We start from the raw sequence: 72089 nt of genomic DNA, 5'->3' as shown, positions 1-72089 counted from the left end.
CGAAAATACAAACATCATTAAAGCAAAGTATTTTCTTCTAAACTGTTTATTGAAAGCTCCCAAGAGCTTTCCAGACATTGCAGAGAATCTAAATTTCAAAATCAAAGCATATGAATTCTAGCCTAAGCACTTGAGTGTTGCAATAGATCCACTGCTTCTTAGAAGAAATACTATTTCACAGAAATTAGAGAGTTTATGTGACCTTTTAAATGGGACTTAATAGTGCTTTTATAAGTATTATGTCCTCTGAAAAAAAGATGTAATACTTATTAATGGTCAGGCAGAAACATAAATTTTATATCAGTTTTTGTCTGTAAACCATGAAGCAAAAATGAATCATTAAGTCTTGAATGCTTAAGGATCAATTCATTATGTTTATTAGTTCTCCATGCCTGGTAGTGAAAGACAGTCTTTGCAGAGGAAAAAATAACCAAATAGGAATTACACTTTTAATTATTACAAACTTATATTGAATAACATATATGTTCCTTCCATCAAAAGAGAACATATAAGCTTGAGCAAATACAACACGTCTTGAAGGGCACCACTAGAGGAAACAGGGCAAAGATATGTCATCCTTGTACTTGCCCCCTGTGTTGTTTATACTGGTTATATTCAGTCCTTAGCATAAACAAGGGCTTCTCCAAGGTTATCTTCAGCATCTTCTAACAGAGGTAACTAGAGCACTTACAATAGACACTCTGAAAAAAATGATGAAGCTACACCGACTAACTTTGCATTGAAGTAAATTTCCAACAGAGCAGAAATATCAGCTATGGGACAGCAACATTCTATACTACCGTCATCATCTTTTATGAACAGATGGCCATTCCAGAAGGTTTTAACACCTGTGATGGTTGCATCCCATTATTGTGTTTAGTGTGACACAGGCTTTACATCTAGTCCCTTAGCAGAATACAAAAGACCAGAATCCTTTAAGTTCAGCTACACAGACACTGGGTAGATCCACTATGCCAAGAAGATACTTCAGATAGCTCTTGACACCAGCCTTACATTTAATATTACCAAAAAGAAGAAAAATAGAAAAAAAAAAAAAAAAGATCTTCTGATTTTTTTTCAAAGATATACAGTATGTCAGAAATGTAGGAGTAACTTCTATTTTTGCAATATCACAGTTTTAAGTGCATTTTCAGTTCTGAAAATATTAACATTAGTAATCTCCAAAAGTGAAATTCTTAACAGAATGTTTTGAATTTTACTGTTCATTAATGTTTTAAATCAAAAGAGCTAATTTCATGATTTTTTTTTCTTTTTCCCTGAATTAAAATATTTAAGAACATTATTTTTGAAAAGCTTGCATTTTTATATATATAAAAAAAATCTACCTTTGTAAAAAAAAAATTACAGGTCATGTCCTATATGAAAACTTGCAAAATGAGTCAAAACTCTGAAATGCTGAACAATTTAAAACTGAACTTCAGCAAAAAGGAGGTTGTCTTAGAAAATAGTAATATAAATTATTTCTAATTTAACCAGATTTAATCTTCCCCTTTTCAGCTAAAGAGCATTTTGTTCTGTTTTGTAGTATAGACAATGCCATGATTCAGATGTATCAACACTACAATAACTCAAATATAAGGAGGGCATTTGCAGAACGCAATGCTGATATGAGTCAGCTCTAATTTGAATGTGGAGAAAAGAATAATTATTACACCCTGGAATATAGAATCTTACTGTCTATCTCCATTTGTTTTGTTATCTACAAGGCCTGATATTTAGAGAAAAACACATTAAATGGAGTTTATTCAGCAGATTTTTCACTTTTCTGTTCTCGATCTATGAGTGAATCAATTACTTAAAAAAAAAAAAAGACATTTTCTATGATTAAAGACTAGAGGTTATTTGTGTAACCTTTGGCAAACTCGCATGTTCAGGGTGATCAGTCTGTTATTTGGTGACCCTATGGCAAGGTGTTAGCCCAAGGTCGGGTTGGGGAGGACCAGAAAGGCTGCCGAAAGCACCAGTGGGCTGGTGGGAGGCATTCAGATTGGCAGTCTTGCCTCTAAGGAACTGGCATGGTACAGTCTCCATCTGTATCTCAGTACAGATTTTTTTACAGTTATTTTACTACTCTTAACAGCTAGGAAAAGAGGGTTAATTTGAAGGGGGATTCACTTCGGTATTTGGTTCATCTCAGTTTTCATGTTTCCTGAAGGAACAAGTCCTAAAGTCTAAAAGATGTTTTAAGAACTTGTTATAATAGTAGAAATTGTATACATACTCTTGAAAGTCTGCTTTTTAATTTTTATATTCTCAGAGGCTTTTCTAGATAACTCAAGTTGATGACACAGGGGACAACAACTAACTGATATGTAGGGTCAAACTGTGCCATATTAAGACAACAAAACTGCCTGTCTCTAAGTTGCACAAAGTTTAATCTGCATAAAAATACATATACTGAAATGATTTCTATAAATATAAGAGATTTTTGTACAGCAGAACTGATAATTTTAGTAATAAATAGCTTTGCTATTTTAAGAACAGTGCAGAAAAACTGCTTGCATGCCTAACTCCACTATTCCTCAAGTCTCAATAACATGAACATTGTAAATACTGTTGGCCAAGTAATTTAAGAAAAGTCTATAATACAAAATGGCATTTTAAAACAAATGGTTTTATTTAGAAAGCAGCAAAATGAATAGCTTAGATCTTATCAGAATAATTATGCATTTTCCTTTAAAAATAATTTCACTAAAAGTCATGTCCTTCTGTAGAACATGTTGATTTCAGTGAATCAGCAATTTTCCACATGAAAAACATTTCTGCAGGAAAATTTCCAAGCTCTAGCTGTGAACATTATGGATTTTGAGGAATCTGAACACACTATAACCAGAAGTATGTGAGATTATACATATGTACCTAAGGAATATACAATTTTCTTGTATTTCTTTAACCAGGAGTTTGATGTGAAAAAGGTACTTTTTTCTCATTTTTTCTTTCTTTTTTTTTTTCTTTTTTCTTGTTAGAATATTGGCTGAATTCATGTAAGTTATGCCCTGTTAGTTAACTACTAATATTTTTACAGACAACTCCTTTTTAATAAGTTGTATGGGCACATTTCAGAAACCCTCAGGCTGCTATATATTTATAAAAGTGTTAGTAAAATATTTGTTCACATTTTCTGCTTTATGATGTTGAGAATCATCTGTTCTCACAGACGCACACAACCATACAGAGTCATGAGTTCGGTAGCAAATCTCTGAAAGAAATAATGACAATTAGGCAAAGTATTATGAGAAAGCTAGTGGTTAAAATAAATATTTCACAAGAAAAGTAAATGGGTTGAAGTGTACTGCCATGGGAAAAAAATCAGTAATAACAAACTTTTCTTTAAAAACATCATCTTTAGCTGAAATTAAAAAAAAAGGAAGCAATGTATTCTGGTATTTTTTCCTACATGTAGCTCAACCATCTGTAACAAGAACCACTATGTTCATTTTTTAAAGCCCACTAGATGCTCTGCACAGAGCAGCTAACAACTTTTGATCACTGTCAAACTGGAAGTACCTCAGCTTAACTTCCTCCCACCTCTCCAGGCCCACAAGCTTCATGGTGTCTTTATTTTCTCCCATTTTGTAAATTCTTTAAACATAAAAATAGAAATTAGGAAACAAGTCTAAAGATATGAGAAAACAACTGGGGTGAGGGGTTTAAACAAGTTTTTGAGCCAGACACATGTTGCCACATGTTTCACATTACAGACCAGTGTATTAAGAGTAGACCACCACAACACACAGGTGGAAGTGTGAGTCTGGGACCCATTGAAGTTTGAATACTGAGAATTTTCCCAGTGTATCACAATTACAGAAACATCTGTGCTAAATAACTTTGTGCTGATCTGCTGTGAAAATTTAGTGTTCAACAGCCCTCAACATTTCTAATTTCTTACTTGTTGTGGGGTGGTCTGGTGTAACATATTGTGGTCACTGGTTTCAGAGCCATGAAATGGTTTCTTTTTCACACCTTCATTTTGTGTGTGCATGTGCTTATCAATTTAGAACTTTGTGTTTTCATGTTTAATTTCTAAAAGAAAGTGAAAGTTAGTTCTGAAGAGTCGCAGTTTAAAAGAATCTGGATCTGTGAAGGACAGATCCTGTGCTGGTTTGAAAAGAGAGAGCAATGCATGTTTACACCAGCTGAAAATAATAACGTCAGGTTTAGAAGCCAAAACATAGTTCTGAACTGATCAAACATTGACCTGATCAAACAATGAACTGATCAAACACTGAGTGAATGTGTGACAAAGATCAAAGCTAACAGGTTTTAAAATGATAATAGAATAGCCCAGAAGTTGTAAAATATAATGAAATGACCAGAAAATGATCTAGTGCCAAACAGATTATTTTTAGCTATGAAGTAAATAGCACTAGCAGGACATCTCAGACTTCAAGAGCAGGTTCCACCTGGAATGAGGCAGAAATGTGAAGTTTCTTGGAGACTCAATATTGACAGAACCTGCTCTTGGCATGGTAAGGAATATACAACTTCTTCTCATGTCACCTCTCCCACCCTAGGAACACCCCCAGTAAAGGCACAGCCTAGCCCTGCTTTCATGGTCATTAAAAAGAGAACATTCAATAAACTACTGAATTTGAGCAACTGATTTGTTAAGTCCTATCTGAATACTGCTGATGACAGTGATATTTGGCCTGGATTTGTCTCATTTGGCTTTAGAGGTTTTAGAGTTGGGTGCCTAGAATGAACAGTCTCTCCAAACTTGCTGGAATGAGAAAATCACCTCCAAAGGACAGTTTGTCCTATCACATAATCATCAAGAAGCAGGATACATCACCATCCAAGATGGCTTGTCCAGCTGTGCTTCAAAACAAATCTCTGCATCATTAGAATACTAGTCCTTTACTGACAGGCGATTCGTAAATCCCACAGTCTACCTTAAGGATTCTGATATTCACTAAAATTTTGCTCAATAATTTACCAAAGAGAGGAATAACTTTTTCTAGGATAAGTGTGCTGAGAGCGTATCTGGGGCAAGATCAAACCATTAGGCTTGCTTGGTTACATTCCTTTCAAAAGGGGGATCTGCTTATTTACATTGTATATGTAATTATATATTCAGTCAAATCCAACCCAGATGTCAATAAATGTCCAGATGTCGATTAAAGAAAAAGAAAAAAAAAAAAAAAGAAAGGGTAGGTAGCAGAAGTGGAAAATTCTCTGGGTGATGAGTGAATAAAATGCATTATAATCTTACATAATGAACTGTCAGCTGAAAGAAAGCTGAGATTTCAGATAGATCATGTGTCAAAAATAATATTTTGGAGTAAGATATGTAGCAAGCTAAAATTACAAAATACTAGTATAAATTAAAAAAAAAAAAAAAGAAAGAAAGAGAATCATAGAATGTTTGAGATCTGGAGCCTCTGGAGATCACCTAGTCCAACCCCCATTTTTAAGCAGGGGAGCCCAGGATCATGTCATGGCTTTTAAATATCTTCTAGCACAGAGAATCCACAACCTCTTTGGGCAGCCTGTGCCAGTGTTCAGTCGCTCTGAACAGGTAACTGATGAAATAACATTTTCATCATGTTCAGGTGGAACTTACCGTGTTTCAGCTTGTGGTCACTACCTCTTCTCCTATTGCTGTTCACCACTGAAAAGAGTCTAGCCCCATCCTCTCTACACCTCCTCTTCAGAAACTTATACTCACTGATAAGAACCACCCCACCCCAGTCTTCTCCAGGGTAACTAGTCACAGCTCTCAGCCTGAGGAGAGTTGCTCCAGTCCTGTAATCATCTCAGTAGCCCTTTTCTGGACTCACTCCAGTAGCTCATCTCTCTCGTACTAGGGAGCCCAGAACTGGACACTCCGGATGTGTAGAAGGGGAAGGACCCCCTCCCTTGACCTACTGTCAACGCTCTGCTTAATGCACCCCAGGATACCCTTGGCCAATGTACCCTTGGCATATTGTTTACTCAGAGTTAACTTGTTGTCCATCAGGACCCCCAGGTCCATCTCTGCAGAGCTTTTCTACAGCAGGTGAGCCCCCTGCCTGTATTAGTGCATGGAGTTATTCCCCCCTAGACATAGGACTCAGCATTTCCTTTTACTGAACATTATGAGGTTCCTCTCTGCCCATATCTCCAGCCTGTCCAGGTCCTTCTGATGGCAGCATAGTCCTATGGTGCATCAACCCTTCCTCACAGTTTGGTGGCCTCAACAAACCTGAGGGAGGTGTACTCTATCCCTTCACCCAGGACTCTGATGAATAAATTGAACATGATTGAACACACTGATGGGATACAGTGCTATTTACTGGCCTTCTAGTGCTATAGTGCTAGTACTACAGTGCTAATTACTGGCTAGTTACTAGACTTTGCACCATGGATCAAAACCCTCTAAGCTCTGTCATTCAGTCAATTCTCAGTCCACCCCACTGTTCGTTCATATAGCTCACACTAGACTTACTGAAATCAAGGTAGATAGTATCTACTGCTCATCCTTTATTTATGCAGTCAGTCATGCCATCATAGAAGACTATTTACCCTTGGTGAATCCATGCTGACTATTCCTGATCACCTTCTTTCACATGCTAGAGATGACATCCAAGCTGAGCTGTTCCATCACCTTTCCAGAGGTGGAGGTGAGGCTGACTGGTCTGTAGTTTCCTGGATCCTCCTTATTGCCCTTTATGAAGTCTGAAGTGGCACTGGCATTTTTTTCAGTGCTCAGATACCTCTCCTGATCACCATGTCCTTTTAAAGATGACTGAGTTTGCCCTAGCAATGGCATCAGCCAGCTGCGTTTGCATTTGTGAATGTCTCCCATCAGAGTCCATGGATGTTTCCTTAAATGATGTTTAACTCAATCCTTCTTCACCAAGGGAAAGCTTCCCTTTCTCCAGACTTCCCCCCTGGTCTCCAGGCTCTGGGATTCGTGAGGCTGGTCTTACCAGTAAGAAGTGAAGCAAAGAAGGTATTGAATATCTCTGCCTTCTCTTGTTTGTCACCAGGGCCCCTTCCCCACTTAGCAGTGTTCCCACATTTCCTTTAGTCTTCTTTATATTGCTGATGCATTTAAAGAAGTCCTTCTTGCTGTACTTGGCATCCCTTGCCAGATTTAACACCTATGAGCTTTGGCCTTCCTCTTTGCATCCCTGCATACTCCAACAGTGTTCCTATTATGCTCTCAATTGGCCTGTCCCCACTTCCACCTTCTATATAATTCTTTATTCTGTTTGAATTTTGACAGGAGCTCCTTGTTAATCCATGCAAGTCTACTGCCACCCTTGCCTGACTTCTTGCTCATTGAGATGCACCTCTCTTGAGTTTGCAGGCAGTGATCCTTGAATATCAATCAGCTCTCTTGCACCTTTTTTCCTTCTAGGGCCCATGGGATACTTTCAAGATGGTCATTGAAGAGTCCAAAGTTAACTCTCCTGAAATCCAGGGTTGTGATCCTGTTTTTTTTTTTTTTTTTTCCCTGCTTCCTCTTCAAGGATCTTGAACTAAACCATGTCATGGTCGTTGCAGTCAGGGCTGTCCCAACCTTTACATCTCCAGACAGCCCTTCTTTGCTTGTTTGTACAGGTCCAGCAACACACTTCTCATTGCATCCTCTATCACCTGTGTCAGAGTGTTCTCTTGAAACCTTCTGGATAGCTTGTGCCTTGCTGTGTTACCCCTCCAGCAGGAGTCTTGTCAGGGATGAGTTTTAGTAAAGCTGGATACCATGAGTATCAAAACCTTGCTTATCTTACGAGCTTTGTGAAGGCAAAATTTTTGTTTAACCCCACACAAATTTCCAAAATGTTTCTCACTCACTGCAGAGATATATCATCTCTTTATGATGATCTCTTTTGTAGCTGTGAGCATGACAGCTCACAGCTACAAACAAGCAATCTACTGCAGAATAGAACTCAGTTTCCAAAGGTTCACATTTTGGTCAAAACATATCCAATATTTACCAAATTACTTCCTCTCAAAAGGAGGTCTTTCCAAGGCCAGATGGACCTGCTTGTGAAAATGACCACAATCCTAGTTTTCCTACTAATATTTTGCCATTTATACCAACAACATTTTTGTCTCTTCATCCTTCTCCTGAAGCTATTTTAATGAAAGCTGTGTGTAAAAGACAGATTTTTTTAGTTATTCTTTTTATGGGGAAAATAATGGTTTTGTGGGATTGTTCTGAGTTTTGTTTTGTTTTGTAGTTTTTTTCATTCTCAAGAATTGCTGGAACATGTTTATATAGATTTTTGCCAAAAATCTCTTTCAGACAGAAACTATGAATATGAACTCTGGGAATGAATAGCGATCAATTAAGAAAACTATGAGAGAACTAAATAGAGGATAGAATGGAAAAGCTATGCAACTTTAATTATATTTGCCATTGGTCTTCCAGCTATCAGCATCACTAAGGAAAAGTAAATTATGATTCCTTTTAACATTAATTTGTATTGTTGCTTCAAATGATTCTTGTTTGGCTCCATGAAATAAAAAGTAAATACATAAGAAACAGTGTTTGTGTTTGAAATATTCGTTATTTCAAACCATCCTATTATTAACCCAAGAACCCAATAGAGAAATTATTTTACATATACAGTCATTAGGTTCACAATATCCATTTAGATATATCCATATGTGTTCTGAAAATGTTCAAAAGGGATTGTTAAGATGTAATATACAAAAGTTAATTTAATAATGTATTGAATGAATCATGGTAGGAAAATACACAAGAGGACAAATGAAGTCTAACTATGATTTAGGCCTAACACTTTACTGCCTTGTGTCTTATGTAATTTAAAAGACTAACACAAACAAAAAATCAGCATGAAATTTGTGCTCTGAGATGAAAATTCAGAACAAAATATAAGAACAAAAAATTATTTAAGCACAATCGGAGGGGAAAAAAAAGTCTATTCTTGTGCATCTTCATGTATGTCAGTGAAAAAACAAGGAGATCAAAAAACAAGTTTTCATAGCCAATCTCTGAATGGATTGTGTGCTTATTTCTTCTCTGGTTTCAGGGACAGCAAGTAATTTGACTTATGAAGGGTAATGTAGATCTCATTCTCAATGTAACTAAGGATTAGTAGGATTGCTATAGTACAAAGACCCAGTTTCACACTGAGGAGAAATACCTGGAGAGAGATACTCATGCAACCTTCCCCAACAAAGCATGATTCATCTCCACACAGCCAAGCTTGTCTCCTTTGCATAGTAGCATAGCCACATCTAGATTGTTTAGGCAGCTCCCCAAACCTTGCCAGGAATTGTAGAGGGGCCAAAACCCTGCCAAGGACCATGTTAGCAATTAAACAGCAACTGCATGCAAGTGCACTGACTATGTCCTGTTTCATTTAGCTGCAATGACACAGCCATGGGGAACTGATCAGAAGAGCAGTGGTGGAAGACAACTTATGCAGAGAAATTCAACACTATGACTGTAAAGGGAATTTTTGTCTTTAAGTTTTTGCTATTTAGAGTAAAGAGCGACTTCCAGGGTAAAGGTGTACATATTTCAACAGAAGATCAAGTCTCACCAAGGGTTGCCAGAGTTCTTACTGTCTAATAAAGAGTCAGCAAATTTATGTCGTAGTAAAAACAATTGGGAGTAAAATTCCTTAAAAAAATATTCCATTCATCTGACTACAAAGTGAGTATCAATAAATATAGTATTGAGAAACAGAGCAGCTTAGCAGGGTTTTAAGTAGTCTCTGCATTCTCACTGCTTCCTTACTGCTGCTCCAACATAAGCGCGCACACACACAGTTGCATACTCCATCGTGCTGCTTAAAGCAAACAGTGGATATGATGGGCAAACATTGTAAGCACAGATGTGTCCATTATAACCAGCATGAACTATGCTCATGAGGAGCGCTGTCACTTCTGAAAATCCAAGTGTCTCCGGCTGCGAAAAAAGCAGTGGGGTGTGAGAACAAAAGAAAGAGATGTTGTGATTAAGGCAGGACTAATCATTCATTAACAATATCCAGGGTCTGTCTCTCCAGCTTAGAAGTTAAGGATTTATTTCAAAATTACCTTTTGGCTTTTTTTTTGTTATTGTTCATTTCTTTTTTGTCTTTTGAAAACGATTTTTAGCTTCCTCTCCTGCCCTTTTGTCTAATGGCTCCTAAAATATGAAACAAATGAAAACATAGATCCAGTGAAAACAACTTTTTTTTTCCTCTCTCATCTCTTTTTCAAATCTCTCTCTGATGTATCATCTCTAAAGAGACGATAGAGAGTAGAAGCAGCATTCCCTTTTTCAAGCATGGCCCCTCTCGTGTCCAGCTTCACAACCTTCAGAGCGGGTACTGCTGTAAGTTTGTCAGGCCTCAGTGAATAGCACAGACCTATCCAGACCTCAAGTTCAAGTCTGGAAGTAGTTTATCTGCACATACTCAGCCTCTGAAAGTTACTGAAGTCTGCTTAAAGGAAGGGAGCTTGATTTTACTCTAAAGCCATAGGTCCTGTTTAGGAGTCCATAATTGTACTGCCTCAGGCTGAACTAATTCAAGCTGAGATTCAATCTTTACAGCAAAATCTGACTTCTGAGCAACCAAATAATCAAGTTGTCCTATAAACTCCTACACCGCACAGTTTATGTCATTATATCAACTACACTTGTACCAATAACCTGGACTTCACCAGGGCCTGTTTGCTGGCCTAACATCAACTAGGAGACTCTCACCATGCCCATACTGCTAAAGCCCAATTTTAATCCCCAGTACAAGAAAGTCATTGATAAACTGGAGTGAGTTCAGCAAAGGGTCACTGGGATGATCTGGGATTGAAGCACCTGAGTTATGAGGAGAACCTGAGGGAGCTGGTCTGGTTCAACCTGGAGAGGAGGTGGATTTGGAATGACCTAACTAGCAGTCTGCTAGTGCCTACAGGGAGGTTATCAAGAAGATGGAGCCAGGATCTCAATGATAGGAGGGTAATAGACGTAGGACATAAATTGAAACAAAATTCTGTTTGGTAGAAGAAAAGAATGTTTTATATTTTAGGACAGTTAGGCTTTGGAACAGGTGGCCCAGAGAAGCTGTTTAGTTTCTGTTCTCAGAGGTTTTCAAGACCAGTTTGGCTAAAGCCCTAAGTATCACAGAATCACGGAATGGTTGAGGTTGGAAGGGACCTCTAGAGATCACCTAGTCCAATTCCCCCTCTCAAGCAGGGACACCTAGAGCACGTGGCACAGGGTGGCATCCAGGCAGGTTTGAAGATCTCCAGAGAAGGAAACTCCACAACCTCTCTGGGCAGCCTGCGCCAGTGCCCTGTTCGTTACCCTCACAGTAAAGAAGTTCTTCTTCACATGGAGATGAAATTTTCTGTATTTTAATTTGTATCCATTATCCCTTGTCCTGTCACTGGCTACCACCAAGAGTTTGACCCGATCATCTTTACATTCTCCTCTCAGGTATTTACACATATTGATAAGATCCCCCCTATCTGAGCCCTGAGATAACCCTCAGGAGGTTGAACTAGCGACTTCCTCTGATCTGGGCTTACATACAATCTTATGATCTAAAACTTGGATGTGTAAATCACCCTGGGTTCTCAATAGAGCGGTCTAGGTGTCTCTAAAGGATTGTTCAACTGACCTGACTCAAAACTCTAACTTGGGATGATTTGACTTGCCTGTGAAAGTGGTCATTTTAATCCATAAACAAAACTTAGGGAAAATAATTTAAATGTAAACACCTGACATATAAATAGATACAATTTGACAGGAGGCATGTCAGTTCAAGACTAACTCCTTTTCTGCCTGCTAAGATTCAATTTTCTTCTCTAGTGACAGTGTCCCAGTCTGCTCCTGAAGGCCAAAGAACAGTAGTAGAATACCTTGCGCAGATAGCTGTTGCAAGATACTTGTCTATATTTGAAAATAAAATGGGAAGAATGTACTGGCTAAAGCAGTGGACCATAATTGTCCAAATTCTTTTAAATGTTAATACCTTCTTTGTCCCAGTTGTAACTCTTACCAGATATCACTCTCAAACATAAAGCTCAGCACAGTTTGTAGACTATTTCCAGTAAGCAGTGCAAATATCTTATTTGGAACAAGATAGAAAGCCTAGCTGGGGGGTACAAGCCATGCTGTGCCAGGCAGGGGACAATCCCAGGCTCAGGCATTTCTGCTGTCCTAACCCTAGCCAGTGGATGGTCTTGAACAAAACTGGCAGGAGCATAATTCCTTCATGACCACCAAACTTCAGTTTATAAAATCTGTTTTATTTTCCTAATAATGAAATGACCTTCCTGTGCTAGCTTCATGACTGGAGATTAATACACTCTGGGATCACTGCCCAGTCAGTTCTGCCAACACAGGAGCCATTCCAGGAGACATATTCCTTCAACTCCCTGGTTAGATTTCAGTATATTTCGATTTTCCATTTGTAGATTATAATTTTTTCCAGCCCATTGTCTTCTGGTAGCATACTAGGTCTATTGGAAAGTAGAATCAGCAGCAGTTTCCCATGCTAATTCATCTGCCACAGTGGCAGTACCTAAATGTCCACTTGAAATCTCCCAGGGTAAATAAATCTTCCCCCATTCTAGTGATTTATGCAGTAGCTTTTTCTTTGCATCATCCTACTTTAAATATTACACTAAGGTTGATTGTTAGAGAAAATCTCTGTAGTAAAACCCTACAGTTCAGTAATCTGCATCAAAAACTAATCACAAATGTGAATAACACATCGCTTTAAATCTGATCCTGTCCAATTCTTCATGTATTTTCAACCTGAAGTTCCTATGGGAATGCCCCCAAGTTATTTTACGACACTCCAGAACAAATTAATTGCAGATACAGGCAGCAAATCTACAAGCATTTCTCAGGAATGACTAGAGGTCACCCTCTCAACTGAGTGGAGGCTTTTAAGCTGTGGAGAAATCACCCCACATCTTCACACAAGGAAAGCACTAAGTGGTTAGGAAATCTCTAGGCTTGTCTGGACAAGACATAGGTGGCTTTTTGAGCAACCCCCCTGCAACTAGTCTTCTCCTCCAGATGTCTTTTTAACAAATACCGTGGTATGTCCCATAATTTTCATTTTGGGGATGATAATGTCATAGAAATCTTGCAAATTTTGGCATTTATTCATCACCTCAGCAACCATTCACTTTGGTGATAGTAATGATGTTAATTATACCTAAACTATTGATACCATTTGTTCTCAAATCATAGCATATGAACCTTTAAACTGTACTAGAATCCAAATCTCCTATGTTCAGTATCTTACAAGGACAGTGCAAGTTCTTCACTGATCTCATGAGAAATGGTACCTCTGTGAACAAGGAGCTTAACTTCCCACTCATTACCTTGCATCCAAACAAGATTAGATCTGACCTTGAAACTGCCAGCTGGTGCTGATACCCCATTTTGCAGTCTGTGAGCACAACTATTACTCTTGGATCAACACTGGCACAGATGTGTGGTTGCATAAGGTAAGGTGCATGGGATGGAGACAGTGGCACAAATCTGTGTACCAGATGGCTGTTAGGATCCAGGGGTAGCTGGTCATGCTAAGTGCAGAGAACTAAATGAAGGAATGCATGGAGGCTAGAGGCTTAAAAAAGCTTGATAGAAAGATCGTCAAGGCAACGGGTGTGGAATTGGAGTCCTGATGTGGGGAAGTTAGAGGGAAGCGGAGGAAACCAGGAGCTGCTCCTGTGCTCCTCAAAAAACATAAAAAGACAGTTTGAGAAAACCCTTGTCTATTTAGAAACCTTTTTGAAAAGATCACAGTGTTGTACACAGACCAAAGCTCCAATCATGCAAATGCTCAACTACAAATCTCAGAGTGACCCTGCTGATAGCAGTGGGACTGATTACATGGATGACGTTAAACATGTGTGTCCAGTTTGGGTGCTATTGTGATATGTAATAAATAATAAGAAGTATGAAAACAGACCTACCCTTTAGCAGCCATCTCATCTGTATATGTAGATCCACAGTCATAAATGATATAAATATAGCTGAAATTATCAAATATGTATTGAATGTAGATATTCCAGGATGCCTATAAAACACATTGAAAAATGTGAATTGATTACATAAGCAGCTTTTTTAATGAATGAGGCCTATAGATTTTACAGTATTTCTCTCTTTAAAATCTTGTAAAATACATGGAAGTCTTAATTATAGCTGAAGATATCTGAACTATGTTGGCTTTTGATTTTATAATACAATATGTAATTCCTGTTGGCATAATAAACCAATAAGTTTAGTATTTGTTATAAATGAGTTTAAATTTATAAGTCTATCAAAATACCTCCTGGTTCCTGTTAATGTTTAGGAAACATTTCAGAAATGTTTCAGGTTTCTGGCTGAAAGAATTGCCTTACTCTCTGCTGAGCTTCTGTTGGTCCAATGTCTTGAAGTAATCAAGAGTTATATGAATTATATGAGTAACATGCACGCAAACATTATGCATGAAGGTAGGAAAGATCCAGAAGGAAATGAAGAAAAATAGGAACTAGTCTGTGTGTATAAGGACTTCCTCCACTAAAATGTTTGGATGTGAAAAACTTCCTCCAGTAAAATGTTTGGATGTGAAAGACCTGTCCTGGGCTGGTTATAAATCACATAATGCTTTGATAGATATGAAATGGAAAGGCTGCCTTTCAAATCGCATATGAAATGCCTGCAGCTCCTACCAGTACCTTCCCTTTGGTAACAGATAGCCAACTGATAAATTTGTGCATTACCCCTATCACATTCTCAATTTTGCTGCTTTATGCTGAGACCACAACTCTTGCTTTTGAGTCATGGTCATATCAGAACTCCTACAAAAAGAGCTTCACTTCTTACCCTGGAGCTGATGGATCCCAGCAGAATGTGCCAGGGACCAGATGCTGCAGCTTGAAGATGGTTAAATGGCTCCTTTGGGTTTGTGCCCCTTATCATAGCTCCTGAAAAAATATGAAGCTGTAAACAACTGAAGCTCTCACGGGAAGGATGGTGAATTTGTTGAGGCCTGTTCCCTAATATTATCTGTCTAAATATGTAAAATTAAGAAGCAGACAATTCTGCTGTTAGAACTCAAATTTAGAGCATATACTAGAACAGTCTGGCAATGTTATGCAACAGAAAACTAGTAAAATCTTCTTGTCAAAATATTACATACACCAAAAAGGAGTTGCAGTAATTAGGTAGATCAACTAAAGCATGGTGCAAACCACAGTTTCTTGAAATTCTATCCCCAAGTCCCCAAGAACACATTAAAATGTTCCATGGTTGTTATTTTTTCTGCCTCTCAATAAAAATAGATTTTAAAATAGGATGCATATAAAGTGTTTTACTTTATAAATTATGCTGGCTTTTGGCTAGCTACATATTTTTTGTTGAAGTTCACACCATAATCTAAGTTATGTTAACTTAGGGTATGTATCTACTAAGTCAGCTGTTCAATAGAACATATATATGTGTGTGTGTGTGTATATATATATGTATACATGTATACATATATACATTCAAGGCTTTTCATTCCCTAAAAGATTGAGGAACATTGTGGATATTAGCTATTCAGAACTAAAACTAGTCAGCTTATAGTAGCATTTTCTCATTTCAGTTTTTGCAGGTCCAAACCACAATGATCCACAAGGGAATTAAAGCACATATTAAAGAGCATTTTTGCCCCTGTAGATTTTCCCCTCTAATTTACCAGAATTTTATGTACCCCCTTTTTGACCCTAGAAGAGATATTTTCTTCCATCTGGAGTGATTGTTTCATGTTAATATGCTGGTTTGAATATAAAACATAGGAATGTGGGTTAGCACAAGACCTAATGAATGCTCGAGGGCTTTTTTTATTTTGGGTTTTTTTGTTGTTGTTGTTTGTTTGTTTGTTTTTATCCTTAAAGAAACTCTCCATTCATTTGTTCAGGTTGGGAATGTAAGATTTCAGATGTTACTCATGCATATCTGATGCAAAATGCAAATATTAGGCAATAAATTCATGTTTAGACACTTAAACAAGCAGTCTGATTTAACACATTAACATTCTGGCAAAAATCTGTTTTATTTCCTGACATCTGTCATCTGAATTAGGTAAGACTTATTAAGTACTGAAGCCCTATCTTAGAAGAGAGACCTGTGGCTATTCCTGTTACCACCATTATGAAAGTTAAATTGGACAAAGATTCCAGAAAAAAAAAAAAAAAAAAAAGTCAGAACTGGGCAAACAGATTATATTTTATTTAGGTCATTTGCCATGGACAGAAGTTTCCATCTAAACTGGTCAGTTAAAATGGACCAGTATCTCTGGACCATTTCTTCCAGCTGGAAGAAAATCCGTCTTGTGCAGTTACCCATATTAATTTTCTTGTAAAGACTTTTGTAGCTAAGTACATTTCTGAGGGCAGAATTTGATTACAATGTTCTCTCATTGAGAATTTCCGTTTGCTTGATTTTTTCCTTCTTCCATATGTTCTACTTATTCTGAAGTACAAGTGTGTATTTGAACAAATGAAAACTCAACAATCCCTAGGTCCACTGTATTCTTAACTAAGCAGTTCTGCTAGAATGAAAAGGAAAAAAATATCCTCATGGTAAACGCAAAATTGCTTAAGTAGATACCCATATATGGTAATACATATGGGCTAAATACTAACATATTTGTCAGAAATGCATAACAAGAATCCTTATCCAGAGCCAAAGCCTCACAGGCAAAGGGCTGAATTTACCACAAGTTTCACTATCTCAACTGCACACAAAGCACATTTATTTTTTGGATACATCTGGATCATCATCCATCATGCATTCCATATGACATACAGCTCAATGGAGTTTACTTCACCTGGTTTCATGAAAGGGACCTTATTCTTCTTGCTATCAAATAATAAGAACTTTTGCTACTGAATACTAAAATGTGCTGCAACATGTGGCAGGCATCTGGGGTGGGCTGCCATTGCACTTGACTCTCACACAACAAAGTGAGCCAGCTCGCCTTCCAAAATCAACCCTATCCCTCTTTAAAATACATCTCATTTCAGAAACGCAGGTGCAAAGCACCACACCTCAGCAAACACTGAACACATTATGAGCTTCAAAGATATTTTGTTTCCCTCCATTTTTCTTAGACATGCCATGGAATAGTGTGCATGAAGGAATCAGTTTTCACTTGGTCAGTTCTTATTCAGATGAACTCTTTTCTTTTGTTTTCACTTACTCTTTTTCAATAGAATTTAAAATTATCATTAAAAATGCAGGTCACTGCTTGTGAAAGGAAATTTCAAGTGTCAAAGGAAATTTCAAGTGTTCAAGGAGGTGTCTCTCCTTTTGAACTGGAGGATTCCTGAAGCTTTTTAGTTAACCTTAACTAAACTACACCAACTACTAATTCACACTGTCTCTCTCAAGCATGCATGTGTCGGCAAGTTCTAGCCTGTGGGGTATAGAAAGTGGAAACTTTTCTGCTTCTTTCAGACTGCACCCACAGGAGATGTTTGTGCAAATGTCAAGGCTCTCATGCTCAAATATTGGCATCTGCTGCCTCAGTTTGCATGGCCTTGGTATAATCATTTACATCTGTGCAATATAAGTTAAAATTCAGGAACTGTACTCTGTCTGACAATATAAAGGTGTGTGAAATTACATTTTCTTTCAGGTCATTTTAATATAGCGGAAAGTGTAGGAAGGTACTAATTAAAGTTCTTTCCTTCAACCAGCATCTAACATAGTGGTGATGATGTATACTTGCTCCGTACGTGTGCAATCACTGACTGAGGTGTAAGACTCTGAACCCACTTTGTGCAGAAGATGAACGTTTGTCTTGTGTTACTTTTCAGTGTTGTATTGCATGAGAAATGCTTTCCTACACCAGATATTAATGCATAAATGAAAAGGTATTCATAATTTATTCGTCTTGGGTGAGGATGAAAATGATCACGAGAGAAATTCAAAACAGACTGGGGAGTTTTGGAAGAAGTCTTTCAAAGGGAAAATAAAATGCCAACATCCAAGGTTTTGCCAGACACAGGTAACGGGTTGTTCACGTCTGCCATCTGCAGCGGATAACTTAGACAAGCAAACCGTTCATTTCTCCAGCATAACTGCAGCTGTAGTGCTGTCACCTTAATGTAACCCTATGTAACCTCTGTTACTGAAGGGAAAGGTGACGATCTGACTCTTTACAGACAAGAATAGGAGCCAGGTGTGTGAGCACTGCATGTGCTGTGTTTCAATACCAAAGACTGAAGCATGTAGACACACATGCAGAAATAAACATATCCTTTGAAATATTAATGAAAGAATTCCTGGCATTCACTACTATACCTGGTTTTGCAAGGATTACAACTGCGAGCCATGTCATAGGTGTTTCAGGCATGAAACATTTGCAATGCATCAGGACAGTTATTAAGTGAATGCAGTGATTCAAAACAATCTTGACTGGAAAAGGCCTCATTTTTATTTACAGTCTGGGCTTTTCCACCTTTCCTACAGTATAAAAGGGCCTTAAAATGGATATAACTAATCCCAACCAATCCCACTCTAAGGCACACTTATGCTGCTTTACTGTGAAAATGAAAGTTCAAGATATCAAGAATTATGTGTGCAAAGCACTTACTGAATTGGACTTATTGCTAACTTTTTTTCTTTGATGCCAACTGTTAAAGGCAAAGTACAGAATTACATCTTCATCATATCAAGTTCAACACAGGAGGAGTGTGTAAAAACATGATAAATCAGTGAAAGAAATACAGAGCCAGATCAAGATTCATATTACAGTAAAGAAGTTATAAAACCACCTTAAAAGCATAGTGAGACAAGGAAGAAAAAATGCTCAAAAAAGCTAGTCTAGCCTGAAGAAACATTACACATTATCTTTAAGATAGTCTGAGGATCTATGATATCTGATACTGCAATATCATATTTATGATAATATGATTGCATAAAGGAATTGTTTTCTGAAGACTCAAAGATGTGGCTTCAGAAGTCCTTTATTACCCTGCTGTATGTTTCCGTGAGACTCAAGTTATTCCCTTCCAAAAGGCTCTAAACTTCTGCACACTTAGTGCTTACAACATTGTTAGCATGAAAAGGCATCATTTAGTGATTATTTCACTGTACCAGTTCACTTTGCAATTGTGAAGCAGGCAGCATGGACACAACCAACGCTGTGTTGTGGGTGGGAGAGCCCGACTCACAGAACACGGGTTGTGCTGCTTGGACTCAGGGCCGGGGACAGCCCCTCCTTCAGGATCAGGGATCAGTAGTTTGGCAAACAGCAGCTAAGCCACAGTGTTCAATAAATGTGAAGTGACTCCCCTTGAAGCAAGCTAGCATTCATATAGTACTCATTACTCACAGATAACATCCACAGAGGTAAAAAGGAATTCATATATTGCAAATTCAAACCCCAGCTTACCCACATTGATCTGTTTCTTCAGACAAACTCTTACTTTTCTCCTCACCTATGAAGATCTTAAGTTCTTCAAGGATGAGATTTTACTGGATGACCATTCATTACTTGAATCAATTGTGTTGGAGATCCAACATCAGCAAGTAATAAAGAAGTCCAAAATTGATGAATGGATTCCACAGTCTGGATCCACAGTGGAATTCCTGCCATGGCCACCTGACACAAGAAAGACACAAAAACCTGAATATCAAATGAACCAGGTCAGTGGTCAGTACCTGTAGATGGCTTAAAGCTACAGTATGTCACCTTGCTTCATCTCCATTTACAGTAGTGGGGAGAGGAATAGTTCCTATCCTGTGAGTGGTTTTGAAGTTAAACTCCCGCAAAAAAGAGGTTGATATAAGTGTAAGTATCTACAAGGGGGTATGGTTTAGATAGGGCACCTCTATAGGTCCTTATACAGTCACACACAGCAGAGCAAAGAGGGCATGACAGAGCTTCACAGGGAAAATAATGTGGATGTTGGAAACAGTGGATCCATGTAAGCACATTACTGCACCAGAACTAATAGTGCCATGCTGAGGTGATTGCATATTGAAGCTGGCAGAACTAGCTCAGCATCTTTACACTGTGTTTTGTAGTCTATCTATGCCCACAGGCTGTCCTTCCCCAGAACAGTTATCCTCGTGTAGCCAGCTACAATCTTATGTTAAGATACTTTATCTTTTGTTTCACCAAGCAAGGAAGATGCTGTCTGCCTGCACTGAAAACACAGCTGCAGGTGGTGCCACCTATACCAGAGTAAATCAGAAATAACATCATTGGAGTGACCAAAGTCAGATAGAGGAATAGAGAAAGTGAGATGTGAATTCAGCTCAGGAGTTCCGTTCCGTTCATTTTTTTCTCTTGTCTCATCTGATGTGTGTGGAGAGTGAATGATCCCTAGCAGCAGACCAGGATGAAGGATACTGAGATCAAAGGAGTGAGAGCACACCACTATACTTTGCAGAATTGTGTGTTTTTGGCACAGAAACATCTCTGATAAGCATTAAAAATAACTTTTTAATGGATATTTTACTCTCTTGACAGAGACTATTTAAGATTTGAAAGTGACACAAAAGTAATTTATCTTCACATGTAAAAATGTACTTTGCAGATAGAGAAATCATATTATTTTTTCCCATTCATGTAACACTCCAGAAACTAATCTTAGGTTCCTCCCTGAATGCTGTGGAAAGCAAAAACTAATTTACTTTGGTACAGGAAATAAATGAATCTGCATTTGCTTTAATTTAAGGCTCTGCTTTTAGAGCAGCAAACCTAGGTCATGTGCAAACAATTTGTTTTTTACTACAAATTCCACTTCATACTGCGCTTAATACTTTTTTTTTTTTTGATAACACATCTGTTAATATTCTATTTAATGGCTCACTCTACTATCTGTTAGTAGAGTGTTAGTATGCTTTTAATTTCTCAGATCATGCAGCATACAGGTCATAAGGTGGTCATAGTTGCATGAAAATGATCTTATATTTATATGGTGTCTTTCAAAAAGAAGAATCACAGAGCAGATTCATAAACTATCTTCTGTGATATACAGAAAATGGTTTGTAAACAATGGTTTAGGGCAAATGTAATTATGGATCTGTTATACCTTTGTATACATATTTCCAAATGTACTTTTTTTAACTGGAAGTATATTGCAAATCTGTCATAATATTGGCCATTTAATCCTTATTTTTCTTGCTAATTAAGACTTTCTTTACTTCTTCAGTTTGGGCTTTTTGCTGATTAACTCTAATAAGAAGAATCCTGATAAGAATTCTGAGACATGGAAAATGCAAAATAAGGAAGTCCAGAAGTGAAGACTACAGGACAGAACATTATATGATTTCTTTGCGATTTTTCATTGCATTAGAAACAAAATGGAGGCCTGTCTGAAAACAGAAGATTCTTCAAAGGAAACAATTTGTAGTTCAGACATTACAAACACAGAAGTGTGTTAAATACTGAACATATGTCAAATATCAAGAACTATTTGCATAGCACTTTGAATTACCTAAATCTCATGAAGCCAAGCATGGAGTCTTTCTATAATGTATTCTCTAGTATTAAGATAGCCAAGAACAGAGCATAATACAGTATATTTTTACCAGCTCAAGAAAGAACAGGTCTATCATTCAAAGAAAAGAGGAGGCAACTTTCCTTAGAAGTCAGACAAGCAACTCAAGTTCAGTCTTATGTTTTTTGGTATTTTGTCAAAATGAAGTATGTTCATGTGTCCATGTCCCATGCTTTTGTTTGTTTTACTGACATGCTTAAGGATGAAACTTTTTTTTTTTTTTTCCCCCAGGAAGCAGATCATATAACATCACAGAATCACAGAATGGTTGAGATTGAAATGGACCTCTAGAGATCATCTAGTCTAACTCCCCTCTCCCTTCAGAGAGAACATGTCTTCTCCCTGGAGTAAATAGAAAATATTTTGAGGGAAGGATTCCCCTTGGAAAATATTAATGAAAACAAATAGTTTTTCATCTAGATTTTCAATGTAAATCAAGTAGTCAGAAATAAAATAAAATTTGTTTTAAAAAAACTCTTGAAAGGTAATTTCATTTTCTCAGAAAAATGAAATGTTCTGAAATGTTTTAGTGGGGCTCTACCCAGTAGAGGTAGCAGTATTTCTCCTGAAATACTCTTCAGACTCCAGGATAAGGCTGCATCTTTTATTATAACTCCTTATTTCTGCTTATTTTTGGACCACAGATTCTCGTATGCCATCACCAAGAGAACCTAACTCCCATCTCTTGCCTCAGCAACATTTAACAATATTTTTTCTGAATTTCCCTGTTGACTATTTAAAGAAAAAGTCATCATTTTATATGGAAAAACAGAACTTCTTATTACATTTAGAGTCTAAGGATGTAAAAGTACTAGTCCGGGAAATCTTTGAAGAACCAAGCAGTGAAGTCCATCGGAACCAGTGAAGTCCACCAGAAATAACCAAAGTCTTTCTCAACTATACTTTGGACAGCATTCTATGAGACAAATTAGTCCAGTAGCCAGACAGTTGGAGACAAATCACATACATCCCCTTACCTTTCCATTACTGGTATCACTAACATTGTATGGACTAGACTGATAAAGTCCTTGTCCATCCACTTCATGTACATCCAAAAAATAGGATCAGACTAAAGAAGAAAGCACTGCTTTGTCCCTTCCCTTTAACTGCTGGCACAGGTTTGAATGGTGACATGTTGTGCCTGACGGTGGCATGTTGTACTCTCCCAGGCAATACAGAATCACAGAATGGTTGAGATTGAAATGGACCTCTAGAGATCATCTAGTCCAATTCCCCTGCTCAAGCAGGGACACCTAGAGCATGTGGCACAAGGTGGCATCCCTCTAGGGGATGGAAGAGAAGGGTTTGGAAGAGAAGGGAGACTCCACAACCTCCCTGGGCGGCCTGTGCCAGTCCTCTACCACCCTCACAGTAAAGTTCTTCCTCATATAGAGATGGAACTTCCTGTGTTTTAATTTGTATCCATTACCCCTTGTCCTGTCACTGCCCACCACCGAGAAGAGTTTGGCCCCATCTTCTTTACATTCACCCCTGAGGTACTTATACATCAGATCTCCTTTCAGTCTTCTCTAGGCTAAACAGGCCCAGCTCGCTTAGTCTTTCCTCGTAAGATAGATGCTCCCTTAATCATCTTTGTCACTCTATGCTGCACCCTTTCGAGAAGTTCCACATCCCTCTTGTACTGGGGAGCCCAGAGCCGCATACAGTGCTCCAGGTGTGGCCTCAACAGAGCTGAGAGGGGGAGGTTAAAATAACCTTGAAAGCAACATGCACCAGAAAACACTCCCAGCAGGCAGCCTGGAGTCAGACATCCTTCTGCTGGACAAGCCAGGCTGGCCACAGTGATGGGAATTATGTGCTGACACTTAGTTTCAGGCCAGAGATTCATCTTTGGCCAGTTTTCTTTAATAGAACAGAGGTAACCATAGTAGTTAAATATTGACATCAGAGGAGCATCTCACACTTTGTCTAAGTAGAGATCTTCTGGGTGGTCTGATGTGTCTATCCACAGATTTGATCCACTAATTTGACTGCCCATATGAATTTGCTGAGAGCTACAAGGCATCCATCTATAAGTTTTTTAAAAAATAAACTAAAATAGACAGCAATTACACGTTTTTGATTTAAGAGTTCCAGCACAGCAATGAGATTACTAACATTTTAGTTCTAGACAGGTTCTCCAGGTACCAGTTGGAATCACAGATATTTTGGATTTTTTTTGTCTTTTTTTTTTGTATGTTTCAATTTTCTTCATTGACTTTATTTGTTAAACTAAGCATGAGGTTGCACAGTTGGAGACATGGAGACTTAAAGAGCATCTACTTCTTTTTACTAACATGGAGGGAATTCCTCTCTCAAGTGATACAGGCTCCCTAAGAAACACCAAGAAAGAAACTGTGTTGAACTGACAACCAAATGATGAAGTGAATCTTATTTTTTTCCAGAAAGTTTTTGTATCACAGGTAAGAAACATTTTCCCAGAAGCCTTTGATATATTTTTAGATCACTGTTTTTTTGTTCTCCCAAATAAACTACATGTCTCCTGTGCTGCAGACTTTATTGGAGGATAAGAGTCTATTATTAACCCATGCAAAAAAAGCCCAGGCTCTTCGCTTCCTATTTTTAGTTCTGGAGGTCCTCAGTTTAATCCTAAGTGTGTCAGGGAGCATGACAGCTGTCACATTAGTGTCTTAATCTTCCACTCCTGAGGTCAAGGTCTTACACCATTCCTAATTAGTAAGAATGAGTGCCCTGGCTGTCTCATATCATAAGGATATAATTTCTTTCCCAGCAGGTTATGAGATGTTCATATACTAACTCATGTGCTGTATAAAATTATCAAAAATATAATGTAATTACACTTTTTTTTCCCGTAAGTTATATGGCTGCTTAAAATTAGTAACTCTTACTAATGACTTTACCATCTATGAATATTTCAATTTGATGCCAAAATGCCCTGAAGTACAGTAAAAATTCATGGCAGCGTGACTGAATGTCAATAAGATCAAAAAGTTCTGTCACTAATATCGAATGAGGTCTGTCATAGATCCACAGAGCTTCAAAACATATGTGAAAAGCTCACTGATTTCCATGGCCTTTTGATGAGACTTGGACCTTTACTTCAACTCAAACTTTTGCTGAAGCACTTTTCTGTGTAGAAATGGATTTATGCACATCCCTCAAGGGTCTGCTGAACCAGCAATTCTAACACTAATTACTATCAGCATTAAAACCCCTACCAAGACATGACACTCTCAGATTCAGTGAATACTGGATAAAATTGCTGCATGCATTCTTTAAATATTTATACAGTACATCAAAACAAATGAAACTAGAGATTCCATTTCCAGCATGAGCTGCAACATTGTTAGAATGGGGTCTACTGTGTCATGCCACTTATTTTCATTTCTTTGATTTTCTTTATATGACTCTTCTGCTGAATTAATAATCAGGGACAAGGGACAGAGTCATACTGTTTTAACTCTTCAGTATTCCTAAGAGAAAACAGACATCTAGTGAAGCAAGTTAGAGAGATCTTTAACTTTATGACTTATTTTGAGAGCATGAAAGTCACTTTTACAGATCAAGTATTAAAGATCACACTATTGAAAATATGTATTTTTGATTATATTAAATTTTGAATACTTCAAAGAAAAATCCCTAAGAAAAAAATCGTACACTTTAATACAAATTCCCGTTTAGTTGATCAGGGTGTATAATAAGTTGAAGTGTGTGTATGTAGATTCTCCAGGAGATTATTCATATCTCTACAAGAGAAAAGGGAAAGGGGAAGGGGAAGGGGAAAGGGGAATGGGAAGGGGAAAGGGAAGGGAAAGGGGAAGGGAAGGCGAAAGGAAGGGAAGGGGAAGGGAAGAGAAGGGGAAGGGAAGGGAAGGGAAGAAATTTACAATATTTAACAGGAACTATTTCTAAAGATTCCACTTTTAAAATATGGTTTAATTTTTTTGCTCTATTTTGGTGTAAAATTAATGTAGTGGCAAATCAGCTCTAGTTATTCTCTCAGTGGCTTTCAAGTAACTAGGACATTTATCTCATGTTTGGTGAAGTAAATGAATAAAATGCAGAATAGAGAAGAGTATTCCTGCCAGACAGCTCTTTCACCAGCTGCTGATTAGTGGTTGCACAAAACCCCAGACTCCAATCCAATGTTATGGTCTTCATGGAAAAAGGGCTGTACACCCACAGGTTCTGGCTGATGTTATGCTTTTAATACAGATATTTTTTTTTCTCTCACTGCTTACCTGACATACGATGTGGAATGGAACAATTGGAGCAAGATCTGGCTCTAAATATGAGACTTTGTCTAACCCCCCGCCAAAAAAAAAAAAAAAAAAAAAAAAACACAGGACATAATAACATACCTTAATATACAAAAGTCTGCTGCAAAGAAAAATGTACTTATTTTTCCCAGACAACTAACTCTTGTGAGTTAATATCCCTTAATATCCCCCTATGTTTAGAACATTTTACACTGGGACCCTGAGGCCATGACTCTCACTGTTTCCTTATGTGGAGAAGGAAGTCTTAAGTTCTGTCTCAGTTTAACAGTTTGTAGTCTAAGGACAGGCCTGTGAATCAGGTATGCGGTGCAGGAAGATTGTGCTCTAAATTATGCAGCCCATAAATTAGATGATGTATTTTATGTCTGGATTAGGACAGATTAATCATCTAGTATCTTATGGCAGCAAAACCAGATAGTTTCTTTAATTTTGCTGATACAGTTACAGTCTATACACATGATCTAGACTTGTGCTGCACTGGAAATAAAATTTCAAAAACATCTCTCAGATGAACAGAATTTTCCCAATAAAAGTGTCCTGTGTAGATCTGGGAATTCAGTTCATCAAGCAGCAAATTTAAATCTCTAAACTCTCTGAGCTGGACTCAGTCCCAGTGTCAATCCAGTCAAACTGTATTTGAACCTGTCCAAGAGCCTTGTGAACTTGCACGGAGTTTCTTTAAACCCTTGTTAGCTTGTCCATTTATACAGCTAGAGTTTCAGAGAATTTCAGCTTCCAGAAGCCTCCATATACAAACTCAGAGCTAAACCAAATCCACCAGAAGAATTTTTGTTTATGTATATGTTTCATTGATTTATTTATTAGTCTCAGAGTAGTAGTATGAAATTCTTTGCCTGCTACTGGGTTTTGTTAAAAGTTGACTGCTTGACCCAGGCTAGCTGAAATTGCTGAGGCTCAGAGTCCGTCCAGTGAACCTTCCTCAGTTTATTAGGGTGATGGTTAATGGTCATTTCTTTCCCCTCCTGTCTTTCCCTGGTGTTGTTATAGTACTGTTACAGTGACTTTTCAGTCACCCTTCCTCTGACCATGTTCTGTGCGTGGTCATGAAGAGTCCTTTGGTTCTCAGGTTCCTAAAGAAAACTCTGATTTGGCATCATCTTGAGTTCTTCTTTTAAATACAAACAGTATCTCCCTTGCTTTGGCACTTTCCTTGTTTTTTCTGTTGCCTCTTCTCCTCCCTTCTTCCTCACTACATCTACATTCTCTCTCACTCAATGCCTCTTTGAAGAAAGCTAACACCAGTAAAGAAATCCATCTTTTTTGCATAGCAATTGTGTTAGCTTAGAGCAATGCTACTGGGAAATATCATAAATAAAAACACTTTTTTTTTTTCCTGAAGAATCATTAGATAGTCTCCATAAAGCACATTCTAAAATTTTGATGTTCTTCACTCTTTTGGAAAATTCTTTCACCTCATCTCAACATTCCCATCTGTTCCAATAATGTAGACTGATAACGAGACTGGTAAGGAGATTGCTTAACATTTGCACTGATTTTAGGGCAATTTTAGAACCTAAGCCCAGGAGCTGTAATTTCCAACAGGACGACAGAGCTTTAGAATGACCTATACCTTTTTGCATTAATTAGGTATTAGGTGGAGAGCACCTGATATCTGTATCAGAAGCATCATCATAGATGACAATGATCTATTGAATGACACTACCAGCAGCCCTGCTCCTAACTGACAATGTGATGTGGCATGTGTCAAACCTGCTGTGGGATGTTTGAATACACTTTTTGATTCCTAAAGCCTCTGGATATAAATAATGATGCAAATGAGCTTTGTCTATTTGTTACACAAAGGTCACAAAAGAAGGTGGCTTTTTGAACTTTCCCAGGCTTTCTGATATGCACATGGCCAGGCAAAACTTGCTGTCTCCAGATTAGTGAAAAGCCAAATGTTTCAGTCCTTATACAGAGAAACTTTGCCTGATATAAACAAGGTTGAGTGGAGTTGCTGTTCTGCTGTTCTCTATGGCAATTTTGTTATTGATCTCAACAGTGCCTGGATTTTCCTCCTTGGTTAATATAAATCAGGTCTGCAGAAAGCTCTCTAAAAGGATCTAGATGTATTTGATGGATAATATAGAATTTGAGGAGTTATTTGATGTTTTTAATTATTTTTCTAACCTTCATGTTCATTTTCTAGGTTACAAATTCATGAAAAAAAAAAGGGAACCATCCATATGCCTATGTTACTTTTGTAATATAGGATTTCTGTTTAACTTACAAATGTAACTTTCCTGTGTTTTTGTTTGGTTGTTTGTTTCCCACAGGAGCTACATCAACAACCTATGATGGTTTCTTTAGAGTTTACAGCATTTCATCTACATTTGGATTCAGTGGCTTACAGAAGCAACTGATTGCTTCATGGTGATTTATGTAGAAAGGGACGCATATGCATATTAAGCATATAATGAGGGCCATGGAACACGAGTTTGCATTTCATTGGCAGACACAGTGGCTTTGGCAACAGATTTTAAATGACCTTAACATTCATGTCTAAAACATATGTGATAACTAGCCTCAGCCCTCACCATACCACTGATCTTTTGAAACAGTGAACATAAGATAAAGATCTGTTGTTGTTCTATTCTCAGTTCTCCATAACGTTTCATAAATAGGTCAGTTTTAGCATGTTTATATAAATTGATTCCCCTTCTGGGAATGCTGGGCTGTGATAAACAGTTCTTTCCAATTAGTTTGTTTTTTTTTTTTTTAATAGTTGGGGATTACTATTACAGCTAAAAATATTTTAAATATAAGTATCTTCAAAGTCAAGAAAATGCTTTCTGTCTGTTACTGACAGATGAACTGCTAATGCCTACTCTTGTTCACTTTAAAATCAGTATTGCAGTATCTATACATGTGGACTTACAAGGAACTACTCCCCCAAAACTGTGCCCACCACCACAAGTCATTTTGTCCATAAGGGAGAAACAACTGAAGTCAATATGAGTCTTTTGGTTAGTAATCCCTCTGCTCAACAAATGTCTACAGGATCAGACTCTGTTTTGTCATATTTGCTTTCAAAGTCACTCGACTTACAAATGTATACATTCCTTTAGATGCCAGATGTCCTTTCAATTCTCACTAATAACCCATTTTATTTGATTTTGTTGTCAGGCCAATTTCTAGAAAAAAATTGCGTGGCAAGCCAGGTCCGTTGATGAACCTGTTGAACTAGTAACCTCCCTTTGCTGTGAAGAGCACTAGATGCATAAGAAGTTGTAAGAAACAGTGATAAATCACCATGTGGGACAAAAAAGACTTATAGTTTTGGTTATTAGCACTCATCCTGATGTTCATGTTCATCCTGATGATCATATTTTTCTTTAGATATTCAGAATTTAGAGAATGATGTTGTCAAATATTATGCACTTGAGCTCCGCTATTTCATATCACTGCAGTTTTAGAGAAGTGACTGAGGCTCAGTGTTGGACTTAGCTTTGCTTCTCACTTTGTGGTGGATTAGATTTGACAACAGATGAAATCCCAGAGGCATGACAGTTTAGTTTTAGGCCCTACATGTAATGCATATGTTGTCAATTACAGTGATGTATGATGTCTTTCTAGGAAGGAGGTCCTCTCTCCCACTGGGTGAATACGCTAGGCATAAAGTTTGAAAAGGCTATTAAATCTGGTCTCAGTCTGCCCCAAGAGCCCACATGAGAAGGGACCATCTTTCAAAGATTATTTTTTACTCCCTAGAAACAAGAAATGCTCTTTGAATATGCTTTAGCAGTAATGCTTTCAAATTCCTGCTGAATGGAGAAAAAGCTCAGGAATTCAGATAGATAGGATTCAGTTAGCTCAAAGACTCAGTGTCCGCTAAGTAATGGACTTCATACTTTTGTTTCTTAGGGCCCAATGGTCACACTTCTGAGGGAAATGGGAAATGCTAAAACACCTTCTCAAGGAAGTGATGTTTTATGGTATTGGCTGAGCATCGGCTGAGCGGCCTCGGTGGTAAAAGAGGCAGAACAAGAAAATTAAGGTTAGTAGCTATGTCAGTCTAGAAACACTGTTGTATGCATGACAACTTCAGGGAAAAAATCTGCCGGGGAAAAAGGAGGAGGCTATGTTTCTTACATTCAAATTCTTCTGACCTCTAAGAACAGAAGGAAACTCCACTTAGTAGTAGTCAAGCATTTCCAGATCATCTATGATGTATTATAACCACTAGGTGATTTTTTTTCTTTAAAAGAATGTCATACATATTATTTTCTATATTCAGTGTCATTAAAAGGTTTTCCCTGTTACTTTCTATCCCATTGCTTCTTAACACCTCCACTCCAGCGTATCTCATTGGCCTAGCCCACAGCCAAAAAAGATGATTTTCAAGGACTTGCATCAGGTTTCCTTTTAGCATGAGGCTATAAGAATCAGGATGATAATCTTTCTAAGGAATATATTTGTAATGTGATACCCATATTTCCCAGTTTTAAACAATGTCTTACAGATATCACAAGAAGTTAGAGTAATTGCATGACTCACACTACCATTTCCTTTACAGCTGATGGGGGTTAAAACATTCTCATTGTATACAAAAACTTTAATTGTTCATTCTAAATGTACAGTCAAAGTTCCAATTTGCCTCACATCCAGAGAGTAGTCCCTGACCCATTTCATGCACTGGCACAGAAGTAGTTTCAGAAGCATTTTTATCTAAAAAACTATTGGTCTATCGTGAGGAGTCATGAGCGCTCTGCATGTTACGCTAAGAGGGTTGCTGTCCTGATCAATCCCATTTACTGAAGTTAAGATATTTAGAGCTTAAATCTATAGTTTGATGCTCGCAGTAGAATCATAGAATCCTAGAATGCTTAAGGTTGGAAGGGACCTCTAGAGATCATCTAGTCCAACTTCCCTGCACATGCAGGGTCACCTAGAGCAAGTGTCACAGTAGGGAAAAAGTCACATTTAATATGCAACTCATACTCTCGCCAGCCTACACAGACATTGTGGCTACAGAACACCAACAAAAATAAAACAGAAGGATTCATATTTACATATATCATAGATGAACACAGAAGCATATGTATATATAAAAAATGTAAAAACTGTTATTGAAAATTCCATCAATATTAAAACATTTTATATCTTCTTTTCAAATTGCTCTTTGGAGCAAAAGTCTGGGTGTGGACATTGACTCAAAAAAAAAATCTGAAACATCCAGACTTAACTTTATACACTTCAATGGGATTGTGGTTTTTTCTTTTGAGTACACAGATATCTGTGAGACACTTGCGAGACACTTACTGGTCTGTGTCTGGAAATACGGAAAAAGCATAAGACATATATCTTCTGGTTTGCTGACATGAGATGAGCAACGAGACATCATCTAGCCAGTTCATGAGTACAGTGAACTAAGCTTTACCACTGCTGCTAACTCTGACTCTAAACACTACACTTCTCCCTGCCAAAAGTCCCCTTTCCACACGTCCCCAGTTTCACAAGAATAAGGGAAAGATGCAAACTATGCTTAAGTCCAACTGGAATCTAACCCAGTTGGAATACGAGAAGAGAACAAGCTGCCACCCACGCAGAGCTTGCAAACAGGAAATAAAATTCAATTGTTTTATTTATGTATATTTCTTTATAACTATCTGTATTGTCTGTCAACGAAGCACGGGTGTTTGTGTGTTGCAATGGAGAAAATATTTCAATTTAATTTGAAAATATATATCCTTTTGCCTGATTCATTAATTAATATGTCTTTAAACCTCAGTTTCCATGAGTTTTACTGGCACATAGCATCCAGGGACACCAGATTTGAAGGTCGTTTATATGAGTATTCATGGAACACAGAATTGCAAAAATATTCATTGGAATTACTACTCCCACATCTAATCAGACAAAAGGAATAGTGCCAGGCAGGCAGTCTAGCCAATGACAGTTTGAAAAGCAAATATTGGCTGTCCACAAACAATTTGTATAGCAGAGATCATCTATAAAATATAAACACTTTAATACTCTCAAAGAGCCAATATTTGTTCGTTAATTTGACTAATGCTTTAAAAAAAAAAAACATTCTGAATATATTTTTATTTTCTCAACTTCTGCCAAACTTTCACTACAGATTGCTTATCTAAGTTACAGAAGTAAACTCTAGGCCAAATAACGCATAGCTTGATATACTGTGGGTATAGAAAGATCAGTTATAAGCAAGAAGAGTGGCCAGATTGAACAAAGTTTTCCAATTCATCCTAGATCTCAAGTACTGTTGATGTTTGTACCTCTTCAGAATACAGTATGTAGAACACTGTCCTCAAGTGGGCAGATATGTGACTGCCAATTTGTCACTATAAACTATATCTACGGCAAAAACTTTTAAAACAAAACAAACAAACAAAAATGTTCCCAATTTGAAATATTATGAGGTGACCTATACTATGAAGTGGTCAGACAGGTCTTCAGTACTATAGACTACCCTTACGATTTATTTGAAAGACACCTCCCTTCTTGCAGTGAATTCCTTTCCAGCAAATTACTCATGACTTCAGGACAGCAGAAAATGAAGAAGAGTTAAATCCCAGACTACTTCTTTCATGTATTTTATATATGCATTTTGAGAGATCAATCCTTCTCAAGATCACATCATAATCATCTAAGAATCATAAAGCTATCCTTTAAATAACTGGAGAGAAAAAATAATAATAATAATAAATAAAAAGTAAGCTCTGGCATCTAGATCATGAATTTCTAAGCAGTAGTGTTTCTTCGAGGAATGCCAGCAGCTAAAAAGTGGTGCATGAATGCCATACTTTGCCTAGTCATATGTGAATACATGTAGAAATTGTTGCTGTCACCAATGGTTATTTCAAGAACAGCATGTGATCTCAACAGGATTTGGTTACTCTTGCTCCTCACAGCAGCAATATTAAACAAAACAGAGATTGATTTCCAAAATAATTTGCATCCATCTTTGTTTTATTTAATATCGTTGCTGTGAGGAGAAAGCCTTTGATTTCCAAAATAATTTGCATCCAAGGCCCCAGTTAGCACATAACTTAAGCACTTGTGTATCTTTCAGTGTGAGCATATGCTGGCACATTAAGCTACATTATGTAAAACAAGCACATAAAGTAATGTTAAGTTTAACAGCATAGCTAGATTCACAGCCCCACAAAAGTGAATATGTGTGCCTCAATTTTAATTGTTACTTTTCTGTTTGTTCAAAGAAAACCAATATTTTAGGACATAATTTGTTTGGTCATTTATTAGAACCTCAGTTGAGTATAATTTGACCATGGCTACATAACAGCCTGTTGTGTAGATGTTTTCTTCTTTACTTTCCTTGTGCCTAAATACAAATAAACCTTCCTTCCCAAGCTGGCAGAGCTTTGCCAACTACAGCAGACCTGCCTTGCACTCCCATAAAATCCAACAAGATAATGTACAATGTTATGATTATCACAATCTGGTAGGGACAAAGTGTAGATTTAAGGAGTAAGTAGATTTAAGGAGAAAATTGAAACCTTTTTTTTTTTTTTTTGGTCAGAAGTATAGAATTCAGAATTAGTTTATCAAAAAGTTCTTTGTATACCTAAAAAAATAGTAGTACAGTATTTTACATATATTTATATAATACCCTGATCACCATACGAAGTGAATAATTTCAACATAATTGCATTTCTATGGGCAATGTTTCTGCATATGCTGTTATTCATTTATATGATGCCTTTTTGTTTCTATAAATATACAAGCAGTTCACACAAAGATTTTTCAATCTCTGAACCTTTTGCGAAGTGTTTCCTTTAGATCTGTTATATAAAATGTTACCCATGTTCCAAGAAGCTATTGACTCTAAATCAGGAAAGAAGCCTTTTAGGACCAAATTTATGGCATTTGTTGGGGACATTAAATAAATATGTTTTAACTGCATAATATTCTGCTTTTATACCTGGATTAAAAAATAACAACAATAATAGAGAATTACCCATGAAGATTCCCACCACACAAGAAATAAAATAGCATTTATACTAAACAGTGCTGTCTTTGGGGATCTACTGAGATTTTGCATAACCAATGTGAACTAACAGTGAATAAGCTTTCCTTCATCAAAACAGGAGACAGTATTTCAGAAAACAGTATCTGTCATCTGTCTTTTAATTGTGCAACTTGATTTTTGACTATGTTATTGAAGAGTACAGAATACATCAGTACTGCAATGACAGCGAGATACAAAGCTTTCCACATCTTGGTCTAATATCCAAGTTTATCTTTTAATCAGTGTAAAACCAAAATCACAGAATCATAGAATGGTTAAGGTTGGAAGGGACCTCTAGAGGTCATTTAGTCCAACCCCCCTGCACACGCAGGGTCACCTAGAACATGTGGCACAGGACTGCATCCAAGCGGGTTTGGAAGATCTCCGGAGAAAGAGACTCCACAACCTCTCTGGGCAGCCTGTTCCAGTGCTCTGTCACTCTCACTGTCAAGAAATTTTTCCTTAAGTTCCTGTGGAACTTTTGGTGTTTCAGTTTGTGGCCGTTTCCTCTAGTTCTGCTGGTGGCCACCAGTGAAAAGAGGTTGGCACCATCCTCCTCACTACCTCCTTTGAGGGTACTTATATACGCTGATCAAGTCCCCTCTCAGCCTTCTCTTCTCCAGGCTGAACAGGCCCAGCTCCCTCAGCCTCTCCTCACAGGGCAAATGTTCCAGGCACCTGATCATCCTTGTGGCCCTGCACTGGACTCTCTCCAGAAGCTCCACATCCCTCTTGTACTGTGGAGCCCAGAACTGGACACAATACTCCAGATGTGGCCTCACCAGGGTTGAGTAGAGGGGCAGGATCACCTCCCTCGACCTGCTGGAGACGCTCTTCTTAACGCACCCCAGGATCCCATTGGCCTTCTTGGCCACGAGGGCACACTGCTGCCTCATGGTCAACTTGTCGTCCACCGTGATGCCCAGGTCTTTCTCTGCAGAGCTGAATGTAGAAATGCAAAATGCTATTTGCATGCCTTATCTCACACCCACTTGAAATTAGAGCTAGCTGATTTTTTTGTAATATTGTGCCTTTCTTTCCCTGTATTTAGGTTTTCATTAAAGCAATTATATTTCATTGAATGGTAGCGCTAGATGGCTGAATTAGGATTAGAGCCTGATACTGAGCTGGTGCACCACAGCTCAGCACCAAATTATTCTGAATGTTTGGCCAAGTAAATATTAGTGAATCTATGGTATTCATTTGTTCATAACAAGACTGTGCTGTAGACCTAGTTTGCTAGTTAAATTAATGGAAGTTGGAGAACCTAAAAAGAAAATCCTAGAGGGGTTTCATTTCTGTACCTACTTATTGGATCAGTAATTCCATTTATTTTTTTTTCTCCTGGCTGCATAACTGGATGAATTTGTTTTAGATTATTTTCCTATTAACTAAAATTTCCCAGAGGTTCCTGGTATTTGCATTCAGTTATTTCAGTAGCAGATATAGCATTGCATTGAATACACCATCTACTGAAATGATGAAGTCATAAGGAAATTAGACACATTTTCCTTGCAGATGTTTGACCCAAGGCATATCAGAGTTGCCAAATCCACCTTTGGGTCACACTCTTCTCCATATGGAGACCTACAAGCATTAGGCCAGATCCAAGCAGTGATTCATAAACTGGGTAGCCTTACTAAAGTTAACTAGAAATCTTGAATTCAAGTGCCAAAACAAATGCTATAAGTGCTAATAATTTGCAGTCAACAAATACTCATTTGGGTCTTTTTTTGGCACTCTACATCTCCAAGTGTTAGGACACCATGAGTTTGTTGCTTACATGTAAGTTTAGAAGTTTAGAGTTCAAAATTGAAGTCCTGAGTATTAAATCCATATTCACACCTCTAGGTTTAGCCACTCCTCTCTTCATACTTCGTTTTCCATTTTCTCCATAACGGTAGAGGTAAGTCAGAGAAACACATCAGGGCATTCGAAGTGGTGCACAGCCAGTACATCTGCATCGTTGCTTGACCATGGGATTGCATGCAGATTTGCATTCCTAATAGATGGGTTTATTTTCTTGGTTTTGCTCAGTCCTGCACCTGCATCTCACTGCGGTCACAGAATTGCCAGCAGTAATGAACGCTTTTCTCTTGTGATCAACTTTAACTAGTTTACTCCTACTTTAACAAGATCTCTGTCTGAGAGACCTATCAGCTATACCTTAGGAGGACAGGACAATGTGCACCACCCACCTAGAACTGAAAAGGAACATAGAAAGTCTGCCTCAGTAAAATGACAGACAGATACATTAGAATTGTTCCTCCCTTGTGCTCCCTCTAGAAACCACAAAATTCCCAACCTTAGTTACTCACTTCACAATTAACCAAATCTCAGTATAAAAGGTCAAAAGTCTTAAAACTGTAATGCACCAGAGGAAAAGAGCAGAAGACCTCAAAAGCCGCAAGGACTTTGGTTAAACAACACTAGAGTGGGGCCTCCCTGCTGACTGTTTTACACTGACTGAAATCTTTGCAGAAAGATAGTGTTGTTTCCAAGCTCAGGTAACCAGGCTGATATCATTTCAGTGCAAAGGGTGATAGTGCTGTTAAGTGATATTAACAGCTACATCCATATGTCCCTTCTGATAAATTTTCCCTGATTTCTCCATTTTCTTCAACTGATAAAATTGTTTGGTTTTATTATGTTTTACACGATTCATGTTAGGCACACTGGGAAGTTAAGTTACTCCAAGACTTTCATCTAGATATCTCCTTTGTGATGCAGGAAAAAAAAAAAAAAAAAGGGAATTTGATAAAAATCCTGTATCTGATCTATTCCTTTCCCGTTTGGAAAACTAGTTCCTTTCTGCAGCACTTTTAAATAAGATTATTAATCCCCCGAGGGAAATAAACAGCTGAAAACAAACATTTCCCAACTGCTAGAGAAACACTAATCGTTTCCTAAGCCACATCTACTTGGTCACCAAACAAATGCATAAGGGAAAACCAGTTGTTGGCCTGGACTTATGCCTGTGCTAATGAACAAATCAACAGCAAAAGTCTAGCTGAGTCATTCTTCTTTAGGGATCACCAAACATGTAGCTTCTTAATTATTTATTGGTTACTAAGACCAGCAGCCAACACTGTGCTTAATGCTGTACATGTCAGCTTTTGCTCCACAATCTAAATTGGGCATTCCAACAGCATTCAGCAATTAACTGAATGTTCAGTAGACAACCAGCAATGCACTTGGTGGGTGGTGCAAGCCAAAGCTATTTGTAAAGTGTTGGAGAAGTAGTTTTCCAAGAGAAATGCATTTGAAGAAATCCAAAAAGCAGTACACAATAGCTACCACAAGAATTGATGGACAGTTCCAAGGAAAGCAACACAACACATTCTTGAAGGACAGCAAATTCTATGTTGAATGCTCCTTCTGCTGCAGATTATGCTATTATTCACAGGCTTTTTAAAAACATACACATGAACAAAGGCTCACGTGTGTAAAGAAACTGTTAAGGAGAAGAACCTGCAAGCCCATAGCCAGTTTTACTCATAATACAAAATTTACCATGTAAAGGGAAAATATCATTTTGAAAACAATATGGGATTTCTATAAAGCTCAGATAAAAAAACTATACAAAAAAAAATAAGGCTGTGTAATTAGCTGCCCAGTTACCATGATCAATTAAAATTTAACTGATCCCATATATATATATATATATATATATATATATATATATAAACTTTAAGGCTCATGACAGCGAGCCCCACCACATCAACCCATGAGTAGATCCTAGTCTAATCAACTGAGTATCAGACTGGAAGAGCCACTTGAGCCCAACTGCAGATGGTCTTTATACATAGCTGAGACATCTCACACAGAGATGTTAGTCAACAGCCAGCTGAACATGAGCCAGCAGTGTGCCCAGGTGGCCAAGAAGGCCAGTGGTCTCCCGGTTTATATGAGGAACGGTGATGAGGCCACATCTCAAGTACCATGTTCAGTTTTGGGTCTCTCAATACAAGAAAGACATTGAGGCACTGGAACATGTTCAAAGAAGGGCAACGAAGCTGGTGAAGGGGCTGGAGAACAGACCTTATGAGGAGCAGCTGAGGGGCTGAGGTTATTTAGTCTGGAGAAGAGAAGGTTCAAGGGAGACCTTATCGCTCTCTACAATTACCTAAAAGGAGTGAGGTCTATCTCTTCTCCAGAATAACTCACGATAGGACAAGAGCAAGTGGCCTCAAGTTGCACCGGGGGAGGTTCAGGTTAGATATTAGTAAAAACTTCTACATGGAAAGAGTAGTCAAGCATTGGAACAGGCTTCCCAGAAAAGTGGTGGAGTCACCATCCCTGGCAGAAAAATGTACATGAGGTACTTAGGGACATGGTTTAACAGGCATGGTGTTGAAGGGTTTATGGTTGGACTTGATCTTGAAGGTCCTTTCCAACCATAATGATTTTATGTTTCTGTAGTAGCTTTTAAAAATATAGATCCTTCAGTCTACAGCAAAACCAACACTAGGCTTAACTTCTCATAACTTTTGCAGCAAAAGTATCATAGAATCATAGAATAGAATCATAGAATGCCTAAGGTTGGAAGGGACCTCTAGAGGTCATCTAGTTCAACCCCCCTGCACATGCAGGGACTCCTAGAGCATGTGGCACAGGACTGCATCCAAGTGGGTTTTGAAGATCTCCAGAGAAGGAGACTCCACAGCCTCTCTGAGCAACCTGTTCCAGTGCTCTGTCACCCTCACTGTTAAAAAAAAATGTTTCCTTAAGTTCCTGTGGAACTTTTGGTGTTTCAGTTTGTGGCCATTACCTCTAGTTCTGTTGGTGGCCACCACTGAAAAGAGTCCAGCACCATCCTCCTCACTCCCTCCCTTGAGGTACTTATAGACATGGATCAGATCCCTTCTCAGCCTTCTCTTCTCCAGGCTGAAAAGTAGAGTATCTCAGGAAAGTCAAATGGTTACAAAAGAGAAACGAGTCCAACTAATTATTCCACAAGTATAAAGTAAAAATACTGAAACTCTACTGTGAGGTACAGAACCAAAGAAATAAGAAAGAATTTTTTTATAACGAGCAAGTTCAAAAGCAGAACAAGAGCTATTTCATTTACCCCTTTGAAAATAACTGAAGTACCTCACTTGTCCAGAGCACACATTCACATACACATTCTGCTACTCAATCTTATCTATGTAGTTTTCTGACTGTTAGTGATGAGTTCTTCAAAAGATAAAATAAGAAAGACAAACCGGTAGAGCCTGCAAGTCTTTTAACTGATTACTGGTGAACAAACTCCATGGACAAACAAGCTCTGTGGACAAACTTTGGATAATTGCTGTGACTGATTGGACTGATTTTGCTTTATTTTTCAATAGCTACTACTTCACTAACAATAATACCAGTATTAACATTTTAAAATAAATGCTTCAATATCAGTCTCCAGTAAAATTACAGCAGCCAAAAAAAGTCCAGACATTTTTCAAACAGTGGATTTGACTGATAAAATGAAAATATGCTGACAAACAACATTTCTCAGTTAAAAAGTGGTTCTAAAAATCAGGAAAATGTATATATGTGTGTACATATACACATTTCAGATTCTGACATAGATCTTTAGACTTGCATCAAGCCACCAGTATTATCCATGTAAAAACATCCTCAACTTTTCTGTGTTAATCTCTGATTGCAAAATGACCACAGCATAAAACATCACAAATGTGCTGGGACGAAAGAACAAGAAAGAATAGATTCAGAGAAGTACTTACTAGTGATCATTTAATTTGGATATAGAAAGACCTACCTGAGAAACAGGATACAACCTCTTACTATGATGACAATGTCCATCACTGTAAGGCTATACCAAAAGAAATGGGAACCTTGTTGTCTCTTGGATCTGGTAAATTTTATATACATACCTTTGCAAAAGCCTTCTCGGAGACAAATCACATTTTAGTGTTCACTCACAGAAAAGAAAAAGCTTTTTATCTTTTACTACACAAACTTTGTGGAAAATGCTTGGTATTTGCAAACTACTGGCATGCATTGCACAGAAGATCAAGGCTATCTTATTGCTTACATTGGAATAATGAAGTAATCAATAGTACTTCTATTTTAATCTTCCCCAATTTCCCTTTTGTCTGTGGTCACCTCCCATTCAAATTTGCAATATTTATGATAATTAAAAGCTAAAGAAAATAGAACTAGAATTATGAATTAAGATAGCACTAAGAGACCTTAAACTGTAAGCCTTGTCCAAGTAATGGATATGTTTCAAATGTTCCTGAAGACCACGTGCAGAAGAATTGGTTTTACCTCATTTGACTCATCTAAGACTCAGGCAGCTGATGTAAATGGCTCTAAATACCTTGTACAGTAAACAGAGAGTAGGACCCTCTGGAGGAAGATCTAAGCTTGCTGCAAAGCAATTCTTTTGGTTAGGTGAGCTTCTAGTCACATTAATTCCCAAATCCAGCTCCCTGCATTGCTGACAGGAGCTCTAACACCTGCATAAGAGGTCAAGGGGGAGTAAACACCAGCAGCTAAGGCTAGTGAGGTGAGGAAGGAACATCCCTCTTGGTGACAGTCCACATTTCCCTCAGGTGTAACTGAATTATAGTCCCAGTTAGCTGCCTAAAGGGAGATATGAGTGGCTGAGCCATATAAGCAGGACACAGATTCTGGGATTGCTATGCCTTATAAAGGGCAGAACCAAAGAGCACTGTGCACAGCAGAGCACTGTGCTAAAGCCACTATTCTGCTTACAGGCTTCATGCCAGTGTTCCTGCAGAGTGCTGCCCTTTGTCATGTAAACATGTCTGCTGGGTATTCATGGCATGGTGCTACTCAGAGTGGTGTGGACAAATGCAAAGTTTCTTCAAAAGCTATAAGCATTTTGGGGCAGCTGAGGTCTTTTCTATGCTCTGCTGGATCCTGAATATACTTCATCTGCTCTGTTTAAATAAGGTAAATCTGACTCTGTGAAACAGGTCAATGGCTTAACTTGTCTCTCCCAACCTAAGAAGTGATTCTTTCTAAGACAAAGAAAACTACATTTGCTGCTGCATCTCTCTGAGCAGTTAAATACACATGTGACCAAACTCAGTCCTCGTAAAACCCAATTGACCTCATTCAAAAAGCTCCTATAAAGATGACTGATGTCACTGGAGTCCCACCAGGGATGAATTTGGCCCATGCCATTCCTGCTGTTCAGTCACCAGATAGGAATGTAGGAAAGAAATGTATGCTGGGCTGTAGGACTCCATCTCTCAACAGATTTGTAAGAGATGAAAAAGAATTATACATGAACACAAACTTGTCTTATACACTCTGCCAGACCTCCAAGATCAGCCTCAGCTGTCCAGGTATGAATCTGTATGGATATTTCAATACAGTAGAACTGAACAGGACTCATTGCATCCAGCAGCAATAATATAACACAATGGTTTATGCGCATGAGTAGTTCAGTCCTTTCGGGAGGAAAAGCAGCATCATAATTCCCATTTTATGGAGGAATAAACCAAAACCTGGAGCTGATGTGATTTGCTTCACAAGGTAGCAGATGTAGAGGAAGTACTGAAACTCAAACACATATGACTTGTGGCCAGGTAGGCCATGTATTCCTGTGATATATCTTCATAATTTCCCCCTTCTTTCCCCATCTCACTTCTCTCTGCCCACAAAGACATTCAGCGCCGTCTATAGCAGTGGTGGGAAGCTGGGATTAATTGATCCCCAGGGAAATGAGCATTAATATACCCTTCATGCGACCTTTTAAAAAACAAATGATCTGTGATCCCTTCTTCAGGGGCACATGTAATCCACAGTTAAGAAGTAACCATTTGCCATTCCAATACAGAATCAGAGGGAGGCTTTTGCTCTGCTCCCTGAATGTTCACAGAAGACCCCATCTGACAGCATTTCTTCCTGCATCTAACAGAAAATCAGCCTGAGCAGGCTGTGCAGAATCAGACTCTTGTAGAGTATTAACAGTTTATGAGCAGAAAAAGTAGGACTGGAATGCAATGTGGAAAAAAAAAAAAAAAAAAAAAAAAAAGAGAGAGAGAGAGAGAAAAAGCAAGAAGGAGAGATGAAAAGATGTCTTTACATTTTCTCCTGCAACTGGAAATGGTTTAAAAAATAATAATAATAAAAAACAACTTTCCTCCCCTGTAAATGTTTTTAGAAATAGACAATTGAAATGAAGTCAGGTGCCCTGGTTTTTACTCCTGCAAACTCTCATCCAGTGATATTTTTATGATGAAAATGAAAAATTTAAAGCAACTGTGAAAACAGAATCAATTCTCAATTGGCAGACAGGGGCCTAAATACATTTTACTCACTGCATGAATGTCAGATTAAAACACAGGCATAGAGAGATGAGAAACGAAAAAGAAAGAAAGGGGAGGGAATTAATCACTTAAATTATTTGTAAACCTGATTCAAAAGTCAGACTTCCCATCTATTTCCCTTCCCTTATTTTGGAGTTAATATCCTCTGACTGTCATAGTTTCATCTCTTCTTCACTTTCCTTGGAATCAGCACACTGACACTACCTAGCAAAACAAAATAAAATAATATAAAAAGAGAGAGAGAGAGAGAAAACGGGCAGACTCTTCACCAGTGCAGCTGACAGCACCATCAGAGAGAGACTCTTTGTTTGCATGGAGAATAAAGTAGTCTTCTTGGGAGAGGAAATGCACACACATATACACAAACATATGCATATAGTATAAATGGCATTAAGACGCTGTGTGTGCCTTCTGTGCTCGGTATTCCCACACAGTCACATAGTTTTAATACATCTGTAATTCTGACTGTGTCAATTCTGTATTTTTGTTTGTTTGTTTCCGTGTAAAGATATATGTCCAAGGAAATTCTTGGCAGGCACATCACCAGGCTTCAGCCATATAAATGAAACACATTTCATGCCCATCTGGGAGAGGTTTCTCCACTTTCATGCCCACGCAGTTATAATGCTTCCCAGGCACCGGTGCCCAGCACAATTTCTTACCTCACCACGGGTGTTCCGTTATCACGGTGATAAGGCGATGCTGAAGCGGCTGTGGGAACTCCTCAGTTACACGACCCTCCCTACCTGTTTCCTCTCTCCCCGCTTCGGATCCACCTCATAGCCGCGACTGGCTCCAAGCGACAAAGCCCTTCGCCTCCCCTCTTTGCAAAAGGACACCGAGAGCATCCTTGTTGGCTTACTTTGCCACGAACAACGCGGGGAATTTGCAGGAGAGGAGAGGATTCCCTGGGATTTTCTGCCTGCATCTCCGTTTATAAGAAACGCAAAGCCGGGCGGGAGTGTCCCGGCCCCCGCGGCAGCGCCGAGCTGCGGCTCCCCCGGAGGCCCGGGACGCGCTGCCCCTGGCCGGGCAGCGTCCACCGGCGGCGGCCGCCGGGGCCGCCCCGCGCGCTGCCGGGGGCGGGCGGCCTTTTCCGAGCAAACACGCTCGGGCCATGGCCTGTGCGGGGGTGCAGGGGCCGCCCACTGGGTTCGCGCAAGGCGAGGCAGCCAAGACGGAGCGAGGAGGGACCCTCTGAGGTAGAGCAAAATACCCCGCGACCACCCTCGGAGAAGCCTCCGGGGCAAATGCAGCCTGATTTGGTTCCCCAAAGCGACGCCTGCGCGACGAAGTGTTTCTCCTTTCTACAGAGGGCTTTCAAAGTGCGAGGGTACAGCACAGACTTCCTACAGGCTTGAGTAATTTCCCCCCTCTCTTATCTTATTCCGAGATAGTTCTCAGATGTCTTTTAAGACACAACCAAAAGCCTCTCTCCCGAAGAGAAGGAGACCAGGGGGATGGGGAAGCAAAATACAACCAAGCCACCTTCAAATTCCGTTGCTTTCGACAACCTCCGAAGTTGGGTGCAGACAACTATCATCTTAGCACGCTGCGCTCTCCAAGGGCTTTCCTGCAGTGAAGGTCGGGTCTGCGACCCCCTCACCAAGTGCCTTATCTACGATGCGCTCGAATTGGTGTCCAATAAATATGGGGGGAGAGGTTTCTTCCCCCTCCCGCCCCCATCCCTACTTTAACAACTGCAGCACTCTTTCTCCTGCCACTCACATGATTCCTTGACCAAATAAAGGAGTATTTCCTAAAAGCAAAGAGGGGAAGGGGGAAAGGAACCGCTTTGGACCGATCTCCTTGAGGAGCCAAACATCCGCATTTTGGAAACGCAAGTGCCACGGTGCTGGCTCCGCTGTCACTTTGGATGTGTCACAGAGCTAGTCTGCAGGAGGCTTTCCCGGCGGAGCACTGACTTGTCACGGGGGAAGATGGTTTGGGGTTTGCCGAGGCGACTAGAAAGGAAAGCAAAAGGAGCTTCAAAGCCTCAGGCGGATCCCCCCGCTCCAAGCTCTCTCCCCCATCTCGATCCAAGGCGGTTTCGCAGTGGAATAAACATCTCTGATCTAAGACAGCTGCCGGGAATCAAAGGCCGCCCAAATCAGCGCTGAACCGGGTGAAGATGCGATTGATAAATACACACTCCTGACAAGCGGAGAGGAGGGGGTGCGAAGGCGGCTCTCCCTGCAGTGCCTTCAGGCTGTGAGAACAGTAACATTTCGCCCATTAGTCATCTGATTTGTTTTATAACACTTCTGACACCTAATCTTAGCTGCTAATACCCAAGATTTAGTTACCCAAGACGATTTTTTTTCCACACTAGCAACAAAATTATTTGACTCCCTACAGATCTGTTTACTTTTTGTCGGCCTTAAGAAAAAGAGCTTATAAATATAGGAAAGAAACAGATTTTGTAGGGCCGGTTAAAAAAAAAAAGGTACTGAAAATACACCAACTAAATTCCTAAATTCAAGTAAATTCAGAAAAAAAAAGTTTCTGAAAATTGACGGACAGGTTTACTAGAGAAAATACCAGAAATCAAATGAACACGTGTAGTCCATGCAGACTTGCCTGTAAAATAACGATTTATTTTAATACTTAAAAAAACACACACAATCCAGTGATAAATGTCAATTACCAATAATCAGCATAAAGTGCCAAACAGCCATACAACTTTTTTTTTTTTTTTAATGAACAAAACTTATTGGAATGTCTCTTAATTTGAATACACTGTTCAGAAAGCCAGCATTTAAAAATATGCTCTTAGGTTGAGATTTGTTCTCTCTCGCGAGGACACACGCAGATTTTAAAGTACCACTAAAACCACGTTGTGCATACCGTCAGCCTGATGTGTTGCCATCTCTTTCTTTTTTTTTTCTTTTTTTTTTAATAAGTTGACAAGTTACAAATCTTCCAGCACACTAGGCCACTAGGCAAAAACAAGTTCTCTATGTCACATGAACACTTATTTGTCCCAAATACCGAGGACCTGTGGATCTCAATGTGTTTTCTAGCACACAGTAGGACTCCTCATTTGAGAGATTTAGGTCATTTCCAAAAGTTATTTTTCTCCTTCTTTTAAGAAAACAAACTAGCAAAAAAGATTTACAAGTTGCCCTTCTCCTTGCCCTAATGGTGCCAGGATGAGAAACCACGATTTCAGTTCTTAATCGTCTTCTGGAACTCTCTGTATTTCCTGAAGTGTAAAAGTAAGAAGCTTTATACAGTCAAAAATAAGTATAAAACAAGATTTTTTTTTTAAGTAATACTTTTGAAAGCTACCATTGGGGGCTTTTTGGGGAGGGTGAAATGGGGGGTCAGAAGAGGGTACTTTGAGGGGGAGGGGGTTGTTTGATTTTAATGAGATTCCTGTCCAACACGTGAGCACCACCTTTTGGCATAAAGTTCATCAAAGTCACACAAGTCAGTCAGCACTCTCCGTGTCATTCATGTATATTTTAAACACAAAATATTTTTTTTCACCCACAACTTAAGAAGTTTGTTGCTTGGTGGGATTTTGCTCGTTTGTAAGTACGAACAAAACCAAAACACAAAGTTCAGTGCTCCCATCCTGGCAGTTTTGTTTCTGTTCTAGTTTTGGTATAAAGTCTGAAGGGGAGGAAAAGTTCATAGAAGATGGAGATTCAGCACTTAAGTTTGGTAGGTTTCAGTTCCTTTACTTGCGTGTGCAGTGTCTTGTGGACGGCTAGTGTTCTGGACTGGCAAAATCCTTTCCCACATTCTTGACACTTAAAAGGCTTTTCTTTAGAATGTATATATCTAGAGAGAAAAATAACATTAAGATGTCATAATATTCGTTTTGAATTCAGCAGTGATCTACCTGCCCAGGGACTTAGTCAGACCACCTTAAGGCTTTTACATCAGTTCCTGAAACCAAGAAGAATACTGGAGTTTGACACTCCAGTAACCATCTGTGTGCCTGTGTGTGTGAGAGAAGAAAAGGGGGTGTAGGAGGCTTGCAAGAGTGCCATTCTTAGAGATAAAGAGCTTCATGGTCACTAGGCCACATGTCTTCATGACAGTTCTGAATGATCACAAGGGCAGCACAAGCAGGATGATGCAAACTGAGGGTGAAAATGTCCACATAAACTAGCAGCCTGTGCAATACATGTTTTCAGGGTGGGTGAATACAACTTTATCTTCCAAAGTGAATTATCTGAACAAAGGAAAGCCTGAAGGGAACATCTCCTGCTGGCCAAGTACATGACCTTGCTTACAATCACCTTCATGACTGGGCAACTGGGAGAGTACAGATGCATGCAGAAGAAGAGACAGGGAGTAAAAAAAAATGGTTACCTGTGATCCCTTAGATGATCCTGTCTTCTGAATGCCTTGTGGCAAATGTCACACGTGTAAGGCCGTTCATCAGTGTGGGTTCTTTCATGGATCAAAAGGTTGTAGGACTTAGTGAAGTGCCTACCACAGAATTTACACACGAATTCCTTCTTGGTTTTGGATGGTAACCTTCCCCGTGTGGGTTTCTTCTCTGGAGAGAGTTTAGTTACCTCAAGCAAAGAGCCAAGCCCTGGCGGGGAACCCTGGCTGTCTGCTTGTCCCAGTTTAGAGTGGTCCTCTTGTGTGGCAGCCACTGCTAAGTTGGCAAAGTCGAAACGTGGTTTGGCTTTGAGGGTCACATTGGTAGCTTCTTGCTTGGGCTGGATGACATGTGGGAAGAGTGGGAAGGTGGGCAGTTGGAACCGTGCATCCACCAGGCTTGACACACTGGGCACTTTGGAGAATGAGGAACGAGGCAGATGCATAGCTGGGTACCCCAAAGTCCATTGGTGCAGATGTACGGCGTGCAGGGCACTGAAGCCATAGAGGTTGGAGAGGTGGTCCGAGGGCACGGTGGGTAGCCCATTGAACGCTTGCAGGAAAGAGTAATTGGTGAGTTGGAGGGAAGGGTGGATAGGCACAGGGGCCGGCAGGGTCTTACTTCCCATGGCAGTCGTTCAGAAGGAAGATCTCAGGAACAGAAGAGGAAAAGATCTGGAAAATAAAAATGGAGGAGGGCAAAAGACGGAGAGGTGGATTTATAGAAAGATACAAGCAAAAGAGATTTCTCATCTCATCCCTCACTAGTCCCTTCCCCCAAATCCACAGCAGGAGATTGCCTTTCACTTGGAGGGGCACCCTGCCGGCCACCAGATCCTCCTTTTCTCATTTTCCCCTCACAACAAATATGTGCTGTCCACAACTACTCACTCTTGCAACAACGAGTTAGCCTCTAATGGCCTTCTGTGGGGAAACAGAGGGGAGATGTTGTTTTGGGTTCCAAAACTCAAAGCTCTCCCAGGCATTTTGGTTTTAACATCCATTTCTGCATGGGCATAGAGCCTTTCCAAAATTGAAAGGCTCCACTAAAACGGCCTTCAGCTCTGACACTCCAGGTTTTGCAGGGAGGGAGGGTGGAGGCCTTGCTGCCACTGGGTCATGCCACATCTCCCTGCAGGCCTGGCCTTAGCCATGCTTGTGCCTCCTGGATGGTGGGGGGAATTGGGTGGTCAGAGCTGTCCAGTACTCTCTCCTCAAAATAAATAAATAAATAAAATAAAAATAAAAAGGGGAGAAGGGGGGTGAAACAGCAGAAACAACATTCATCCTTCCATTTACTGCAAAAATAAAGAGAAAATGCTGAGCCTGGGTGACAAATCTGATGTGCCATTTGCTCACCCCAGGGGGAAGCGTCTGGCTTCAAGCCCATGTCCCAGTCTAGGCAATTGCTTAATTAGAGCCCTTCAAAAGAGAGAAAGGCAAAGCCTGGGGAGACCCTTCCCACAGGGGTACCCAGCCCACCAGCCAGAGGAGGCCAGGGCCTCATAGGGCAAGGAGGAGTGACAGGCCCACAGCTCTTCCCTCGGCCAAGCACCACAGCTTTGCTGTGCTTTAGGGTCCTGCCAAGTCCCCATCCTCCCCTTGGGGCCACATCCCTACCCATTTTCCCTGTGAGGTGGAGGGAAAATGTTGCCAGAGAGCAGCATGGAGGCACATCTGGCCCTGCCTGCAAATTTAGCTCTCAGCACAGCCCTGGTTGCTGTCAATCACTTGGCAGGAGATGCTTCCCAGGGGCCAATAGTGTGGAGGCAGATTCCCTTCTTGGTGCATGGGGGAAAGGACCCATGGATTTTGAAGGCACAGCACCCCTGCCCTCCAGGGAGCCTCCTTTTTAACTCTGTGGCCTGCTACTTGCTTTCCCTGGCAGCTACAAGATTTGCCCTCCTTTGACCTCCTTCACCCCAAGAATCATGTAGAGACCCTGTAGGGACCAGCAAGAACTACACGGAGTTCCTTCAGGATCATTTCAGGGGCTCCATAAGGGCCATGTATGATCCTTGTAGGGTCCCCATAGGGGCCATATATGATCCTTGTAGGGATCATATATCTTACATAGCCCCTATATGTCTTACATAGCCCATGTAAGATATATAGCCCACAGGGCTATGTAAGATCCTTGCAAGGTTCCCGCAGGATTCCCACAGGACACTCTCAGGATATTCGTAAGATTCCCATAGGATCGCCCACAAGGCCTTCATAGGATCCCAGCAAGATCTCTGCAGGGTCCTGCAGCACTCGGACAGGCAAGCAGGGTTTATTCCTGCATTAAGAATAAAGCCCTTTTGGAGAAAAGGAGGTAGCAAAGAGCCACAGATCAGCAATTCTCCCTCTAGGCAAGGGGGAAAGGCTGGTGGCTGAAGAGCCCTAATGACCAGGGAAAAAAAAATCTGATTTATATATGTGCTGCCTCCTGGACCAAGGATCTGCAGCCGGTGCGAGGGGGAGAAACTCACTCCAAAGAGCTCTATACACCAGTCTACCTTTCACACCATTTACATAAATCAGCAGCCGGAAGAGAGACCCAAAACTTAGACGAATTCTACCGCAATGACCCAAAATAAAAGTGTGTGACATTTTGCCTTTTTTAATTGGATACATTTTGAATAGTGGCTGATTGAAAAATGCACACATATTCTCCTCCCTCTCTCTGCTTTTCTTTTCTTTCTTTTTTTTTTAAATAATTTTTTTTTTAAAAAAAAAAACTTTTTATGGGACGACCAACCAACCAGATTGTTTTGTTCTTCGACTGGGGAAATGCTTTTTATTTCTTAGTGCTGCCCATACACTAGGCGTGACCATTTCACAGCACAAACACCTCGATCAATGACCCCGAGAATAAACAACGCGGAAAATACTCTTGTCCAGATACCTGAAATGTCTGTTTCTGTATGTCACAACGACTATATGTCTATTAGGTAGTCCTAGATCTTTGAAGCATGAAACATGCGACTGCAAATTGAGTTCAGTTCTGAGGTTACCCCTCCCTCCGTCTTCAACTCCTTAGAAAACATTATATTTGGAACGTAAAACCATGAATCTACCTTGAAAATCTGGGCAAAAGTCTAGTTGATAACATTAAAAAAATCTGTTTCAATTTTTCAAATGAAGAAGACAGAAACGAAGGAGAAATGCAACCAGCTCATAACAACATTCATTGTCCGCGAAGTTTCTCTCTCTCTCTCTTTTTTTTTTTTTTTTTTTTTGCTACAGTAGTTCAGTTTTTCAAAAATAAAAAATTAAGAAAACATAAAGAAAAGGGGGGGAGGAATTAAAAAAAAAAGAGAGAAGGAGTGAAAGAAAAGAAAAATGAAAAGAGAAAAAGGGGAAGTGGAAGCAGAGTGTTCACGTTACTACAAGTTTCTTGGCACTTTTCCAGAAATGTAAGCTATACTTTTGCTCTGTACGACCGGGATAGCCAGAAATATAGATGAAGAGCAGAGTATTTCACAGAGAAGTCCCCTCTCTTCGGGACTTCAAAGCGAATGTGTATTTCACAGTGCAGTAACTCTCCGCTCTCCCGCTTGCCCGCAGAGAGATCGCTGTTTCTTTGATTCCGGTGTCACCTCTACCTTTAATTCTGCTTCATGTAAACAGATCGTTATCAGGGTTTCTTTATATATCTCTCTCTATATATATATATTATTATTTCATTTTATTTATTTATTTATTTTAAGAAGACCCCGTGAGTTCTCCGGTTGAATTCCCCGCCACAACAAAACTGTGCGATTTTTTTTTGTTTCTTTCTTTTTCCTTTCTATCTTTTTTAAACACAAACTCTCTCCCTGAGTAATTAAGAACAAACTACTTGTGTTCTAACTGAAGCAAAACCCACTCATGCCAAGATAAATTTACCCTGCAAAATAGGATCATAAACTTGAAAGACTACATCTGTCTCCAGCTTTCTTACCCTTTGTCCTGTTTGAAGACACGGTAATGCTATTGTCCAGTTGTCATTGTTTTAAGACCATTGTAATATTAACCTTCCAGATTAAGTTCTATCTCCATTGTACACCAGAAAATAAAAGGAAAATCCAGCCAATTTGCTCCCGGTAGCATAGCACAAAGTGAAATTAAATGGATTTTAAAGTAATCCTGTGAGCAGTAGATATTTTTTTCTACCTTGAATTATCAATTTCCGATGTATCCTTTGAAAGGGATATTTGTTACATTAAATACCCGACTCATAAATAATGAGGTTTGCTAATTAGTTCCACATGGGAGAATGGAGGAGGTAAATTACCCTGAGAACGTTGCTTATTTTTACAAACATGATAAAGTAGCGGGCATAAAACGCTGCATTCTTGGGATAGCCTCAAACTGCAGCAATCAGGTTCATCTGTCAAAAAAAAAAAATCCCTGTTTTTTTTTTTTTTTTTCCTGAATCCCTTAAAGTCTGATAGCCGTCTCCTTTATAGTGCATCATCAGTCTTCAAAATTTTGCTATCAGGTCGGCTACTCATTTCGTCTCCTTTGCGGACGACATTTTTCTCTTCCTATTAGTTTAGTTTAAGCGAGGAAACAGAGCTTACAATTTATCCGTGTTTGGGAAACTAACTGGAAAGGGAATACGATTGCCCTTTCACTCCACATTATTCGAGCGTGGTGCTCTTGAGGAATAAAGTGCATTGTTCAGCACGGATTTATTCAAAGTATTAATGAAGTGTGCAGAATCTATTAAAGCGGGTTTATTCGGGACTAATTGAGCGTGAAAGAGTTAATTGCTAACATTAATGAGGACTGGAAAGACTCAGTCAGCATGTGCCTTGGATATCTCCGCTCAATCCTTATAAAATCATCATTCACATTTTATCACGAAATCAGTGTTGACAAGTTTCGCCAGACCACCATTGCGAATCGGACGAAGGCGGCGGATTTTAGCCCCGGAATAATAAAAATAACCAGAGTTCAGCTGCAGCAGCGATCTAGGTTCTGATCGGGACAGCGTTTGTACCCCCAAAACAAACAAACTAGAAATCTCTGGATGCGGATCCGAGCGGGACGGTGGCTAGGAGGGCCAAGGGCGGGAGCGCAGCCTCGCTGCGCGGGAAGGGACCGCGGGTGAGTCCGGCGGGGGTGGCCAGAGGCGGCCAGGCTCTAACAGCTCCTCCCCTCGCAGAACTTTTCGGGTTGGTCTGGGATATTTGTAATTTTTTTTTCAATCCCTCGGAATTGTAGAAAAGCCCCCGAACACTGGATTCATTCTCGCTGTATTCCTTCCCCTCAGTAAATCCCCGGTGCATCCACCGCACGCAGACCAATCGCCCTTCCTAGGGACCCGCTGCAGGGAGGATTTGTCCCCTGGGCACCTCCAGCTTTTCTGCGGCCGGGCGCGCTCGGGGCTCCGCGCTGCGCCCCTCGGGGCGCGCAGAGCTGCGCGGCGCAACGCGGGCCTGGCCGGGAGGGCGGCAGCGGGAGTCGAGACCGCCTCGGCCCGGGCCCCGAGCTGCTCTCTTGTTTCGGCTCGGTCTTTTCCCTCGTTTGGCTTAGGGTTTACTAAACCCGGCTCGCTGTGCACCTGTCTGGGACACGGCCCTCACCGTGCTCCCCTGGCTGCAGTTTATCGGACAATTCATGAAATTTTAGGGTCAACTCCCCAAAGTCCGATTTTTTCCCCCTATTTCTCCTTCCGAAAGCCAGAAATAACAACTCTACCCTAATCCGCGGCTTTGCACTGACATTTTATAGCCTCGGCCTCGAGAGAAGCCCCGTTTCTTCTTACACTGAACTTGTGTTCCTTCGTTCAGGCAAATACAACATTTCTATTGTGGCCTTGGGAGAAAACGGACAAGGCTACTTGGGCCTTAGAACACTACGGAAGGAATACAAAATGAAGTAGGAAGAAAGAAAGAGGAAAAAAATAACGAGGAAAGAAAAGTAAGGAAGGAAAAGGAGATGGAAGAGCTGGAAGAGCTGAACGTCCAAGTCCTTAACTTCTTGTTGCAGCTCATATGTGTCATTTTTTAGCTCTGGTTAAAAGCATAGCTCCTCCGCAAAGGGGGATAAGCAACTTTGAAAGAGGAAGACAAATCTTTAAATAGCATAAAAATATCCAAGCCTCATGCGGAGACGTTCCCCGGCCCTCCGCCCTCCCCAAGGAGAGGAGCCCTCCTCACGTGAGCCAGAACTCTCCCAATTCTGCACCATTCTGCACCCGAAGATGGTGAGAAATTGGGGGAGCGGAGTGCGGCGAAGAGGGAGGCAGAAGAACGGAGGGAGAAAAAAGGAGGCATTTGGACCCCAATACTCGATACTTGGCAAAACAAACAAACAAACAAACAACAACAACAACAAAACAAACAAAATGAGTCGTTCATTTTATTTACCTAATCCCGATCTGCGTTCCACCGCTGGCAGCAGTTAAAAGATCCCGGGCTAAATTTGAGCTGGTACAATAAAATAAAATAAAATAAAATAATAAATAAAATATTTAAAAGCTTTGGGCTAGGTCAGTGTCTCTGCGGGGCCGGGGGGGGCCGGCTCTGTCCCCTCCCCGCCCCGCTGCTCCTCGGGCCGGGGTCGGCAGAGCCGGCGCGGCGCTGCCCAGGTGTCGCGGTGCCCCGGTGCGCGGCCGCGGAGGTGCCGGCCCTCCCCTGCTGCCGTCCGGCTCTCCGAGCCAACGCGCCCGGGAGTAGCCGCGCTCCGACTGAACCGATCGCTTCCCTCCAGCCTCCTCCTTATTTCAACCGCCCCCCCGCCCGCCCTCCCAGCTCCCCCCCTCCGCCTCCCACCAGACGCCGGGCATGCGCACGCAGGGAGAAAGTTTCTGGCTGGAAAGAACCAACTTTTCAAGCCGCTTCTCCCGCCGCCGCGGCAGCCAGAAACTCGCAGCCCGCAAACGTGTGATCTCGACCCCCCCACACCCTTTTCGGCACCCCCCCCTCCACCTTCGCCCCCCCTTCCGTCCCGCTCCTTTCGCCTCCGGAGCCCGCAGCCTCCCCCGGGCGTTTCCCCAGGGACCCTCCGATGTGTGGCCCCCGCGGCGACAGAGCGAGACCCCCGGGGGGTGGCCCGGGGCGGGGGGGGGGGGGTCAGCCGCGCTACGCGGCCGCGCTGCCTGAGCAAGAGCCGCGCAAGAGGCGCCCGCGCCCGCGCCCGGCCCGCCTCGCTGCGCCCCCTCCCCGCAGAGCCGTGGAGAAGGGGCCGAGACCCACCGGGGTCTGCCCAGGGAGGGAGAGAACCGGGAGAGGGACAGAAAGAAAGAAAGAAAAAAAGAAGAAGAAGAAGAAGAAGAAAGAAAGAAAGAAAGAAAAGAAAAAGAAAAATGAGTAAAGGAGGGATGTGGAGGGAGGGATCTAATCCCTCTGGCAGGATTCAGTGGGTCGGGAATTGTCCTCCCTCTCTGGAGCCGCCACGGAGATCCGCGGGATCCACGTACCTGTGCGGAACCCGCAGCCGGGCCGGAGCCTCAGCATCCCCGGCGGGCTCCGCTCCCGGCTCCCCAGCTCGCGCCGTCCTCCTTTCCCTTCTTCCCGGCCCAGGAGGGGCTCATCCCTGTTTCCTCTCCGCAACCCGCAAGGGTCCGCGGATCTCCCGGGTGTGCGGAGCCCTGCGCAGACCCACGCGGATATCTAAGCGCTCGGGCGAAGAGCGCAAAGCAAAATAGCCCTCGAAATGAAAATGTAAAATTCTCTATAATTAATCCTGAGACCATCATCTCCCTCCCTGCTTATTTGTTTTCCTATTCATCCATCCATTCACACTCTTTTAGAACCGCGAAGTGGGGAAAACCGCTTGGGTCTATTACATTGTCCTGAAGAACAGGGTAATGTAATACACTATCGAAGACAGATCCGCCAGGATAACACGGTACAGTGCTCAGGGATACGCGTGTTATTTTTATTGTTCATGTCACTGACGTTGTTACACGGATTTTTTCCACATCTTCGGAGGAAAAGACAAACAAACAAATAGCAACAACAAAACAACTGCCCATTGTGTTATCATTCTGGAGAGTAGATGTTCAGGAGCACGACGGCAGCGTAGCGAAAAAAAAAAAAAAAAAAAAAGGCTTAGCACTGACATTTCTTCCCAGGAACATCACTATTTCGGGGAAGAGTCTGGGGTCCAACTTTTTTTTTTCTCTCTAGAAGGGCTAGACAGACGAACAAATTTTCGTTCTCTGCTTTTGTAAACGAGTGGCATTTTTAAGAGGCAGAGGCGAAACAAAGACGTTCCTCCATCACGGCTTTTTCACTACTCCCTCATCTCAAGCTACTCTTTCTTTTAATTCCCCTTTTCTTCCCTCCGCACCCCCCACTCCAAAAAAAAAAAAAAAAAAAAAAAAAAAAGGCTAATATCTTTATTCCTCTTTTATGGGGCTGAAATGTCAAGAGTGTGATCCTGTGGCCGACGCTGTAAGCCGATGCCTTCGAGTAAGTTTGCTTTTTCAATAGCAGTTTTCAAGTTCTGTTGTCAGAATAGGATCCCCTAACCCAAGAAACAGACCGGAGATCTTCTCTCCTAACCGGCGATTTCTCTGTTCCCAAAGGAAGAATATCGCTCTGTGTATGGCTGGGGACGGGTGCGAGTATTAATAAAACAAAAATTACATTTCTCTTTAGAAATAAAGTAGATTAGTTGAGATGGTAAATATAGCCAATGTGATGATACCTGCATGAGCTCCTTTTAAGGATAAAAAAAAAAAGAACACCTTCCAATTATGGAGACCATAATTCCAGAATAAATACTTAAACATATAAATAAAGAGCAGTAAAAGACAGCAAAAGATCTCAACGTCTGGTGGGAAGGAAGACGCAGTAAATGATTTCCACGCGAAAATAGTTTAGAATCGAAGCAGGTTGCGGAGATATAATTCCACCCCAGAGCATAGTTAGATGGTGAAGCTGAAAGCTGCCTGGATTATATATTGTCAGATATTTACGTGTTTGTTAAAAATAAAAATAATTGGACTTGTCAATCCACAGGCAATTGAACTGAAGTTTCAGGTTAGCTGCCTTGTTAAATACACTTGCTTTAAATAGCTGGTGTTCATATTATAGGGGTTATACTCTTTCAAAACCTTTATCTCTCTCTCTCTCTCTTTTTTTTTTTTTTTTTTTTTTTAATGATGTCCCTTGCTAATTTGCATTATGTCAACTTGTAACGGTGGGGAACCTAATACCGGGAACGGGATACAAAACCGCTGTTAGATCTGACACGCAGGGAATATGCTGCGCTTTTCCACAGTGAAGATCTGCTGTCAATTAGGAATGTTACAACTTCAAGGGACTCATAAAAAAAAAATGTAAAGGCATCTGCTCCTAAAGCCAGCCACGTTTGTAGGATTTAGACGTGACAGCGAAGCCCAATTCGTTTCAAGAGAGACCTGCAGGGTGATTTGCGAGACCCCATCCCTGCTGCCCTCCCCATCCCCATCCCGTCTCCGTGCCCATGCCCGGCTCCATCCGCTGCCCAGGTGCCTGCGAGGCGGCGGCTCCCTGGGGCCTGAGGGCAGCGGCCCCGCCGCCTCCAGCCTCACCTGCGAGCAGAGCCGGGCCGGGCACAAGCCCGTCCCCGCCGCGTCGAGCCTGTCACCTCGTCTGCAATGAGCTGTGGGCTCGGGGACTCATCCTGACCCACGCAGGTATGAGTGCTCGCTCCTCCTCTGTTTTAAGCTTGCGCGAATGCCAAGCATCCCTGGCGGTGCCTACCCGTGCGCTGGGAGAGGGCTGGGCTGCCCCAGCGGGGCTCCTCTGCGCTCCCTCAGCCGGGCCACTCGACTTCACCTTCGGCACCCACTTAACCTTTTTGCAAAATAACGATTTCTAACCCCATGCCACAGCCCCGAGCTGGAAAAAAATCCCTTTTGTTTCCTTGGGATTTTCTCCCCACCGGGGAACCGTGCTTGCCCCTTGCAAGGTCTTTTATTGAGGGGAAACAACTGTGCCACTCGCGGAGCATCAGCCGCGCCGGCATCGCGGGCGCCGCGGGCGGGGGTGGCTCGTGGCTCGGCGCGTATCTGCCGCAGCCCTGCGAACATCTTGCCCCCCGCGACGAGGCAGTGGGTGGGGGGTGGCGGGTGGGAGCTGCCTCTGGCTTCGGCCTCCCGGGGAAGGGAGCGGGGAGCGGGGCAGAGCAGCCTCCTGCTCTCGGCGGCTCTTCCAAAACATCCCCGCGCTCGGAGCTCCGCTGCGAGGGATGGAGCCAGGGCTACAGAGACCCGCAGCAGAGTAGGGACAAGTGCAGCGGAGCGGCCCCCTCGCCCCAGTCTCTCCCCGGCCAAGGAGCTCCCCCTTTCAGCAAACCCTTGGTTTTCAGTGGCACCTGGGTGATTTCTTCTTTTTTTGTTGTTTATTTTTTTTCCCTCATTGCGATTTTGGTGTTGACCGCATGGAACGGTTAGAAAGTGAGCGCTGCGACTCCCGCCAGGATACACCGGAGCCGCTGGAGCGCAGCCCGCAGCGCGGGGGCCGCGGAGCCCAGACCGGCAGCCCCTCTCCCAGACCAAACTCCCCACCCAGCCCGCGGTGGGTTTAGCGTCTCCAATTCAACGGCTGCTAATGACAAGATCAGCAGCAAAGCAATGAGAGGGTGGAAACGGCTCACGCAGGGCGAGGAAATGCTCTCTCTGATAGCACCCTCCGCCCTGCCAGAAAATGAAAAAAAAAAAAAAATCACAGACAGATGCATAAAACATCCTGCTGAAAACTTTTGCCATAAAAAAAATCTACCTCTAGTGCTCCCCGAAAATAAAGCCAAAGCGGGGAGCATCTCCATTTTGTTAGCAAGGGGAAAATCGCTTGATTTTTAGCCCGGTGCTGAGCTGCTCTGACTCATTGCGTGAATATATTGCTGCCCTTTGCTGAATTGCTACTGCAGAGGGCGAGGACCACCAGCTCGCAAGCGAGCCCTCTGGGAGCCCACGGGTGTCCGCACAGGGACATGCAGCGGCCCCGCGCACCCTTCTCGCCGTGGGCTGATCTCCCAGCAAGGAACCACTTCTGCCAGACCGGGAAGAAAATCCAGAGCACGGAACAGAGCGACAGGGAATTTGTCATCTTCAAGAAATCACAATAGACTTTGCAATGGACTAATTAAGTGCAAGGTCCCCCCTCCCCCGCCGACTCTTCCTCCTCCTCCCGCCGCCCTTGTTTGCAAAGTGGTGTGAAGCTGGTTGTGTAAATGATTCCACTTTAACTTCCAGCCCCCTTAGATCACCAATAATGCCGTGATGGTGCTGCTTACACTGCTGCAGCGAGAGTCAGCATTTCCATTATAATTTCCTATTTTCAGGAGTTTTTACAGTGGTCATAAAAATTCAATCCAGGCTCAAACTTGGCATCCTAGGGCTCCTCCCAGGAGTCATTTCTTTTTGTTGTATTTGAAAGAGGAAACCATTTATCTGTTTTTACATTACAAGAGAGCAACAAAAAGGAAGCAAAAGCAGAGTTTGGAGTTTTGTTTTGTTTTTTGGGGGGTGTGTTTATTTATTTATTTATTTTTTATTTTATACTGCTTGCTTTTGCTCAACGTTACTGTATCTGCCATCGATGTTAAGGGAGCACAGTACACAATAATTAATACCACATGAAAAAGCATCAGGTTATAGAGTTGCCAGAGTCTGCAACTGGAACTAGTCACATAAAATGTTCTTTATCATTCTAAAGCCTTTTGCATTCAAAAATGCTAATTTGCTAGCCATACATCCAAAGGGTAATTTGATGCTGGGGGTCATTTTGATTTAAAATGAACTAATATTTTGGAAATCTGAGTAAGATTATGTACATGCTCATATTTAACAATAATTTCCTAAAAGTACAGATGTTTTCGCTGCAGATTTGAGGGGTCTACCCTCTAGCCTCTTAGTGCAAGAATATGTATAACAGTCAAATAATCTTTGGATTTAGGTGTCCCTAAGTATTCATTTATATGATGGATTGTAATGGCTATATGGTTCCCTTGAAACCATTATATTCTATCATTTTTTTTTTTAAGTTCATTTAATACAAGGTGGCTAAAATGATTTGTGTACATTGCATTTGCTCACATGCAATTCTCGTATCTGCTGGAAACTGAGCAAGGATTTAATGACCCCACAGGATACAAAGGTTTTGGTGACTTGAGCTTGGAATAGGCCCATGACACAAGGGCCAGAGTGAATTGGGACACTCAAGTGGAATGCCAGCAGAACCTGGACATCACATCATGCTGTCAAGAATTATGTCTATGTCACATGTTTTACAGAAAAAGTCCTTTTTAAACTGATGTAAAATATGCATTTCTGCTAGTCTGGAAACCTGGTAGGGGTATCATCCTATTCAGTCAGTTTAACTCGATGTAGAAGCAAGGATCAGCAAGAATGATATGCCATAGATGTCAAAGAGCTATTTCTAGATGGAAAAAATGCAAGTTTGGAATTTTATACATACATATATGTGCATATGTGCATATGGGAAAGAAAATTATCTTCTTATATAGACAGAGATAGATTAAGACATATGTCTTATCTGACACATGACAGAAATAGCGGTGTGTGTATATTAATTCAAGGAATGTCAGTCACCTTTATCTCTGAATTTTCCTTGAATGATGTAAGTATTTGATAAGGTTTAGGATTAGTATATCTAACAGTCAATAGGAGGACTCTAGACTGCCTTGGGAGTAAGGGTGGTATTCACCTGTTGTGGTCTGTCAGACATAGGATTGGGATGAGGATTCCAAAAGGTTTTTCTTCCATTTAGACACCTCATCACAGTGAAATTGGGCTATTAATCTACATCTGATCCAATACTTTGTCAAGGCAGAGGAAACTCGTTTTCTGGCCTCATTGATACAAACATCTAATTCCAGATGCACAATTAAACAATTAAAATGATATCTTACAACTAAACTGATACGCCTGATTTAGGAGCATTGACCCCCCAGATTCTTCAGAGCAGAGTCAGTTCAGACGACTTTGAGATCTGATTCACATTTCAAATACACTTTTAATTTTTACTTGACCGTACACAGAGATACATACACAAAGATAATATATTTTTGTTTTATTTTATGTCTATTTTAGGCATCTCATTTCAGAATCTGAGTGGGATGGATGAGTTTTATCTGGTGCTGTATTCATACCAGCCTTTATTTTCAGCAGTAATAAAGCATAAACTTGAAGTAGTTAATAGATCATGTAACTACAAGACAGGAGTCTGCTATGACTAAAAAGTGAGACTTTTTCTATGCAAGAACAGTTGTGCTGGAAAAGTTTTTCCTAGGCCCTTTCACAGCAACACTTAATGGCAGAAATTCAGCATCAGTGCGGATCCCTTGGGGTTAGCAAAACCAGAGATTGCAATACAAGCAAGACCTTGCATTTTATGTCCTAATCACTTGGGATCTTTTTCTGGCCCTTTGCACTGCACAGACTTTGGAATAAGTTGTGAAATAAGGCTCTATGTTCAGTCACTTGCCAATATTCATATCTCCTCACCTTGACAGTCAAGGCAAAGGCAATGGCACATTCAGTGTACTTGCAGTAGCATGAGGGGAGATTAGACGGGTGTTTGTGCCATGGGATTCCCATTCTCTCTTCTCAGGGTCATGAGCACAGTGGCATTTTGTTTCTATGTCCTTGCTGCTGTGGCTATTTCATACAGAAGTCAGAGCAGCAAAATGTGCAGTAGTGAAGATGCGAAGGTCCTGTGCGAATACATTCCATGACCTTGGATAGGCTCGTGAGGAAGCTCCACCGGGTCAGATCTGTTGGCTGACACTTTTCAGCTAGAAATGTGGATGGTATTTTTAACATCCTGGTCCCAGGACTTGGAAAGTTTTTAAGGGGATTAGACTTACTGAGCATTGTCCAACAGTCAGTTAACCAATGTTAAAAGCAGCTTTGGTACATTCACTAACTTACAGCTGTTTCAGCTGTAAATTACAGTGAGACGGCTGGCTCAGGAATCCACTACAGGACTTCAAGAAGTGCACTGGTGGCTTCTTTCCCTGCTGTACACATGCGTGCTGTCAAGAGTCAACATCTGAAGGAAGGGCGTAAAGACAATGGTGCCAGACTATTTTCAGTGGTGCCTAGTTATAAGAGAGGCAACGGGCACAAACTGGAACATAAGGAAAAGCTTTTTCACTGTGGGGATGACCAAGCACTGGAACAGGTTGCCTAGAGAAATTGTGGAGTCTCTATCTTGGAGATATTCATAAGCCAACTAAACATGGTTCTAGTAGCCTGCTCAGGTGACTGCTTGAGTAGAGGGGTTGAAGTAGATGATCATTAAAGGTCCCTTCCACTGCAACTCTTTGGGACCAGGGACCAGGTACAGACTGATCAGCACTCCATGTTTTGAGGCTGCCATTCTGCAGTTAATTGGCTGACACAACTGGCACTCACAATGGCCAGATCCCATCGTGGACAAGGACATTTTTACTCTGGTGATATCAGTTTCCAGTCCTCTAAATCTCTCTCCCCTACAATACCATGATAACAGTTACAGGGCTCAGTTGATCTTTAATGAAATATGTTGTTGACATGATTGCATGACTTTGAAGCAGTTGAGAGGTTCCAGTTTTCTTCATAGGAGTCTGTAAGAGTTTTTACAATTGACTTCAATGACAGTAATAGCTAACAACTGCAGACTTGTGTCACTGCAGATTCAGTTTCATGGCTTGTACTCAGTGGAAAGGTGTTATTTTAGCACAAAGTATTGTTGTTATTAACACATAGCTATTAACATGTATCTGGCTAGAGAACATAGTTAAACTGACCTGGCAAGAATTTAGTTATTTAGCATGAGCCTAAATTAAGGTTTGTTGAGGGTGATACATAAGAAATTTGCATTTTGATTCCATAATTACTATAATTACTCACAACACTTTTCCTGTTTTTAGCACTTTCTAAATATACACGAGTATTATAGAAAAAAAAAAAAGGAACTTCTATTGTTTGTCTCCTCTCTCTCTCTCTCTCTTTTTTTTTTTTTTTTTTTTTTTTTTTAGGTTAAACACTCTAAAAGTATATAAATTTCCACTGAAATCTACATGGAAATAAAGTTGAGAGATCAGCTTAAAGTCAAAAAAGCAAAGGAAGTTAAAAGTCAAGCCAGAAAGACCATTTGCTGTCATACCCAGCTATGCTGAAGTGTCAGAGATAAAGGTCATTTAACTGCAGTGTTTGCACCATCAGGTGATCCTAAATACCAAATCTGCTGTAATTCCTCAGCCCAAGGGGGAGGTTAAGTACTGACAGAGTTTCAGCCCTAACCGAGAATTTCCTGCTATTTGTGGTTTAAGGTCATGCCCTTAAGGTTATTTTCAGATAGGCTTTTGTATGCAAAACTGTAGGAATATTACAGCTGGAGCATTATTGAACAGAAGGGATCGTAAAAATCTCCTTTGGAAGCGCAATCCTGAAGAAAACTCGCCACCTGCTGGTCAAAATCCTCCTCGTTCTGAGCTTTTCCAAACATTTGCTGAAGCTGTTTATTAGCTTGCAGCAGTTGAAACCTTTGAGAACTCATACCTTCCACCAATTTAACGCACTGATTTGGGGTACCTAATGCTTAATGAAGAAAAAAACCCCCAAAGGTCTCCATACAATATAATTTTTGCCATAAAATTTAAAAACACTATTAATAAAACATTTAATCATGAACAACAATTTCCCAAGGCTTAAACGTGCTTTTGTATGGATGAGTTTTCTCATATGCTGTTATGTCATGTATTTATATATCTCTATTTTTTTTTCCCTTATGATTGTGTCAGGAATCTTTGTAGCTTCCTTTGTGATGTTTGTGTTTCTTCTGGGTCTTTTATTTCCTATTCTGTTTTTACTAAATTATCAGGTAAGTGGAGAGTCCATCATCTCATTAGCACTATTTCTCATCTTGTAATGGGCAAGGGAACACCTACAAATGTCACCATTTTTTTTTTTCCTGATAGACTACTTAGTAAGCAATAATAGTCTAGGTAGTAGAAGTATCAGAAATTTCTTAAATTTTATTTTGATCAATGAAATGAGTCAGTTAAGCAATTTTATCTTTTTCCTTAGTGTCTGATCCAAAATCAACTTAGCCAAATTAAAAATCCCATTGACTTTAGTCAGCTTTGGACAGACCATCATAAAATAACCCAAATAATACAAATCAGGATGTGTACATTTTTCACAGCTGATCTGTGGTTTATAAACTCCTGAAGTGAATTATAAAGTGCACAAGTCACAGAAATAAGGTTCACACAATATTAACACTGAAATGTATTAGGGCTTGGGCAAGAAAATAGAATAGAAGAAATCAGTTACAAGCCAGGGTGTCCCGCACTGGCCGGATGTTTTGTAGCAAGTGCTTACATACATAATTTAACTTGTTGTATAGGGAAAGTATTTTTTTCCATTTCTAACTTGTATGCTTTTACTTGTAGTATACCCACACATGTGATGAAGCTCTAGAGAGGAATATGAGGAAGGAGAGCTACAAAACAGTAGTTGCTGTAAACTCATATCCTTAAGGTAACTTGTTTGGTTTTCTCTTTGTCTGTCTATATTAAAGTGCTGGAGGAAGAAATTCGAGTGTAGACAACAGTGAAGGTACTAGGACATTATTATTATTATTCAACTCTTGGGTCTTATTCCAGCAGACTTTATCTGAAGTTTTATGACATTAATGTTAATTATTATCATCCCCTCCCAAAGGAGAGAGGCAAAGATGGAACTAAGTGATACTGTTTTTCTCACCTGTGGATAGTTGTATAGAAGAGTGGACAGCTACCTAGAAGATATGCTTACAGTTCTTCAGAAATTGTAGAAGCATCCAGAGACTGCCTTCTCAATCATGGCTCTTAGTGTAATCCTTAGGGCAGGAAAATAATTTAAAGATATAAGGGTTTTTTTTGTTTGTTTGTTTAACCCTATTACAGACCTATCACACTCTCCTTCATCTCAAATCTTACATATAACAACCAGTTTATTATACCTATGTGTTCTTGTGGTAACTTAAATTCTTCTTTTTTCCTTGGTGTTCATCTTCCTTGTCTTTTGTATGCTAAGGTAAACAAGCCCTGTTCAGAAATATCAGTGCTTAATATCTAGTTTCCTTCTGACAGCCCTTTGCTGCATCTGTTTCATTTCTAATGAAAATCTAATGCCTTTACACAGGCAAATAATATGCATTACTGCAGATAAGGTCTTATACCAGTAAGACACCACACTTTTACAATAAATGAGTCCCAATAAATGTGTTTATTAGGATATTCAACGTTTACATGTACGGTGATACTCATTCGTAAAAATAAGCCTAACAAATGCCATTTGAAGTACACTCATCTTTGGAGAAAGATGGTGCTATTCATGACCAAGAGAGTTATGAATTCTAACCATTTTTTTTCCAGCTGATTTAAACAATGTTGTTGGCAATGAATCTGCCTTCCAACAGATACATCCTGTCAGTGCTCACCTCAGCACCCAAAACCTTGAAGAGTATAGGCCAGCTGAGTCTTCATCCTCTTCAAAAGAAGTCTTCTTGAGGCTCTCTCATCTCTGTCTGCCTGACTCAAGAAACACAGACTACAGAGAAAAGACAGAGAAGAGGTTAAAAGGGTTATGATCGTCAAAAATGAGATTCTTATGGCTGCTTCGTCTATCGAATTCAAGACCATGGGAAGAGGCCCATGGGAACCTCCTGGCCAGTGTTTGGACTAAACATGTTTCCATTTGGAAGCCACTGATATCTTCCAGTAATGTCCATCCTGAACAGCAATTTCTAACCAAGAGGACATTTACACCTGGTTCCTCTCAGCCAACAGGGCAGCTGAGCATCCAGATGTTTTTAGCTATGGTTGAGTATAGATGTTTTCCACCTACTTTTCACGAGTATACACACATTCCTAGCTTCCTGTCTTATAGGTCTTATAGGGACATTTACTTCATTTTTTCTATTTTTTATTGTCAAAGACCTTTTCACTAGATTTTTTTTTTTCAGAAAATATTTGTTTTTGCATCAAGACTGAGTCTGTATTTTTCTGTTTTTATTGATTTTCTTTAGACTTTTAATGTAGGCATTTAAGTCACCTATGACTAGAATTAGGTGAACTACACTATTAGTAAGTGCAGCTTACAGGAAAGGAAAAAAAACAATCAAGCTTTTCCACAATTGATTTTTAATTTTGAGACCAAATAGACTTCTTATATCTCACACATCACAGCATTTCATCTTCATTTTTTTGAACTGAACTTTTTCCTAATTGGGCTTTAGTCTCAATTATTAGATATGCATAATATTAAAGTGTCTGTCTGGAAATTGCTTGCAAGCTGTTTACAATGAGGATTGCTCTGTATTTTCACACATTCATTCATTAAAAGGAAATAAGGATCTTTAGCAATCTTTCCCCTCAAATACTATTTTTTGAATCATTTGGCCAGCCTGACTTTTATGGTTCACTTTAAGGCAATCTTCTCAGGTGGAACTTTCCATCAATCTCTATTACTTAATGAGGATAGTCATTATTGAATGGTATTGGACTTAAAATCAATATCTAATGGAATCTGCACGTACACAGAGATCTTTCCCCACTCTGATACATGCACTAGGCATGAAGAAACTGCGGACTTGCTGAGGAAAATGTCTATGATGGGAAAAGAGTCAAAGGTAATTAAAGGGGGAGAGATTTGTGCAAAGATTGTGTAGCCAAGTTTTGTCAGTAAAGGTGTTTACAAGGTGAATTCTCTCCACTGGGCTGGGGAAAGCTCCCCACATAACTGTGCATGCACTAGAGAGAGAGAAAGACATTTTTGTGTTTTAGGCTGTTTGCACAGGAGTTAGCACACCCATCTTGGGGAATGTTTTGTGTGTAACAATCTTCTTTTGTAGACCAGGGGTTTGGATGGGACTTGGGATAGAGGGTGGCCCTTCTACACATACTGTATCATGGCTGAAGAGTGCATAAACACAGCAGGCTAAAATCTGTAATCTAAGAAGGCAAGTTCAGTGAAAAGCTCTTCACCTGCCAGCACTGCAGTTTATAGGTTTCTTTTTCTTGGGTCAGGGGCTTTATTAGGAAATACTGAAGGGTGAGTACTCTTTAATATCCAGCTGTTAAGGATATGCCTATTTGTAGCATGTAGATTTTCCAGTAAGGGTGGAAATTCAAGAGAAAATGGGAGGAAAAGAATGAATCATCCAGAAAAGAAGCTATGTGTCTAACTGCTACTTTAGATGCTTACACCCAGCTGTAACTCTCAAGGTGCTAGCTTGGGTGAATCCTGGAATCATCTAACTTTTGTCAGTAAAGTGTGTCCATGTTCACATGTCTTCTATGCAGAAAAGCACAGCTTTGAGATAATTTTTATAATATTCTTTGGATGAGGGTCTGGGTCTCATCTTTTAACCAAAATACAAGCTTCAACCAAAACCATAACTTTTCATCAAGAAAGCTAGACAGAAAGCTAGACAGCTCGTGTTCACTTACAGAGCAAAGGTGCTTCCTCCTTGAGTGAAATATTTTGGGCTTTATTCCGAAAAAGAGGATATGTGGCTCCCATATACCAAGTAAGCAGTCTAAACTCTGTCTTACTGGTCATAACACTAATTAGGTTATTCTTTGTAAGAAAAGTACAATCTGTATTAAACACAACTTCAGAGAAGGAATGATGACCTTGAAGCCAGAGGCTAAGAGCAGATGGAGAAGGCAGCTACTTAAGGCAGTAGCTGAAGGCTGGGAACCAATAGAAAACCTCTGGCTATTCGACATACTTTGTCTATGGCAGAGTCTGAGGAAGCCAGGTGGGTAAGGATGGTCAGGCCTCGTTCCTACCCCCTGCCCCTGTCACAATGGCAAGGAGCCCAGCCATCACCTCTTCCTTCTTCTTTGTAACTGGTTCCCTTCCCATTCCTTTTTTTTTTTTTTTTTTTTTTTTTAAGCTATAGGTTATATCCCATACATTAATTCTTCTTCAAGTAAAATCTAAATGAATTTAATCTGTCTCAACATAATGCAAATGTGCACAAAAGTTTGACTAAGTTTGTTCTATACAGCATCATGAGGCATGTCAGCTGGTGTTTGCTGTTTGTCCTACCATGCTCCTGCTCCTGGGACTGGAGTTTCACTGGTGAGGTGCTATCTCCTTCTCTTCTGTGAACACAGATGAGGTTTCCTGCTTTCTTTGGTTGAAATAGCAGTTCCTAGGTCTTGAGGCTCTGCCCATGTAGAAAGTGAGTTTATTAAACAGGAAGGCAGTCATAATTAAATTCAATATACAAAAGCATATACATGAACATTTATTCTTTCTTATTTTGCTTGCTGTAGGCCTCTCAGTCTCTTTGGAATGGGAATTATTCTGAAAATGCTTAAACAACAAGCTAGTTCCATTGTTGACTGCCTCCAAGTTGTTTTAGCTTCAACCTTTCTATATCTTAGTTTCCTCTGCTGCAAAACAGAAGTAATGTTACTTTTTCTTTAAGATTATTGAGAGACTTATTGTAATTCACAGAACAGTTCTAGTTTCCCTGAGCTACAATTGTTCTGGCTAAAGGGGATGTGTGATTTTCAGAGGTGCTTACCCAGCAATTTATACATCTGGATTCCTGTGAGGTGCACCTTGTTAGGAACCACAGCATGGACACATATTAACATTCAAAACCTGGAAGAAAAGTGTTTTTGCCATTCTTCCTAGACGTTTTAAAGAAGATATGTTTGAAACAGTAAAAAGCAGAAATTTCCTGTATCATGAGACCTGATGGTGAATATCTATTTTTTAACTAATGAAAGTGCTGCAAAATAATTGATGCTTACATACACTAGGCATTGGATCCTTCTCTTCAGAACGCTTAAATTACACAGGCTGCCAACTATGCTTAAGCAAAGCTCTCATTAATAAGACATCTTTTTAGTGGAATATGCCCCATCATGAAGAAACCTCCATTAATAAGAAACCAATGAGAATTACTGGCATAAGAAATGGTTAAAAGAGGCAGAGGGCAGAAGACAGAATCAGAGAATGCACATAATACCAGCTTGATGCAATTATGCTAACATGAATTTAAAATAAAATTAAAGTTAACAGTTTAAACTGATGTTTGAGGGGTTTTAAAAAGATTTAGTTTCCCTTGGAACCACTATGTTATTTGAGCCACTGTAATCTCAGAGCACACTGCTCATAACTTCTCTCAAGCACTGTTACTACTAGATTGTGCCCACAGGTTAAGTTACAAACGTCTAAAAACCTTAAAATTATTAAACCTAGATTAAAGTGTTCAGAGAATATGGTGTTATTTTAGTCTCCTGCCATATCCTACATTTACTATAAAACTGTTATATTGGCATTCTAATAAAATGTCATAAAGCAAGTATGTAAGGAGGTGTTTTGGGTTTGTTGCAGTCTGATGGAAGCCAAGTTAACATGGCAACCAAAATGTGTAACAGAAACACTTAAATGTTTTTCATAAACTGCAAACCTTGTAAGAGCCTATGAGCACGTTGGCTACTGGGCAGTGTGTAACTGAAGATTGCTGCCATATATTCCTGATGCTTCATCTTATATCATTTCTACTCAACTCAGAACTTAACTATCTGAACTGCATAACTTTATTTCAGTCGCACTCTTACTCACCAAGGCTCACAAGTGTCCCATTGATTCCAGTAGTCTGGAGGCTGAGAGGGGATCTAATCAGTGTCTATAAGCACTTCAAGGGAGGGAGTGAGGAGGATGGTGCTGGCCTCTTTTCACTGGTGGCCACCGACAGAACTAGAGGTAATGGCCACAAACTGAAGCACCAAAAGTTCCACAGGAACTTAAGGAAAAATTTCTTAACGGTGAAGGTGAGAGAGCACTGGAACAGGCTGCCCAGAGAGGTTGTGGAGTCTCCTTCTCTGGAGATCTTCAAAACTTGCTTGGATGCCACCCTGTGCCACGTGCTCTAGATGACCCTGCACGTGCAGGGGGGTTGGACTAGATGACCTCTAGAGGTCCCTTCCAACCTTAAGCATTCTATGATGATTCTATGATTACTTGAACCTTTGTGAGTGAAGTTGTCATTCTCTGACCCATACAGCCACAGATTTAAATAAAGATTCTAGATGTCAGAAGGGTCCTCAAAGATCTTCTAGTAGGCTGGCCCACATATTTATTTATTTATTTATTTTTGCAACCCTCACATCTTAAAGTACATATTATCTTGATGCACACAGAAAAGACTAATAGGATTAACAAAATCTATAATATCTGTAATGCCTGAAAAGCAGAATAAACTTCTGTTATTTTTCATGACTGCAATGCACTTGTTCTTTGTTCTGGTACACAAATGTTTCAAAGATCTTTATTTAACTTCATAATAATAATAAAAAAGTATCATTATTAGACCTCACTTGTTGTTCACAAAAATATCAAGGTCCAATGACATCTGTACTGTAGCTTAAAGCTTGATCTCAGAAGAACGGAGCGCATAATTACAAGGAGGATAGAGACAGTCCACCTTGACTAGTAAATCAACTTTCAGGTTTTATACACCTGAATTTGCACTTTATTTGTACTATCAAGGAATAAACAAATTTACTCAGATTCGGTTCTGAGAGAGAGAAAGCATCTTTGTGAAGTTTCTTTCAGCCAAAATGAATTCCAGAACACCTTAGAAGAAGTTAACTGCACCATGGCTATGTTTTTTTTGTCTCAGTATTGAATGGCCCATGGAAAGTATGAGTAGCCCAAATTATATTATTATATAATACAACAGCTTGGAGTGGGAAGTTACTTGGAGGTATGAAGAAATGGACAAAGAAGAGAGCTTCGTGAGGAACACTTGCTAATACTGTTGGGTAGGGGGGTCTTTTGTTCCCTTTAGATGAATGGGGAAGACCCAAGAAGATTTCTATTGCAAGGATCAGGTACTTACAGACCTATCAAAGACGCAAATGATAAAAAATGATATTCATTGGACCAGAGGGTCATGCAGTACTCTTTGCATCAAGGTTTGTGCAGCCTGGAGAAAACAGTGACAAAAACACAACATGGAGACAGACACCTCTGTGATCTGTAACAGGAGATCTTAAACTACAGAAGGATGTCTAGAACTGAGAGAAAGACAGAAGGGGGAGGGGGGAAGAGAGAGAGAAAGAGAGAGAGAGAAAGAGGGAGAGAGAAAGAAAGAGAGAAAGAGAGAAAAAAGAAGCTCAGAATGAATTTAATCCCAAATATTTTCTGCACAAAGCAGAAAAGATATTAAAACTTGCATCTGCAAAGCCAATCATACGACATCACCAAAATAGAAGTAGCCTTAACAATATTGATAGAAGAAGCACATTATAAAGGCAAGGGAGAGTCTTCTTCCTGTGAAAACTACTGCATATTTTTCCAATCAATCAGTAGAAAAGATCATTTGGAGTCCCAGATGGGCTTCAGGCCCTTCTGGAAATTAGCAATGAATGTGAAGTGCGACATTAAAGTCTGAATGATTGTAACAGGGAACTCAAGTTTGCTAGTTAGCACTGATGGACCTAGTGCATTCTCTGGAGCATTAATAGTTAAAGCGCATTTTCACTCGAATCTCATGGACGTTTCTGTTGGTACAGCTGGCAGAACCTGTAAGACTCCTTATTGTCAAAATATCTTTGTTTCATGAACCATGAACCCTCTGCTGATATAGCTGGTGAACTCACCATGAGATAAGTGATTATGGTTTATGAAATTATGGTTTACTTGAAAGGTCTTTTAGCACAAGGCCTTATTATTCCCAAGAGAGAGTAAGATATGGGTCAAAGTAATTTCAATTTTTTGCTAGTTCATAAGACAGACAGTGTAAGTGCCATGGCAGGAAGCAGATGTGATTCATGACATGTTGAATGTTATAGTTGAGAGTGCTTACAAGATGTGGTAGCATGGAGAGTAGAGGCAAATAAGAATAAGACTTCGAGTGAGCAGTAAACAAAACGCTACTGCCAGTGTTTGCAGTCTTTGAGATGGAAGTTTGATTTAAAAGTCTGATCAAAAGTTGATTAAAAGGTAAACAGATACTGAATTTTATAGAAACCTTACAAAAATGTGGATCATTTTTGCATAGAGTTGGAAGAGAAAAGATTCTACCAACAGCACATATTTTTCAATATCAGAAATCTTGGTGCCTGCTCCAGGATGAACTCAGACCCGTCAATGTTTACATAATTAAGAGAACTCTTCCACAGTTTATAGTAGAATAGAAGTTGGAAATATAATTTCCTTTTTTGAATCAGGTGGAATATAGATTTCCCAATATCCTTCAGGTTCCTTGTGACAGAGTTATTTACTTCTTTAGGTTCATAAGAATAAGAAAATTGTTAGCATGAAAATCCTTTCAAAGAAAACTTCATGAAAATGTCTATGCTTCTGGAGGCATGTTTTATTTTGACAAATCAATGTTTTCCAGTAAAATAAGAACAGCCAGGTGGAATATTTTCTTGTTGATTAATTTGGATTTTAGTAGCAACCAAAAGAAATAGATATTGTCATGAAAGTGGAGTCTTAGAATTAAACTGCAGATTTCAGAAACATAAAATGAACCTTCTTTGTGAAAAGAATGTGTGAAGCACACTGGGAAATGGTTATTATTTTAATGAAAATAATATTATATGATTTCATTAGAAAAATTTAACTAGAGCAAAAAGAGTTCGGCAGTTTGTTAATTCCGCAGTCTAGATAATTACCCAGAGAATTCTGTCTTCTCCTGTTCTTACAACTGAAGAGCAAGACAACATACCAACCTTCATCCCAGTGTGCAAGCGACTTTTGATGGAATAATATGGTTTCAGCTGTATTTCAAAGTAACAGAAATGTCCTTTCGGTGAAGTGTTATTATAGAATTAGAAAGCTCAAAGAGACTTCATACAGCTATCTAATGTATACTTTTGCCCTAAGCAGGATCATCTATACCTATGTTGTGTTGAAAGATATGAGGTCATGGAGATTTTACAACCTTCTCTGGGTAAGAAACACTGACAAGACCACAAAGGACCATACACAGATTTTTCACTTTTTTTTTTTTTTTTTTTCTTGGCTGCTACAGAAAGTCTTCTTCTTCCTCGGGACCCATATGTCCTTTCTATTAGGAAGATTTTTTCCATCAGTAATCTTTCTTCACACTTATTCTTCCATATGTTGTCTTGTGCCTACTTTGGGAACTTTGCAAGTTGACTAGAAATCTAAGATATCCAGGATCTATTAGACCAAGAAAAAGGAAGATTGAAGGAGAAGCTTCTAGAGCTGGCAAGAAAAAAAAATATTAATTCAGTTTAGTGGAAATGCTCCAGGGAGATTTGGCCCAGGGTTGCCAAATTTCCAGTATGGTCCTATAACCACTCCTGTAAACTCAGCCTTCCCATTGCTCATCAGGCAAGGACTCCTTTGGAATATCAGCCTTTGAAAATCTTTGGATATACAGGAACCAGTCATAGAGCCTATTTTGGACTGTCTTGACTTCAAGATTTCCAGGCTACTTCTGTATGAGTCAGCTAAACTTGTGAAGGCTTGAACTGAGGTGTTTTCCCATGATCATACACACTGCTTAAATGTTGCCAAGGTTCTGGCCCATTCTAATGAGAGCCCTCCCAGACTGTGCCCGGTCACATTTTGAAGGATTTTATGGGGCAGGAGCTGTTCACAACTGCATGTACTAATTATGGGGAAATCAGCCTTATGGCGGTAAACTGAACCATGACACTTGATGTGACAGATCGTTGCACAAAATTATTTATCACTAGAGATACAACTACAAGTTT

General features: G+C 40.2%; 1 protein-coding gene across 1 annotated transcript; it reads right to left on the bottom strand.

Annotated features, from left to right (window-relative positions):
* Nucleotides 1–45415: 45415 nt before the first annotated feature.
* Nucleotides 45416–52839, bottom strand: OSR1 (odd-skipped related transcription factor 1). The gene is made up of 3 exons (XM_088519637.1): nucleotides 52745–52839; nucleotides 46383–47075; nucleotides 45416–45845 (listed from the first exon to the last, which is right to left on the bottom strand). Exons 2-3 carry the CDS (start codon nucleotides 47027–47029, stop codon nucleotides 45710–45712), a joined length of 783 nt encoding a protein of 260 aa, XP_088375763.1. The 5' UTR covers nucleotides 47030–47075; nucleotides 52745–52839; the 3' UTR covers nucleotides 45416–45709.
* Between the last annotated feature and the right edge of the window lie 19250 nt (nucleotides 52840–72089).

The sequence above is a fragment of the Tinamus guttatus genome, unplaced genomic scaffold (genome assembly GCF_059628265.1).
Source record: "Tinamus guttatus ecotype Peru unplaced genomic scaffold, ASM5962826v1 Tinamus_guttatus_pri_ptg000065l, whole genome shotgun sequence".
NCBI classification, from domain to species: Eukaryota; Metazoa; Chordata; class Aves; order Tinamiformes; family Tinamidae; genus Tinamus; species Tinamus guttatus.
The sequence above is the reverse complement of the archived record's forward strand: the minus strand, read 5'-3'. Positions and strand labels throughout refer to the sequence as shown.

What these genes read in the sequence shown, in the direction of transcription:
- OSR1 (XM_088519637.1), bottom strand. Translation starts at nt 47,029, where the DNA reads ATGGGAAGTAAGACCCTGCCGGCCCCTGTGCCTATCCACCCTTCCCTC. An exon ending in GATCATCTAAGGGATCACAG is followed by an intron (nt 45,846 to 46,382) that starts GTAACCATTTTT and finishes TTTTCTCTCTAG; the next exon opens with ATATATACATTCTAAAGAAA.